The following is a 58,533-nucleotide window of genomic DNA, read 5'->3' on the forward strand; positions in this document are numbered from 1 at the left end:
CCAAACTCTAACAGTGTTCATATTTAATAAACCTTTATTTGTACCCCGCTACCATCTCCAGAAGGACTCGGTGCGGCTTACATGAGGCTGAGCCCAAATACAACAGCAACAAAATAACTAAAAAAACAGAACAATAACATTAATAACACACAATGACGCAATTAAAAACAATGGCAGGGCCAAATGTAATAATTAAAATTAAAAAGTGCTGGGCATGACCAGGAGTGTTTGGAGGGGGATGGGCATGCAGATATCCTAGATCTCTGATAAAGTGTGTTGGGACATAATTCTAGGAGTTTCCTTATTCTGGGAAGGCACACTGGAACAACGTTTTCAAGCTCCTCCTAAAGATTGCTAGCGACGGGGCCTGCCTGATGTCCATAGGGAGAGAGTTCCAGAGTCGAGGGGCCACCACATAGAAAGCCCTATCCCTCGTCCCCACCAATCGCACTTGCGATGCAGGTGGGACCGTGAGCAGGGCCTCTCCAGATGAACGAAGAGATTGTGTAGGTTCGTACACAGAGATGCGGACACGCAGGTAGACGGGTCCCATACCGTTTAGGGCTTTGTAGGTAAGCACCTGCACCTTGAATTGGGCCCAGAAAATGAACGGCAGCCAGTGGAGCTCCTTAAACAGGAGGGTTGACCTCTCCCTGTAAGGAGCACCAGTTAACAACCTGGCCGCTGTCCGTTGGACCAACTGGAATTTCCGGGCCGTTTTCAAGGGCAGCCCCATGTAGAGTGCATTACAGTAGTCCAATCTGGAAGTGACTAAGGTGTGGACCACCCTGGCCAGATCCGCCTTCACGAGGTACGGTTGCAGTTGACGCACGAGTCTCAATTGTGCAAAGGCCCTCCCGGCCACCGCCAACGCCTGAGCTTCAAATGACAGAATACTCTTTGATTGTAGGTGAACTGTGAATCCTAGTGACTACAACTCCCAAATATCAAGTATTGTTTGAGTCCACAGTGCTCTCTGGATGTAGGTGAACTACAACTCCCAAACTCAAAGTCAATGCCCACCAAACCCTTTGCTCTTTGATTGTAGGTGAACTATAAATCCTAGCAACTACAACTCCCAAAACAAAATCATAATTTTTGAGTGATGGTCACTCCTTGTGTTGTGAGACGTTTTGTTGCCAAATTTGGTGTGATTTTGTTCATTGGTTCTTGTTTTTAAGGTACTCATTATGCACAGAGCATTTATATATATATATATATATAGAGAGAGAGAGAGAGAGAGAGAGCAATAATAAAAAAATATTTGTTTATAAAAAGCGAAGGAAAAGATTTCTCTTTCAAATATTCTTCCTGCTGCAACACACACACCTCAACCTTTCTGATTCAGCTCTCACGAGAGTCTGAGGGGCTCAACTCGCGCGGGAACGGATCTCATTTTTCTAAGTCTCGTGGTAACATGTTAGGTATCGCGAGAGCACAATTTCCTTTCGCCGCTCGCGCCGGCCGCCTACCTAAAGAGGCGGAAGAGCGGCAGGGCTGCACCACTCCGACAGACCGATAAGCAGGTAGGTATTGAGGCAGGCCGGCCTCCTTAGTGTTTAACACAGGCTCGGACCGAAGGCCTGAGGGCTTGGAGATAGTCTGTTTGGCCCCCAAATACGCGGGGCCCGGTCCCCACCCCACCCTCAGGATGCCTGCATTGAGCAGCGGAAAAGGCAGCGGATGCTGGTCCCTGACGGGAGCCATGGGCATGTGGCAAGCCTAGGCATACAGCCACGCTGGGCATCAGGCTGAGGAGACGCCGCTGCTGCTTCTTTGCGCCTGCAAAATCCTGTCATTTTTTCCATGCATTGGCCTGACAGGCTGCTACAGTTCCGAAATGATCTCTTGCTTGGGCTGGATCTGCCCTACCATATCATTCCTCTCAAAAGCATATAACCTGGACTCAGAAACTGGATGATATGGCAGTGTAGATGGAGGCCTTCTTTTCCCCTAGATATCTGGCTCAGAAAGAGCTTTCAAGTCGAGGCCCCTTCTACACTGCCATATAATCCAGTTCAAAGCAGACAAGCTGGATTTTTATATGATTTTTACATGAGCCAACAATGTGATGTGGCGGCAAAAAAAGCCAATGGGATTTTGGCCTGCATCAATAGGAGCATAGTGTCTAGATCTAGGGAAGTCATGCTACCCCTCTATTCCGCTTTGGTTAGACCACACCTGGAATATTGTGTCCAATTCTGGGCACCACAATTCAAGAGAGATATTGACAAGCTGGAATGTGTCCAGAGGAGGGAAACTAAAATGATCAAGGGTCTGGAGAACAAGCCCTATGAGGAGCGGCTTAAGGAGCTGGGCATGTTTAGCCTGAAGAAGAGAAGGCTGAGAGGGGATATGATAGCCATGTATAAATATGTGAGAGGAAGCCACAGGGAGGAGGGAGCAAGCTTGTTTTATGCTTCCTTGGAGACTAGGACGCAATGGAACAATGGCTTCAAACTACAAGAGAGGAGATTCCATCTGAACATGAGGAAGAACTTCCTGACTGTGAGAGCTGTTCAGCAGTGGAACCCTCTGCCCCGGAGTGTGGTGGAGGCTCCTCCTTTGGAAGCTGGATGGCCATCTGTCAGGGGTGATTTGAATGCAATATTCCTGCTTCTTGGCAGGGGGTTGGACTGGATGGCCCATGACGTCTCTTCCGACTCTTTGATTCTATGATTCTATATAGGGGCATGTGTATATATATGTATGCATATATCTGTCCGAACACATGTCCCTCTACATCCCACCCTGGAGTTTGAGATCATCTGGGGAGACCCTGCTCTCGACCCCAGCGCTATCACAAGTGAGGTTGGTGGGGACGAGGAGCACCCTTCTCAGTGGTGGCCCCTCACCTGTGGAACTCACTCCCGGGGGAAATCAGGTCATCAACATCCCTCCTCTCCTTCAGGAGGAAATTAAAAACTTGGTTGTGGGACCAGGCCTTTGAGCAATCTGAGAACTAGATAAGGACAATCAGATGACTAGGACTGACAGGACTGACAAAGTGGAATTGGAAATTGGACTATGAGATGGCGCACTTCCTAACGCCGGGAAAGGGACGTACAGTGGCGTTGCTGGGCATGCGGGAAAAGAGGCCTCGTGCATGCCTCGTTTCCTGCGTGCCCGGCAACACTGCTGCACGTCCCTTTCCCGGCGTTAGAAAGTGCACGCCCTGCATCGCCACTCCTTCTCCGCGCACACCTGGAGAGGGACGCACACTGGCATTTTTGTCTCCCTTGCCCTGTGAGAAGGAGGAGGAGAGGCCCAATGGGCACTTGTGAGGGAAGGAGGGAGGGAGAGCGAGCTGCCTCTTGGTGTTCTTCGGGGCAGGGGCACCTCAAGAGCGCCCCCCGAGACGCTGCTATATGCAAAAGCGTAATTTGCGTACTGTGTTGAGCCGCCTCTGCCTACATTCCTAGTTTTCTGCTTATCCAAGATTACTTTGCAGTGTGGACCATATAATCCAGTTCAAAGCAGAAAACCAGGGTTCGGATCCTGGGATGTATTTATTTATATAATAACTAGCCGTCCCCTGCCATGCGTTGCTGTGGCTCACATGGGGGTTCAGTGTGGGAAGTTTGACCCAATTCTATCGTTGTTGGGGTTCAGAATGCTCTTTGACGGTAGGTGAACTATAAATCCCAGCAACTACAACTCCCAAATGTCAAGATTCTATTTTCCCCAAATTCCATCAGCGTTCACATTTGGGCATATTGAGTAGTCTTGTAGAGTTTGGTCCAGATCCATCATTGTTTGAGTCCACAGTGATCTCTGGATGTAGGTGAACTACTACTCTAAAACCAAAGGAATACTGCCCACCAAACCCTTCCAGTATTTTTTGTTGGTCATGGGAGAACTGTGTGCCAACTTTGGTTCAATTCCATCGTTGGTGGGGTTCAGAATGTTCTTTGATTGTAGGTGAACTATAAATCCCAGGCACTACAACTCCCAAATGACAAAATCAAATTTTTTGAGTGAAGGACGTACATTGGGTTGTTAGGTGTCTTGTGTCCAAATTTGGTGCCAACTCGTCCAGTGGATTTTGAGTTCTGTTAATCCCACAAATGAACATTACATTTTTATTTATATAGATAATGATAATGATAATAATAATAATAATAATAATAATAATAATAAACTTTGTTGAAGGCTTTCATGGTCGGATTCACTGGTTTGTTGTAGGGTTTTTTGGGGCTATATGGCCATGCTCTAGAGGCATTCTCTCCTGATGTTTCTCCTGCATCTATGGCAAGCATCTTCAGAGGTAGTGAGGTCTGTTGGAACTAGGAAAAGGGGTTTATATATCTGTGGAATGACCAGGGTGGGACAAAGAACTCTTATCTGTTGGAGCTAGGTGTGAGTGTTTCAACTGACCACCTTGACTAGCATTTGATGGCCTGGCAGTTGTTTGTTAAAATAAAACTTTATTTATACTCTGCCACCATCTCCCCGATGGGGTCTCGGGGCGGCTTACATGAAGCCAAGCCCAAACAACAAATTACAGCAAAATAAAGCAGAAAACACAAGCAATAAACAACAACATCATAATTACATAAACATATGAATACTTAACAGTATAAAAATTACAGTAAACATAATCATAGTGACAATGGGCAGGCTGCATGTAATGATTAAAAGAAAAACTAATTAAAAACTGATTAAAACTCGGGTGAGATAAAGGACAAAACAGGTTATTTGCGGAGGAGGGCTCATTAAAAACAGGTGTTGTGAAATCAAGCTTTCCCACAATGACAAAACGTCGAGGCTAAGTTATTTATTTATTTTTATGTATTTTTGCCCCCCTTCTCCCCCCCCCCCCAAGGGGGACTCAGGGCGGCCTCACACAAGCACCCTACGATGCTGTCAATTCGAAGTAGAATTAAAGCATTAAAAATCATTCAAACACATTACACAATTCATTAGACATTAGATTATACATGCTGGTAAAACCAAATCCAAGTCTAGACAGATTCAATGTTGTAAATATCCTAATTCTTTTCTCCAATTGCCGCTATCCGATTAATCAAACGCCTGGTCCCAGAGCCAAGTCTTCACTTGTCTTCTTAAGGACAGGAAGGAGGTGGCCAACCTGATGTCCCTGGGGAGAGAGTTCCACAGACCGGGGGGGGGGGGCACTGCCGAGAAGGCCCTGTCTTTCATCCCCACCAACTGCGTTTGAGTTTAATGTGGGATCGACAGCACGACCTCTCTTGAAGATCTTAAACTTCGTAATGATTCATGGAATGAGATATGTTGGGACAGGTAGTTTGGGCCAGAACTGTTTAGGGCTTTAAAGGTTAAAACCAGCACTTTGAATTGTTCTCGGAAGCTGATTGGCAGCCAGTGGAGTTGGCATAACAAAGGAGTTGTATGTTCCCTGTACTTCGCTCTGGTGAGCAACCTGACTGTCAACGGTTGGACTAGTTGAAGCTTCCGGTTAGTCTTTAAAGACAGCCCTTCGTACAGTGCATTGCATAGTCTATTCCAGATGTAACAAGAATGTGGATCACCATGGCCAAGTCAGACTTCTCAAGGAATGGGCGCAGCTGTGTAAAATCCCACATTATCGGCTTTGAACTGGGTTATATGGCAGTATGGATTTAGATAACCCATTTCAAAGCAGATATTGTGGATTATCTGCCTTGATAATATGGGTTTTATAGCTGTGTGGAAGGGCCCTCTGGGAGCTTTCAACGCAAGCCTTGGTGGCCACTTCAAACAAGAGATCATTTTGGAACTCTAGAAGCCTGTCATGTAAATACATGGTAAAATGATTGGATTTTGCAGGCACAAAGAAACGGCAACTGTCCCCTCAGCCTGATGCCCAGTGCGGCTGTATTCTTAAGTTTCACATGTTGGCTCTTTAGATACACATTGTTTCATGACATGGGAATTCAGTTTTCCTCACAAACCAGAGGTTCAGCCAACCCTTTATATTCCCAGATTATGCGGGGAAATAAGAGTGGCCAATATGCCTCAAAAGTGCAAAGATTTAACATAGATAAGGCAAATAGTGAGGGAAACAGTACACCTCGGGAGAGCTCTACCCAGCTCGTCTCATGATTTCTGTATTTGAAAGTAAGAAAAAGTATTTAGAAAATAATATATGATGTGCTGCAAGGCTCTAAATCAGGGGTGCTCAAACCTTTTAAACAGAGGGCCAGGTCACAGTCCCTCAAACTGTTGGAGGGCTGGATTATAATTTTTAAAAAACATGAATGAATTCCTATGCACACTGCACATATCTTATTTGTAGTGCAAAAAAAACCCCAATTAAAAACAATACAATAATTAAAATAAAGAACAATTTTAACAAATATAAACGTATTTCAATGGGAAGTGGACTTGCTTTTGGCTGATGAGATAGGATTGTTGTTGTTGTGTGCTTTCAAGTCATTTCAGATTTAGGTTGACCCTTAGTGAGGGCCAGGTAAATGACCTTGGAGGGCCATATCCGCCCCCCGGGCCATAGTTTGAGGACCCCTGCTCTGAATAGTTAAAACTAGATAATTTGACAATAAAGGCTATGGGCTACAATACTATTGTGAAAGCTAATTTATAAGTTTCAATTATGTTTGTTAATTCAATGTCCGGCATCTAATAGTTGCCTATTGTAAGCCATCCTGAGTCCCCCCTCAGAGGTGAGAATGAATGGGTATAAATGCTTGAAATAAATAGATAAATATAAGCTGAAAATTGCAAAAGGAGAAATTAGCAAGAAGATCTATTTGATAATACATGGAAGCCATTCATTAGCTTCGTATGTAAAACTAACGGCAAATTCAAACCACCCAAATTGATCAGGAAAGACTGTGGATGAACAATTAGAAAATATATTACAACAATTTTATGTAATGGATGAAACTAGAATAAATAATAATAAAGAACTGACGGGGCTATATTGTATATAACACTGTGTGAATGATGGGATAGGGTTGGGGGAAGTATACACATGAGAATCGATGATGTGACTAGACAACTGTATTGTGTGGAATGTCTTGAAATTAATTATTCAGTTTTTTAAAAACCCATATAAGAGATAGAAACACATACATAAATTGCAACAGCGAAATGTAAGAGGACTCAATATAACTTTTGAAAACCTTTTGTTTATATTTTTAAAAAACCTTTACCTGTAAGATCATAACATGCATTTTCAGGATTTCCGTCATTGTGGAAAACACTGCCTTATCCAAAAGGCTTGAGACAAAAGTGTTTCGGATTTCTGATTTTTTAAAAATGTATTTTAGAATACCTGTATTTACCTATCTGTACATAATGAGATGGCATGGAAAATGGGACCCAAGTTTAAATACAACATTCATTTCTCTTTCATATGAGCCTCATGCAGATAGCTTGAATATAATGTTATGTGTGATTTAAAAAAATTCTGCATGGAACAAAGTTTGTGTACCATTAGAAGCCAAATATATCACTGTCTCAGCTACTCAGTTTTGGATTTTAGAGTGTTTCTGGATAAGGGACAATCATGCATATATATGTGGTTCACCTCTTTTTAAATATTTTTCTCAATTGAGAAAAATGAAGCTGAGGAAAGTGTGCTGTTCTCCTGGTAAACACATCTATCAGTATTTTAATTCTTCTTCCAGGAGCAGAAAACACAGTGTGTGACAATGGCAGCAGATTCAATGGAAATAGATGATGCTTTGTACAGGTGAGAATTTGTGTCTTGTTTCTTGGTATAAAAATGAAGAATAGATAAATACGACAATGCTGATAATCTGTTAGGTTTGTTTCATGAGTTCCCTGGGGGTGGATTAGTTGGTTGCTGAAAAGAGATAATGACAGCTAGGCTATTTAATGCTAAGCCAACTTGCTGTTTCACCCAACTGAAAGGGCTTGGGTCAGGTGATAGAATAATGAAACTAAGTACTGTTTGAAAATAGAAGAAGAGCTTTGCTGATTATCTTTATTCCACTCAAATCTTTTGCATTGCAGCCTCTTTTCTAAAGCAAGTTTAAAGGAATCTGTTTTGTTCATTTCCCCCCACTTTATTTGCTTTATTCTTTAGATATGATGCAAATACAGTCTACAGCAAACACAGTATCTCTCACCTGTTTAGAAGATAAGCATACTGTAGACTTGTTTTCCTTCTCACATGTTAATTTCTCTTCTTATTTCTAAAACTACACTTTAAAATGATTGGTAACATAATGGGTTTATACGATAACGAATAAACAACAACACAATATAAGTAAAAGTATTCACAATTGTATTTAGTTATTTTGTGGCCCATACCAGGAGATAGGTATGTCTGTATCATAAAGAGTATACATAATGACTAGATTCATTGGGTTAGCGCAGTCTCAGTTACAGTACAGTCTTTACATGGGTTCTTTCAACTCAGCGGGGCTTATTTGTTCCTTGTTAAATAGTATAGCATAACAGATGAAATTGTTTTGATATGATATTTAACGCCTATTGAACATGTATTATTGATTTAAATATTTAACATTAAATATTTTAAAGTGTTGGATTTATGCAGTGTGTAACATTCACCTGTCAGACTTCAAAGGTTAGCTGTTTAAATATAAATAAAATAAGTCTCTACACAAATGTGTCCAGTTAGTTCAGGAAATATTTGGAAATATTTCAAGCCCGGAGAAAAAGGAATTGGTGCAAAACATGACACCTGCATTTGGACAGTATTTTGAAGGTAAAATGTGAGGTACAAATGGCAGTTGTTAAAATAAGCTTCATATTTTCTAAACCACTAGGTTAGTATTGAGGCAGTAAGAACTTAGAATGTGAACTTTTTGAAATCTGAACGTGATAACATGTTCATATGATCTTAGCTTAATGTGAAAGCAGCAAACTTGCATCCTGTATATAAGGATACACAGTCTTCTGTTCCTCACACAACATACTATTTTTAATGCAAGTTTGTGGGAATCTGCAAGTTTGAGGAAAGGTGTGGGAGGAGATTGCTTAAACTTATTCTTACTTTTTCCCATTTTGCACCAGTGGAGGGAAAATATGATATATCAAAATGTGCTTCATATCTACTTGTGGCTTTAAATTTCTGTTTAAAACAATCAGATCTATTGAGATGCAGCATACCTTTGAAAGATAAATGCAGGAGATAAGCAAAAAAGAGAGTGTTGCCTGGATGTTACTTAAGCTTCCCTGGAATGTTTGGCAGGCTATTGTTGGAAATATTGCAAGAGTGAATGTACCTTTGATCTGATCCAAGAAGACAGTTCTTATAAGAAATTGGGAAAAGTCATGTTACATTGTAATAAGAATTTAGAAAGGCTCTGTAGAAGCCTACATAGAAAAAAGTTGTATTTGTTGAAAGACCTATCATTTGAGATAGGCATATATGTATATAAATATAGGTAGAGGATTGAGGAAAGTAAAAATGTCAGTGTTCCTGGTTCAAGTTCATAAAATTACTTCAATTACAACAACAACAACAAAACTTTATTTATATACCACTCTATCTCCCCAAGGGGACTCAGAGTGGTTTCCATGTGACATAATCAATACATACAAAGAGAACAGCATGAACATAAAATTAACAAGACAAAAAAAGCATTAAAAACCACAATAGCACATATATTTAAAATAATCCTGCCTGTTCAAGGCAATTTGAAAGGCCGGGCTGGGCTAATGAAATTTTAGAGGGCCCAGGAAATGAGGTAGAGTGTATGGCTGTACATTTCCAGGGTCTAATAGAAGAAAGTGACCCGGCTAATTGGTAGAAAAGGATATGGCCAATTTCTACAGTATCTGGGGCAGAGCCAGAACTAGTCGTTCTCGAAGGTTTGTTTAAACTACCAGGTCTTCATGCTCTTACAAAAAGAGGGGAGGGATCGGGCCTGTCTTATTTCTCCAGGAAGGGTGTTCCAGAGGCGGGGGGCCACCACCGAGAAGGCCCTCTCTCTCGTTCCCACCAACCGTGCTTGTGACGGTGGTGCAAGCGAAAGGAGGGCCTCCCCGGAAGATCTTAAAGTTCGTACTGGTTCATAGAGGGAGATGCGATCATGAAGATAGGCAGGGCCCGAATCATTTAGGGCTTTATAGGTCATAACCTGCACCTTGAATTTGGCTCGGCAACTTATCAGCAGCCAGTAAAGCCATTTTAAAAGGGGCGTTGTATGCTCCCTATGGTTTGCTCCAGTAAGGAGCCTGGCTTCTGCCCGTTGTACCAGTTGGAGCTTCTGAGCCGTCTTCAAGGGCAGCCCCACATAGAGCGCATTGCAATAGTCCAGTTTGGATGTAACCAAGGCGTGGATCACCCTGGCCAAGTCAGACTTCACGAGGTATGGTCGCAGCTGGTGCATGAGTTTTAGTTGTGCAAAGGCCCTCCCGGCCACCACCGACACCCGAGCATCGTGACAGTTGAGTCCAGGAGGACCCCCAAGCTACGGACCTGCTCCACCCAGGGGGAATGTAACCCCGTTGAGCACAGGTTGCCACCCAATACCCCGGTCAGTCCCACGACTGACCAGGAGGACCTCTGTCTTTTCTGGATTAAGCTTCAACCTGTTAGCCCTCATCCCGTCCATCACAGCAGTCAGACACTGGTTCAGGGTCTGGGAGGTTTCTTTGGAGTTTGGTGGAAACGAGTAGTAGAGTTGGGTGTCATCTGCATACATATGACACCCAACTCCAAAACTCTGGATGACCTCACCCAGTGGTTTCATGTAGATATTAAAAAATTATGGTCTCTACCTAGAATGCTTAAGGCACAGTGCATTTGAAGCAGTCAGTCTGTGTGAAGGATGTCAGGCAATTGTGCTACTGTTTTTTAATAGAATAATAATAAAAAAACATCCACTAACATTCTTTTGAAATGCTTTGCTGGCAGTAATGTTGCTTGTTGGTTTAAATTTGTGTATAGTAGATACAGCTGGTGAGTCCTAGGTTTCATGCTTTACTGGTAATGTTTATGTCAAATTCTGAAAGTAGGATTATGTTTCTGAATGGTCATTGTTTATTTTTCTTTCATTTCTTAACTGCACATAGTCGACAGAGATACGTACTTGGAGACAGAGCAATGCACAAGATGGCTCAGTCCCATGTGTTCCTAAGTGGAATGGGAGGACTTGGAGTTGAAATTGGTAAGTTAGAAAACCCTGGTTATTTCCCTGCTTCTTGGTGTTTTGGACAGCAAGCTCCATATTATCTTCAAATTAGGGAGAGCAAGATGCATATTTAAATTTGTAATTTTAGCTTGACTATACATTTTACTAAAGACATAGTTAAACAGAATATATATTATATGGAGGTACTGCTAGTGTAATGCGAATTTCTTAACTTTCTCCATCAATATTGTTATTTAGCAAGGAATTGTCTTTGTGCCTTGTTGAAGGGGATCAGTTATGTAGGAAACCTTCTGGTTTGGCTATATAAGCATATCAGAGGCCTCTTAGGGTCTTCATCCTCTAAAACTGAATCAGCCAAATTAACAAATAAGGTTAATGTAAGAATGTAAGGAGATTGGGTCAGATGAAATTAAGGTTAGTTCAGGTAATGATGTCATGTGGTGCGTTGACTGCATCTTAATTATGGTTCTTTTGGCTCCTGAACTGACTTGTGTTGTTGAGGTCGTATAGCAGTATAAGTAGTAGTAGTATGTGTCTTTTCTTATTATTCTTGCTAGTTGGCAGAGAATAATAAGAATACATTCCAAGCTGAGAAGTAGTATTATATTTAGAACAATATGGAGTAGTAACCACTGTGAACTCTTAGCACATGGAAAACTGTATTACAAATTTATAATGTTCATCCTTCCTTTTCAGCTAAGAACATAGTCCTTGCAGGAATAAAGGTAACCAAAAATATATATATTCATAGTTATTTTTCCCTAAAGAATGTAGTAAAAGCGTGGAAAAGATAGACTTTCACATTAAAAGGGAAGTGTGTAAGACATTTGTGAACTTGGAGGGTGCGTTTGTGTAACTTTAAAGGCAAAAGAAGTTATTTTCATATAATAACCTTTGAACTGGTTCAGATTGCTGCACCTGTTACAGAAAATTGTGAATTCCATTTTATCCACTAGCCACTGTACATTGGAGTAAATGTTGTGTATAGAGAGAGGGAGAATATATACGAGGGGTATTTTTTAAGTAAGGTCCGTTTGAACATAAGTACACAACGAAAGTTTATTTCAAAAAAGTAAATTTATTTTCAGAAAGTACACACTTCACTCTATTTTTGACATAGTTGCCAAGTTTGTTCAAACACTTATCACACCTCTGATAAGTGTTTGAAATACCCTCTTCATAAAAACTTGCCGCCTCCAAAAGCCACCAAATCGTCTGTAATCAAAGAAGGGCGACCGGAGCAGTCCTCATCATGGACGTTGTCACGGCCATCTTTGAATTGTCATACCCACTTAGCGCACTTTGCTTTCACTCATAACAGTATCACCGTACACTTCACAAATCTATCGATAAATTTCTGCAGCAGGCAGGTTCCTTGCTGACAAAAACCGTATCACTGAGCGAACCGCACATGCAGCGGGCGAGTTGATAGTCTTAAACATTTTTAAAGCACAGAACAGAACCATACAGTTTAGCTACAGAGCGGAAACTGAGCACAGTTGTTCCCGAGGCATGCCGGTACACGACGCACGTGCTCGTTGCAGTATGCGCACGAACTACTAGTGTCTACAACAAAACGGACCTTACTTAAAAAAATACCCCTCGTATTTATACTTCAGATTTTTGGGATCTCAAGAGCCAGATGCCAGATTAGTTGGTACATTAATGCATTTGTGTATATAGTAGCACAATAGTCTACATTTTCCTTTCTTGCTTCAAATTAGTAAGGGCTAAGGAAATCAGAACCCCCCAAAACTTTAAAAGATGGTCTATGGGAAAGGGCAAACTAGATATATGTTACTGTTTGCAGTGGTAAATGCACATGGCTGTAGTGTAAGTTGTGTATACATTGTTGTGACATTATATAAAAGCCTCTTCAAATAATTTAAAATTTTATCTTCCTTATCCTGCCTGTAGACTCTCACCATCCATGATACTAAGCAGTGCAAGGCATGGGATTTAGGAACAAACTTTTTTGTTCACGAAGATGATATTCTCAATCAGAGAAACAGGTTTGTGTAATTCTTTCAAAATGTTGTGAAGTTTTGAGACATTTTTCCTCACTGTAGGTGCTAGTTCTGTTGATAGATTTTAAGTCTCTCTTAAGCGGAATGCTCCTGTTTGCATTTCTGCCCTTAAAAACATTGGGTTAATGTTATCTTACTGCAAATAGATGTTGGCTGAATACATTTAAAAAAACAACATTTTCCCCATATTCATTGAAAAAAGAGCACAAATGCACTGCAGATACTCAAATAATCATATTCATCAAGCCAGGGTCAGTTCCAACTGTATTGCACAGTTAATTTCCCTTGTTTGCGAAATGACAGCAGGGAACGGGCCAATTGAATCCTACTAGGGAGGGAGTTCCACAGCCAAGGAGCCACCACTGAAAAAGCCCTGTCTCTCATCCCCAGTGTTTCATTGGTGGAGAGGGCAAGCAGGTTTGGTGTTTCCCAGAGTCCAAAATAAATGACATTTTTATAATGTCAGATCTGTCAAACTCCACTTAGAAGTCCTTTGTATAAAATATGTCATTGAAATTATTAAATTAAATTGTTTTCTTCATAGCTATTGTATTTTTCTTTGAACTTCATTTTGTTATCATTTGAATAAGAATGAGATGCAACTGGCCAAAATCCCAGCTAATATTAGCTAGGCTTGATCATCATTATATGTTTCACAACTGTTATGTATTCTGAAGTTCAGTCTAAGTTTGGCTGTGTTTTTACCATCTTACAAATGACTTTTTGGCTATATGGCAAGTAAAAACCTCAAATGGATAGACGTGCTTTTAAAAGAAAAGCAAGGAGTCTTGGTGGTTCTTTGCCCTTTACAACATTTAATGCATTGGCAGTTAGTTATTTGATTGAGTACAGAATTAGGCATTCTTTGAAAAACTTTGTTTTTAAAAAAGAATTTGCATTTATCCTGTCAATAATATAATGAAAAATACTTTTCAGAGCGGAGGCAGCACATCATCACATTGCAGAACTGAATCCATATGTGCAAGTAATGTCGTCAACGGCTCCACTAAATGAAGTTACAGACATCTCTTTCCTCAGACAATACCAGGTACAAGATATTTGTCTGGAATACTTCACTTGCCCAGAATATATTTCAGTTGGTCCTGGTAGCCAGCCAGTCCTGACTACTTCCACCCACTTCCTAGAATTCTCTTGTTTATACAAAAGACTTGGAGAATGTCTGGCATCAGCATCTTCACTTTCGAACTGGGATTTGAAAGCATTCATATGTTTTTGCTCATCCCAGGTGTCTGCAAATCAAAGTTCAACGTGAAAATCTAATCTTGCTTTTCCAACATCTAGAGCAGTCATGTCAAAGCTGTGGCCCTCCAGCTGTTTTGGGCAGCTCCCAGGATTCATTGATAATATTATAACTGAATCCTCAGTTTGCTTCTTTAATAGATACATTCATCAGCAAGAAAATAACATCAGATTTGATCAGGTATTGGCATAAAGGAAGGTTCAGGTAGAGACAGACAGGATTCAAGCAACATTTATGTGTATTTGGAAACAAAAATCAGAAAAGGATCACAGAAAAGAAGTTCAAGAATCCTCCTGACGTTTTGATGGATCTACTTCTTTTATAATAAAAGGAATTAGTAATAGAAGGTGAAAAGTACATGGCCGTTTCATAGTTGTTTCAAGAAAAAGAGCCCAAATTCTGTATTTATACATGTTTTGCAGAGTCTTCTTATGATGACTGAATTTCAAGAAAATATAAATCTTTGTTCAGACTTTTTTGTGTGTGTGTCAGAAGCGACTTGAGAAACTGCAAGTTGCTACTTGTATGAGAGAATTGGCTGTCTGCAAGGACATTGCCCAGGGGACGCCCGGATGTTTTGATGTTTTACCACCCTTGTGGGAGGCTTCTCTCATGTCCCCGCATGGGAAGCTGGAGCTGACAGAGGGAGCTTATCCATACTCTCCCCGGATTTGAACCTCCGACCTGTCGGTCTTCAGTCCTGCCAGCACAAGAGTTTAACCCAGGCATCCTCAAACTGCGGCCCTCCAGCTGTTTGGGCCTCCAACTCCCAGAAGCCCTAGCCAGCTTGTTCAATGCTCTGGAATTCTGGGAGTTGGAGGCCAAAACAGCTGGAGGGCCACAGTTTGAGGATGCCTGGTTTAACCCATGGCACCACCAGGGGCTCAGACATGATGTATAGTTTACAATTAGAAGAAATACTTGTAACTTTGCAGTTTGTATCCTGGCTTCGATAATCTAGAGCCTATATCTGTAACTTTTCTTTCTAGTGTGTTATAGTAACTGAGATGAAGCTATCTTTGCAAAAGAAGATTAATGACTTTTGCCATGCACAGCACCCACCTATTAAGGTAACTTATTTACTAAAACTGACTGTTTCTCTTGAAAATTTCCCTTAATTATGCCCTCCTTGATGCCTCACTTCCTCCTTACTTTTAAAATGTAACTCATAATTGCCTACCAGAAAATGGAAATATTTGATGTAAATGGGTGGGTATTAAAATAGGAATTTGGGGAGGTTTTCTGCAGAGATGCCGCATTGCCCACTCCAACTGCTAATTTTCATCCTAGAGAGCCAGACCAGAAAGATGCAGTGTGGCTCTATCATTTCCAGAAAGTGGATTGTAACAAAAGATTTATTCCGAACTTGAGAAATTTAATAAACGTTGACTTTGTCTTTTCTTGCAGTTCATTAGTGCAGATGTGTACGGAATGTGGGCACGTCTCTTTTGTGACTTTGGTGATGAATTTGAAGTGCTGGACACTACAGGAGAGGAACCAAAAGAAATCTTCATTTCAAACATCTCTCAGGTAAGGACAAAGATGTGCATTGCTAAGCCTTGATGCTTTCATTTACACATTTTATTACCTTTAAAATAATATTTACTTAGCTTTTCTTTCCCACTACATTTGCTTAAACCAGCAAGCTCAAAATTACTCCATATGCCGAAACTTGATTACTGGAGGGGTTTGGGGAAAACTCATCTTCCTTTCTGGAAGTTGTAGTTCACCTACAACCAGAGAAACTGTAACCTCCACTGATAATGAACCTAGACCAGTGGCTCTCAACCTGGGGTCCCCAGATGTTTTTGGCCTACAACTCCCAGAAATCCCAGCCAGTTTACCAGCTGTTAGGATTTCTGGGAGTTGAAGGCCAAAAACATCTGGGGACCCCAGGTTGAGAACTACTGACCTAGACCAAACTTGGCACATATAAACCCCATAACTAACTCAACCTGCTGGAGGTTGAGTTAGTCGTGCATCTAGAGCAAGCTTGTCCAACATTACAAACTTAAAAGTACTGATGGAATGATGTCAGTTATTGTTAATCCACAACCGTATGCATTTTGTACAATTAAAAAACTAACTTTTTCAAATAACCCAGGCAATGCCGGGTACCCAAGCTAGTATTATATAGGTTGTTGTAGGTTTTTTCGGACTATATGGCCATGTTCTAGAGGCATTCTCTCCTGACGTTTCGCCTGCATCTATGGTAAGCATCCTCAGAGGTTGTGAGGATGCTTGCCATAGATGGAGGCGAAACGTCAAGAGAGAATGCCTCTAGAACATGGCCATATAGCCCGAAAAAACCAACAACCCAGTGATTCTGGCCATGAAAGTTTTCGACAATACATAGTATTATATATTACTATGGACTACGATTTCAGGACTATGTGCCTTGTTTTTAACTGTTTATTTAAACATATTTAAATGCACAATGTAATTTGTATGCTTTTTTAATGTCTTAATGCAGCATTGAATTATTACCAATTTGGAAGCCATTCTGAGTCCCTTTTGGGGTTGGGATAGAGCGGGGCTAAAATACAGTAAATACATAAAATAAATAAATTTAATAGAAACATGGGGAAAGTTTATTAAGCTGCATAAACTTCGTTTTTTCGGGACATCCTGCTGCACATATAGATTCTCAACCAATTCAACATTTCTTGGCGTATAACAACTATTTTCAAAGTAAGTACTGCACAATTAAACAGGAAATAACACTTTCAAACCAGGAACAGAAAAATTTCCAAATTTTGTTACATAATGTAATTCCTTTGGGCATGAACATTGGATTCATAATATTGCATTCTTTGGTTCTGGGAAAGTGATGTTAATTAGCAATCTATATAAATAAAAATGTAATGTTCGTTTGTGGGATTTACATAACTCAAAAACAACTGGACAAATTGACACCAAATTTGGATACAATATACCTATCAGGCCAACGAGTGACCATCACTCATAAAACACTGAAAAATACAGCAGAAGAAACTTAAAAAGCCAAAACACAGAAAATACATTACAATGCATATGTAAAACCACATAAACACACATATATACATATACACAAATATATATACACACACAAAACACATATACACAGACTGGGCCACAGCAACGCGTGGCAGAGGATGGCTAGTAGAGGATATTATCACAGATACATAAAAATTACAGTTATGTGTATACATCTGAATTATTATTTTTTGAGAATGATTCATTCAATTCTGTTTCCATCCTGATTTCTAACTGTAATTATAACTATATGATTGTTTGTAATTTCAGTCCAATCCTGGTATTGTCACTTGCCTTGACAATAATCCCCATAAGCTTGAAACGGGACAGTTTGTAACTTTCCGGGAAGTTAATGGAATGTCATGCTTAAACGGATCCACACATCAGATAACTGGTAAGTACTGCTTCCCAGATTATGTAAGAACATCTTGTTGTAAACTTGATACATATATTTACTTTTATGTTGTTCTATTGTGTCTTCTGCCCTGTTTCTCCATTTCATTACTAAACTTTTATTTACAATACTATTTCATGATATGGCTACATTCTGTAATCTTCATTAGATTAGACTGAAAAAATCATGAATCATAGTTATGAGAGATGGGAGGAAGGGTTTACCCTGGAATTTGATATTGGCTAAATTACTAACTCAATTTCTGTTCTTAAGAGGGTGTTCTTTGTGACTGCATGGGTAGAAAATGTTTAAAACCGGGGTGAGTGTTGAAAGAGTGCACTATGAAAGCAGAAAAAAAACCTCGTTTTTTTTTCTTTTCTTTCTTGTCCTTCTATTTTCAAGCAGTATAATAGGGACTATGAAACCCAGAGCACAAGTACAGAAAACTGTGTGAGAGCATAGAATCATAGAACAAATAGAGTTGGAAGAGACCATATAGGCTATGTAGTCCAACCCCCTGTCATGCAGGAAAAGCACATTCAAAGTACCCCCTGACAGATGGCCATCCTTTCTGAAGTTGTCCTTAAATACACCTTCAAAGATTTTGCCTTTCCAAGAGTTTAGTCTATAGCCTCAACAATTTAAAAATATCCATTAAAATACAACCAGGACCCACAATGAAATCTATCATCATCATCATTTAAACATATTATATTAATTTTATACTCCACTTTTCTCCCCATCGGAACCCGAGGTGGCTTACAGTTTAAAACAAAGAAAATACAAAAATTAGGAAACCAATGAAATAGCACTGTGTGGATATAAAGATGGAACCCAATGAAGATATAATAAAAACAAAATTACATATAAAACTCACAATCCCATCCAAAACCTCCCCATCTCTCTTGAAAATTGGCCATCGAGCATTGTTGTGTATGCAAAGTAGAAAGTGATGGGACCATTAAGTGATACATATTTTGTTCATGAAGGCCTTTGATGGTCACCACTAGGTCAGTGCTGTGGAATGGATTCAGCCTGTGTTTGGTTGCACTCATTTTTATGTTTTCTAGCAATGTTGCTCTAGGGTCCTCTTACTTGTATTGTGGCCACTACTCTCTTGAAAATCCAGGAATTGCCTCTTTGAAGCCTCTTCCCACATGATTTTTAAAGCTCAATGTAAAACGTTCATGTTTTCCAATTTTTTAAATTTAAGTTTAAATTTAAGTTTAATATAAATCTTGTATATTTTGAGCACATGTGTTGGTCAATTTGGTTTGCTGTTGTATTTTTTATGTTTTATCTGGATAATTCGTTTTAGAATCGCATTATAGACGTTTATATATTATTATTATTTTCCTTCTCTCTGTGTATGTGTATGCACATACATTTTAGAATGTATGTGTTTGGCAGAAAACATTGTTTATAGTTGTTTTACTTGTATGTAACACTCTATGTGCATTGATGGCGCTATATAAACCACCAATAAATAATACTAGTAATTGTAATAACAATAATATTATGTCAACTTCATTTGTAGATAATACAAAGTCTGCCCATTTCACTTCCTTGGTCCACTAACCTTAAGATTTTTCATTCTTGTTTTTCTGTCTTAGTGATATCACCTTATTCTTTTAACATTGGAGATACTACAGATACAGAACCTTACTTACATGGTGGCATAGCTATCCAAGTAAAGACACCGAAAATATTTCACTTTGTAAGTATTTTCCTGGAAGATAAGTATTAGCAATATTTGTATCTCTTTCCATACAGAGCTGAAAAGAAAATGAGAAAAGTTTCTCCCCTTAAATGATAAAGACCAAATAAAAAAATAAGGAACACACTAGCCATATATGCACAAATTCATTAATATCTAGGAGGCCCCCAAGCTGTGGACCTGTACCCTTGGGGTAGTGCAACCCTGTTGAGCACAGGTTGCCACCCGATACCCCAATCGGCCCCATGACTTGCCAGGAGGACCTCTGTTTTATCTGGACTAAGCTTCAACTCGTTAGCTCTTATCCAGTCCATCAAAGCTGCCAGACATTGGTTTGGGGTCCAGGAGGCTTCCTTGGAGTTCGGTGGAAAGGAGTAATAGAGTTGGGTGTCATCTGCATACAGGTGGCACCGAATTCCAAAACTCTGTGTGGCCTTACCCAGCTGTTTCATGTCGATGTTGAAAAGCATGGGAGGTAGAATGGAACCTTGAGGGACCCCACAGGTCAATGGCAGTTTGAGGGGCGCTTCATCAGCTGGGAGCAACCCTCCAGGAAGGAGTGGAGCCACTGCAAAGCAATTCCCCCAAGACGCATTTCAGAGAGCTATCCCAGAAGGATACCATGGTCGATGGTATCGAAAGCCGCTGAGATGTCTAGGAGAACCAACAAGGACACACACACACCCTGTCTCGTTCCATTCGTCGATCATCCCCCAAGGCAATCAAAACCATCTCTGTACCTTGGCCAGGCCTAAAACCAGACTGAGATGGATCAAGATAATTGGTGTCATCAAAGAATCCCTGGAGTTGGGAGGCCACCACCCATTCCAGAACCTTGCCCAAAAAAGGTGAGATTAGAAATTGGCCGGTAGTTGTTCAATACCGTGGAATCTCGAGATGCTTTCTTAAGGATAGGTCTCACTAGAGTTGTTACAGAATCTTAGTTTTCCTTCTTGCAACATTCTTGGTGGAATCTTCTGATCTGCCCCAAAAGACTATGGTGATGCCAGTTAGTATCGGTTTTGGACATGTTTTTTTGCAGTTTCAGCCTGTGAACGTTAATCCTGATATATGTTGGATTCAGTTCTTGTGGGTTTTTTCGGGCTATATGGCCATGTTCTAGAGGCATTTCTCCTGACGTTTTGCCTGCATCTATGGCAAGCATCCTCAGAGGTGAGGTCTGCTGGAACTGGGAAAAAAAGGGGTTTATATATCTGTGGAATGACCAGGGTGAGACAAAGGGCTTTTGTAAGTTGGGCTAGGTGTGAATCTTTCAACTGACCACCTTGATTAGCATACAATGGGCTCAGTTGAAAGATTCACACCTAGCCCAACTTACAAAAGCCCTTTGTCTCACCCTGGTCATTCCACAGATATATAAACCCCTTTTTTTCCCAGTTCCAGCAGACCTCACCTCTGAGGATGCTTGCCATAGATGCAGGCAAAACGTCAGGAGAAATGCCTCTAGAACATGGCCATATAGCCCGAAAAAACCCACAAGAACTGAGTGATTCCAGCCATGAAAGCCTTCGACAATACATATGTTGGATTGCTTGCATGCTATTTTAATGCCTCTGTTTTAAGAAAACCTGTGCAAATGGGTTATCTTTTTCTTTCAGGAACAGCTGGGGAAGCAGTTTGTCAACCCGAAATGTCTTGTTGCAGACTTCAGCAAACCTGAGGTTATTTGTCTTGTTTTAAAATGCATTTTACATCTTACATTTATAGTTCTAGTGGTGTTGTGCTCAATTTTTTCCCTTCAGTGGGTCAACTTACTATATGTACTGACAGGGCACATATAGTGATTTCAGTTTGGAATCTACCAGCCATTTTCAGCTGGATTTCTGCAGCTTAGGTTTAATATATTTTTTCAGAACAACTGGTTGTATAAACATGTGTGAGAGGAGCTTGATTAGGACTGCACATAACTTTAATTGGAATTTCTAAACTTGGATTCAGAAAGTATAACCTTTTCCCCCTGGTCACAAAAGTCTCAAGACTATATATAATAAATTGTCTTTTAAAAATGCAAAACAATTTAAAATGCAATTTTATTAATAATTTCAAATACTGAAGGCAACTTGCAGCAGTGCAGTTTGGGTTACTTGCAAAACATTAATCAAGGATGGTGTCCTTTAATTGGGAATTTCACAGTTAGAGTCTTGGAAAGGCTTTCCTGGTGTTGTTGTGCTCACCAATATATTGTCTTGTCATGTAGAGATAAGCAAAAGGGCTTCTATTGAAGATCTCTAACTTCAGGCAGAGCATATGCAAAGAGACAGTCAGTCTGATATCCTTGCCCAGACTGTATAGAGCTTTGTTGATCAAGAGGACCATCTTGAACTGAGTTCAGAAATAAATTGGCTGCTGGTGTAGAAGGTTTAGGACCACCACCATTGGTTCCTAGACACATGCCAGAGAAAACTCTTACTTTGGGCTATCTGCAATTTTGGTCAATGCATCTTGCAGTGATCTGATTGAGAGATAATGAAATCATGAATCACCGTGGCCTAATCTGCCTTCCTTAGGAGGGGTGCAGCAAGCACACCAGCCAAAAGTTGGGCAAAGGCATTCCTGGCCCCAGCAGCCACTTGGCCTTCCAGGAGCAGCACTGGGCCCAAGAGCACCCGCAAGCTGCAAACCTTCTCCTTCAGAGGAAGTGCAGTCCCATGCAGAACAGGTTGTTATTTTTTTTAATCCATGCTTTTTTAAGTTTCTGTCTCCTATGGCTTGAGTATCAATTTATCCATCCACACATCCACTGTTGCTACATCAAGACAGAGATTTACCACTAACCCTGGCCTTTTTTCACGTTACTATAGCCTCCTTTGTAACATGCTGTTTTTCCATAATAAAGTGAGGCCCCCAGGGGTGAGAAAGGAGGTATATAAATACTGTAAATAAAGTGGGCACATAATTGCTCTCATCTTATTTTTTAATGAGGCAATTGGCAATTCAATGAATGTGACATTAATTCAGCATAAAAGTGTCATAACAAACTTTGTATTTAAGTCTAGTGCAAAATTAAAAATCAAAATAGAAAATAAAGGCAATTCATATAGCTAGTTGAGTCTGCCTGTAGTTTGAGGGGTGCTTTAATACAATTAGATGGAGGGAATGTATCATGAACGTGTTATTCGTAACTGATATTACAATGTTCATCCAATGGTTCTTAACCATTTCTTGTTGAATGAAGTCTATTAAACATCACATATGCTTTTGAATCTACCAATATGTTATCATTTGCTATTAGAAATGAGAAACCATGAATTAGAAAATACTACCATTGATTTTTAAGGAGCCCGGGGTGGCACAGTGGGTTAAAGCGCTGAACTGCTGAACTTGCTGACTGAAAGGTTGCAAGTTCGAATCCGGGAAGTGGCATTAGCTCCCGCTGTTAGACCCAGTTTCTGCCAACCTAGCAATTTGAAAACATGCAAATGTGAATAGATCAATAGGTACCACTTCAGCAGGAAGGTAACAGTGCTCCACGAAGTCATGCTGGCCACATGACCTTGGAGGTGTCTATGGACAATGCTGGCTCTTCGGCTTAGAAATGGAGATGAGCACCAACCTCCAGAGTCAGACACGACTGGACTTAATGTCAGGGGAAAACCTTTACCTTTATCCTACCATTGATTTAACTCCTGTGATACTTTCTTTATGGAAAGAGAGGTTTATACATTTTCCAAGAACCCATCTTTAGTTTTTTTTTTTTTTTGTTTTTTTTTACCCAAGACTTTTGGAGCATTTTCAAGAATAACAGGTTTTTTTGCCTCAGGCTTTTCTGGTTTATAGTCCAGTTCATGCACTGAAGGAATTTGACTGTAATCTGTGAAAGCTGATACTACGATAATTCTGTTACATATTAAGTTGTCATAAGACTCTTTTGTTCCTAGATTATCCGGGCCACTTCTTGGCAGACAAGCTTATGCAGTTGCTTAGCATCATACTTATATTCACTGTTTTCTTCCTTTATAGGCACCTCTGCAGATTCACATTGCAATGCTGGCCTTGAATGAGTTTCAGGAGAATGTTGGGCGTACACCAAACATTGGGTAATGCATCTTTGTAGAAAGCTGCATAAATGGTGTAGATTGGCTAAGAAGGGATTCAGAAAAAGTGGAGGAAGAAATCTGGAATATATATTTTTTAAAGAGTTTACAAGAAAAGAAACTGGGGAAGTTAGAAAACCAATGTTGAGCAATATATTAGAAGTATGGGACAAATACAGGAAAATGTTAATAGCGGATGGTTCGGTAATAACCCAAATTGTAATGGAAAAGAAAATTCCATTTTTTTTTTAAAAAAAGTCATGGATAAAAAGTTAAGTGAAAAAAACTTAGACAAAATAGGGGATTGGATAAAGGTTGGAATGAAGAAGGAAATGATTATGGAAGAATTTAAAGAAATAAAATTGACATGGTTCCATTGTATACAATTAGAACAATGGTTTAAAAACTGGGTAAAAAAAATAATAAAAACGGACAAATAATACAAAATGGAAGGGCTGTAGAGGAGCATGAAAATTTGAAAGGAATAACTAGTAAAGTATATAAGATAATAATTGAAATAAAGGAAGGAAAAACAAAAAACAACATCCTCAAGTAGGTTGAGGGATAACAGAGTGGCAACAATTATGGAGACAAAGACATCTAAAAATTTATCAATATGGGTTAAAGAAAATTACTATAAATTAATATGGAAATGGTATCTTATACCACTAAGAATAGCAAATATAAATTCAAATTACTCAAAAAATTTCTGGAGAGGATGCTAAGAATCAGGAACGAATATACCGTATATTCTAGCGTATAAGACTTCTTTTTAACCCAAGAAAATCTTCTCAAAAGTCAGGGGTCATCTTATACATGGGAGTAGCCTTATGCATGGGGGTCATCTTATATGTGGGAGTAGTCTTATATGCCAGGAATCGTCTTATAGAGCGGGTGCTGAAACTTCCAATCCAGATTGGAGAATCTGTGGTTGCTGCATACGGTGGGGGGAGCTCAAAAATGGCAGTGGCCACGTCTCTGCCGTATGCAGCAACTGTATGAAAGCATTAAGGGCAACGCTGTACAAGTATGGTGGAAGAAAACCATTCATCAGGATTCGTGGACTTAATGCGGTCCCAATGGTGAAGTGAAGGGGCGCCTCACTAGGAAGGTGTAAGTGAAGGGCGGAGCAAGCTGCAGGCGTCTGGGGCGCCCAGGATATGGAAAAAAGAGAGTGGCTCTGGGCCCAGAAAAACACACCTCTTTTACCTGTCTGGCCCACTCTTGTATCCTATTACCGTACCTCCTCCTCTACCTCTCAGATCTTGCTCCTGAAGACTGCAGTGAAGCGGTGCAGGTGCGCAGGTGCGCATGTGCTACACTTAACCCTACATCCTAGTTGTCACTGTGTGCTAGAACTTGTGACAAGACTTGGTTATCAACTGCAGCACTGGCCAAAGTAAACTGCATGTTCCACAGTATAGAGAGGATTTCACTTACAGGAAAGTAATAATAATAAAAACCCTATCAGGTATTTCTAGTTTTGGCTTCCCCCACAACTTTATGGGAAAATTATGGGAACCAAATAAAGTCCAACTGCTGCCTTTTGGATATTGTTTTGCAACAAATGGAGCAATTTCAAACATTTTTAAATAAAACAAATCAAGAATCAGAAGTCTTAATGGCTGCATTTTTCTACCCTTTATATAGTGCCCCACAAAAGTCTGAAATGAGACCCATGTGTCCCATATTTTTGGTTTTTGAACTTACATGCATAGTATGCCTTTGGGCTCTACAGAGGCAACGTTTTGAAATAATCTCTCAAAAAATGATCAACGAAATTACTCTCTTGAGTGAACCTAGATTTTTCTCCTTAACAATTTTGGGAGAATCATGACCTGTACTCCTGAACTGGTTGTACTGGTCCATTTAGTTTTCTGGGGAAAGTGGAAGGCAAAAGGAAGAGGGGCCGACCAAGGGCAAGATGGATGGATGGCTTCCCTGAAGTGACTGGACTGACCTTGAAGGAGCTGGGGGTGGTGACGGCCGACAGGGAGCTCTGGCATGGACTCGTCCATGAAGTCACGAAGAGTTGGAGACGACTGAACGAATGAACAACAACAACACTCCTGAACTATCTTTGCGATTATAGTCGACAAAAAGTTTTGGTCTTGCTTGTTGCAAAAGAGATTATTTGATTATTAGCCTTGTGAACTATTGCTGGTTGTCCTGTTCATAGCACTTCATTTATTTTGCTTGTTAAAGCACAGAGCCCACCAGCTTGCCAGTTGGGGCTTCGAGATGAAGTTAGCAGTGGTTTTTTGTGCACATGAAAGGGCCTCTGTATTCATTTGATGTCATCAGTCCACACATAATGACTATTGGAAAACCATTGCTTTTCTCTGATAGAAATTGTGAACAGACCTGATGTACATTTATATATCAGTACTGTATTCATATGTGCATTCATTTGAATAACACTAATATTTCTAAAGATTTTTTGTTTTCGGTTCTAGGTGTCTTCAGGATGCGGCAGAGATGGTGAAGATAGCATTGTCTTTAAGCAAAACACTGGAAGGCAAAGTGAGTAGCTCTGTTTCAACTACTATATTTGTGGTGGGTATGGTAATGTCTATATTGCAATGCATTGTGGCTAAATCTATAACCAAGCATCACATGAGAATCTTCCTTCTTCTTCCCCCTTTGCTGTATAGTGGCAATGCTTGTATATTCTAGGATTGTGCCTTCCTCCTGGTCTTTGTGACACACTGTACCTTGTCTAATGCATAGTTTCCACACAACTAATGGGGAAATGTCATTAAGATGGCTCTTTAGATATCCTTTTATCTTAGGTATCTGCTCAATACCATTAAATCAGTGTTTCTCAACACTGAACCCTTAATACAGTTCCTCATGTTGTGGTGACCCCCAAACATAACATTATTTTTGTTGCTACTTCCTAACTGTAATTTTGCTACTGTTATGAATCTGATATGCAGGATGTATTTTCATTCACTGGACCAAATTTGGCACAAATACCCAATGCACCCAAATTTGAATATTGGTGGGGTTGCGGGAGAGGTTGATTTTATCATTTGGCAGTTGTAGTTGTTGGGATTTATAATTAACCTACAATCAAAGAGCATTCTGAACTCCACCAATGATGGAATTGAACCAAACTTGGCACACAGAACTCCCATGACCAACCAAATACTCTGGAAGGGTTTGGTGAGCATTGACCTTGAGTTTTGGAGTTGTAGTTCACCTACATCCAGAGAGCACAGTGGACTCAAACAATGATGGATCTGGACAAAACTTGGCACAGATACTCAATATGCCCAAATGTGAACACTGGTGGAGTCTGGGGAAAAAAGACCTTGACATTAGGGAGTTGTAGTTGCTGGGATTTATATTTCACCTACAATCAAAGAGCATTCTGAACCCCACCAATGATAGAATTGGGCCAGACTTCCCACACAGAACCCCTATGACCAACTGAAAATCTTACGTTTTCTGATGGTCTTTGGCGACCCCTCTGACACCTCTTCACGACCCCCCAGGGGTCCCGACCCCCAGGTTGAGAAACACTGCATTAAATACTGATGAGTATCTGCCTTTCAAAAGAAAGAAATATATCTTATGCCTTTTAACTTAGTGTTTTCCGCATCGCTATCAAGATGGGACTACCTTAGTGCCATGGTGAGATTTGAGGAACGTTTTGGAAGGGTAGAAAAGCTATAGCCCAGTGAGGAGAAAGTGAAGATATGCAAACTATAGTATAGATTCTCTGATGTTTTTCTTTAAGTTTCTTTTTATTTTCTTCAGTAATTATGCTAACACCTCTGTTGTAGGTACATAGGGGAATAGCAGTGTTTTGCTGAAAACTTTTGGGAATTAGTGCTTCTGTTTGGAAGAATGCTCATGAAGTTATTTCATAGAATCATAGAATCAAAGAGTTGGAAGAGACCTCATGGCCCATCCAGTCCAACCTCCTGCCAAGAAGCAGGAATATTGCATTCAAATCAGCCCTGACAGATGGCCATCCAGCTTCTGTTTAAAAGCTTCCAAAGAAGGAGCCTCTACCACACTCCGGGGCAGAGAGTTCCACTGCTGAATGCCTCTCAGTCAGGAAGTTCTTCCTCGTGTTCAGATGGAATCTCCTTTCTTGTAGTTTGAAGCCATTGTTCCGTGTCCTAGTCTCCAAGGAGGCAGAAAAGAAGCTTGCTCCCTCCTCCCTGTGGCTTCCTCTCACATATTTATACATGGCTATCATATCTCCTCTCAGCCTTCTCTTCTTCAGGCTAAACATGCCCAGCTCCTTAAGCTGCTCCTCATAGGGCTTGTTCTCCAGACCCTTGATCATTTTAGTCGCCCTCCTCTGGACACATTCCAGCTTGTCAATATCTCTCTTGAATTGTGGTGCCCAGAATTGGACACAATATTCCAGGTGTGGTCTAACCAAAGCGGAATAGAGGGGTTTGGATTTATACAGGCTACTGTTCTATTCAAAATGTATCTTTGCCTGAACTCATGATGTAAGTTTACCCAGAATGCCTCTCTACTGATACATCTTCCTTTCAGTTCTCAACATTTCAGTCAATGATTACTATAACTTAATTGACAGGCTAGGTTTGAACATTGAATGTGAAGAAGAAAGACAGGATTTCTTTGCTTTTTTGTGTGTGTCAGAGCGACTTGAGAAACTGCAAGTTGCTTCTGGTGTCAGAAAACTGGCCGTCTGCAAGGACGTTGCTCAGGGAACGCCCAGATGTTTGATGTTTTACCATCCTTGTGGGAGGCTTCATGTCCCCACATGGGGAGCTGGAGCTGACAGAGGGAGCTCAACCTGCTCTCCCTGGATTCAAACCATGACCTGTTGGTCAGCAGTCCTGCTAGCACAAGGGTTTAAGCCATTGCGCCACCAAGGGCTAAGACAGAGGATGACCATAAGGTAGAACAATGCAGAAGAAAAATTACTCTCAACTGGGAAAAACCAATTAGAAGCTGTAGAATTATTAAGCTTTTAGGAAATTCAAGGAAAAGCAAATTAAAATTTGGGATATTCTGATTGACCTTGAGTTTGGGAGTTGTCTAACTGGTGCTTTCTACCAATAGCAATTCAAATCTGAAATGTGAAGGAAATATTCAACACAAATAGATTTCATGTGTTACTTGCTTAATAAGTTTCTTGTTGTAGCTTAATATGTTTGCTCCAGTATCCTCCTACAATTTGCTATATTTTGTTGTATGTTGTTGCTGGTCGGCTATTGCAAATGCAACATGTATTTTTTCTCAGCTTGAATACTGACATATTTCTAAATGGAACACTTTTTAATCTATTATACCCTCTACTTTTTTTTACTTTCAGGGTTTACCTTACAACAATGGCTAACAACATCTAAAAGCAGATACTTTTGGGGGCATAAATACATGAAAGTTAGGTAATAAAATGTCAACTTTGTTAGCATTAGCATTGATAATGGGGTTGATATTTTATTGTCTATCTTTTATTGCTCTTTTTAGGCCTGTGATTCTGCTATCACTTTTTTGTTTCTGTATTTTCTCCACTTTCTCTTCACAGTGGACTGTGAACAGAAGCTCTGATAGTCCTTGTCAAAGATCTGAACATCTCATTAGCAGAAGGCTTTCCGAATTAGGCATAGCCTTCTTTGTGCACAAAAAGTGAAGCTGTCAGTTGAATTTGGATGGATAATGAATTCTTACTCCATGTGTGTTCTGCTGCCCTTTTATATGCTCTTTTATGATGTAACCAGTTAAAGGTTTGAATAACTCATCTTAATTTCCAGATGTGATAATTATTTCATTCTGCATTGTAGCCTCAAGTTAATGAAGACATGGTGAAATGGCTGTCAAAGACGGCTCAAGGATCTTTGGCATCCCTCACGGCAGCACTTGGTGGTGTTGCCAGCCAGGAAGTCCTGAAAGCTGTAACAGGAAAGTTTTCTCCCCTGCAACAGTGGGTCAGTTTTCCTTGTTACATAACTTTAGAGATGTGAATACTTGGTGAGCAAAAGGTTAAATTCTGGTCTCCTTGATGTTTTGGGGGACTGGTGACTTATTTTTTATTATTATTTCAAGAATTTGTATCTTGTCCTTCTCACACACACACACACACACACACTCCGGGGGGGGGGGGGGTTCTCAGAGTGGCTTACAACTGGCAACAGTTCCATGCCAACACATACAACCAAAATGATGTAACACAAATTAACATTAGTTAAAACATTAAAATGTCCATTTAAAATATTATTAACAACAATATAGCCACATCCAAGTCCAGTTCAGCATCCAGGGTCCCAAACTCCTGCTTTGCACTTCCATATTTCATTTCTTCCTCTTTTGGCATATAGGACTTCTTTATTATTAAATGAATCAAGGCCAGTTTTCATTGGCTGAGGTTTCTAAAATTAAAGTTGTCAGCTTGCAATCCTGATTTTGAGGTCTTGTTCAGGCCTTAGATATTTGCTTGGATAAAATTGTAAAGCATTGATTAATCAAAACTTGTCATGTTGAATAAACCACTTTTGTAAAAACATTGTTCACAAGAAGAGTGGGTTGCATGTTAGCACAACTCCTTTAAACCAGAATGGATTGTTTCTCTGAAGGAAGGTATCAAAGCTACTTATAAGAGACTCTGTTTCTCTGTTGAACAGTTCTTACCATTAATTCCTCCTTATATTTAGGCAGAAATTCCTTTCATATAATTTGAATCAAGATGTATTGTCGAAGGCAGGCATGTAGCCCGGGGGGGGGGGGGGGGCTTGAGGGGCTTCAGCCCTCCCCAAAATTCTCATGGTGGTTTGCGAAAAGGCCTTACTGGTGCATTATTTAAACTGTTATATTTATTCATATCATGATCTGATCACCATACTCAATATATCCCATATGCATGGGGGTATTGGGGTAATGATACAAAAGGTTTGCTAGGGTAAACCCTCTTTTACTCAGACTCAGCCCCCCCCCGAAACTCAGCCCCCCCCCGAATCCCGCCCTGAAAATTTTTTAGCCCCCCCCCCCCCCGAAAGAAATCCTGGCTACGGGCCTGGTCGAAGGCGTTCATGAATCACTGGGTTGTTGTAGGTTTTTTCGGGCTATATGGCCATGGTCTAGAGGCATTCTCTCCTGACGTTTCGCCTGCATCTATGGCAAGCATCCTCAGAGGTAGTGAGGTCTGTTGGAACTAGGCAAAAGGGTTTATCTGTGGACTGACCAGGGTGAGACAAAGGACTCTTCTCTGCTGGAGCTAGGTGTGAATGTTTCAACTGACCACCTTGATTAGCATACAATGGCCTGACTGTGCCTGGGGCAAACTTTTGTTGAGAGGTAATTAGATGTCGCTGCCTGCTTCCTCTCTGTTGTTGTGCTGTTGCAATTTTAGAGTTTTTTAATACTGGTAGCCAGATTTTGTTCATTTTCATGGTTTCCTCCTTTCTGTTGAAATTGTCCACATGCTTGTGTATTTCAGTGGCTTCTCTGTGTAGTCTGACATGGTGGTTGTGAGAGTGGTCCAGCATTTCTGTGTTCTCAAATAAAATCAAGATGTTTGTGTCCTAGTTTCTAAAGGAGTAGGAAATAAGACTGCTGCATCTTCTTTATGGCAGCCCTTCAGATTACTGTTGGACTACCTCTGAATCTTGCCTTGCCCAAATTAAACATACCTAGGTTCCTAATCTATTTCTCATAGAACTTAGTTTCCAGGCCTTTTAACACCTTGGTTGACCTTCATTATATGTTTCTTGGAGATAATTATTTTTAATTTTTTTATTCTTTAAAAAAATTATACATAACCACAATTACGATACTTTTTTTCCTATTTCATTCCCTCTCCCCACACCCACTCATCCCCCTTCCCTGTTGACCTATTTTGTTCCCTATTTTGTTTTCCGTTACATAAGCCTTTTCTCCATTCTATCCATTTTTTTCTTTCAACTTTTATCATCTGGTTTAATAGCCTGTAACATGCCAGAAAGTTTTAATATAGTCAAGATTTCATCAGGTTAAATGTAGTCCAATTTCTTTAATGTTCTTCTGTTTGTCTGACCATGTTTTTTTTTGTTTTTGTTTTTGCTTCTTATAATATTAAGTTGTATTTGGTCCCACACATATTCATACCATTTTCAAGTGTCCATTTCTTTTTATCGTTCCAATCCTTGAAGAGAATTAATATATTTCTCACAAACACTTTTGTTTCTGAAATGAGAGGAGTATATATTGATGGAGTTAATTTCCAAATCATTATGTTTAGGATTGCTGCTGCTGTGTTAATAGTTTTCTTGTAGTTGCAAACATGCCAGAAAGTTTTAATATAGGCAAGATTTCATCAGGTGCTAGATGGAAGTTGTGAATGGAGATAATAATTTTCTGGACTTTTAAATATTCTTTCACGTGGCTTTTTAATACTTCAGAAAAATCGTGAGTTGTGTCCCTAAGTTGTCATGGAGTAAACTTTAGGGTGAGAGCATCCATAAATATGAAACCCCCATTTTTGCATCTGGAATGGTATGTGCAGAATACCATCATTTCGTTCTACTGTTTTATTCTAATATTTTTTCAAAATATCTGTTGATATATAGATGCTTATTCTGAGTGTATTTTTTTGTAAATATTATAGATGGTGAATGTATTTATTTGTTTCCTTCTAGCTTTACATTGATGCATTAGAATTAGTCCCATGTCTCGAAAAAGCTAGCAGTGAAGAATTTCTACCAAGGTAAATATTTTAAAATGGCACAATACAGCTCTTCTAATTCTTGATTTCGTTTTATTTATGTACATTTATTATAACCTACCCTTTTTTCAAAGACCTCAGTGTAACATATATGGGTCTTCCCTTGATCTTCACACCAGCCACATGTAGTTGGTTCCTTGGGAAATAATGGTTGGCTTCTGCTTCACAGCTGAATGGGCATTTGTATGCAGCTTCCTTACATCTCAGTCCAGTACTCAATGATTATATCACACACTCTATCCAATGGTGTGTTTTTTAAAATTTTATTTTAAATGTATTAACAATGTTAATAATTTAATAAACATGAAGGAATACCGTGTTGAGAAATTCCAGCTTATATTACATAATTGACCCTGGGTTATTTTGGAAATGACTTTGTAAATTAGTGTGTGATCCTGTTGGAAGAGCAAATTCTGATCAATTATTAACAAAAAGAGGTTGTGTCCCTTATCTGAAATGCTTGCGAGTCTTGGATTTCAGGTTGTTTTGGATTTTGGAATCAATATATTTGCATATACACACATAATGAGATAACTTGAAAATGAAACCCCAGGTTAAACACAAAATTCACTCATGTTTCATGTGCACCCTATACACATACCTTGAATATAATTTTTTACACAATTTTTTAGTGATTTTGTTCATGAAAAAAGTTGGTGCATATTGAACCATCAGAAAACAAAGGTGTTATCTTTCTAATATCACACATCCACCAAACTTGTTTATTGACCTGGCAGAAAGATGGTTGTGCAGAAGGAATAATTTTCCCTGTTGTCTTCCCCAGCACAGCTATACTTTTAGAAACTATCTAAACTGCAGGGACAGGAATTAGTGGATGTAGTCTATTGGCACTTCCAGTGGGCCACCTGCATTGTATGTGGCCTGGTTGTTTATATGTGTCTGATATTAAAATAGTTGAGTACACGATGGTTAAGTAATTCTGGAAAAAATCCTTCTCCCTTCTTGTTCTCTTCTCTTTCTGTCTGTCATCACAAATATATTTTTTTTTCTCCATCAGGGGAGATAGATATGATGCCTTGAGAGCCTGCATCGGAGACTCCTTGTGCCAGAAGTTGCAAAACTTGAATGTATTCTTAGTAAGTATGACTTGTAGGATGAGCCTTACATCATGGTTTGTTTCCTCTTTCCCTTGCTGGCCCCAACTTCATTTCTTCTTTTTGAGCTGTTCAGCAGTGGAACTCACTGCCCTGGAGTGTGGTGGAGGCTTTTTATTTAGAGGCTTTTAAACAGAGGCTGGATAGGCATTTGTTGGGGGTGCTTTGAATGTGGTTTTTCTGCATCTTGGCAGGGGGTTGGACTGGATGGTTCACGAGGTCTCTTCCAACTCTGATTCTATGAAAACTATAACAGAGGTTATGTGTGGATGAAGAAGAGGAGGAACTAACCACCCAGGCAATACAGAGATGGAGAGGGAGAAGGAAAGAGTAGTTTTCCCAAGGGCCAGTTATATAGAGAGAGGCAGAAGGTTTGATAGATAGTGATTTTCTACAATGAGAAGGTATTCAACAGAAGCCCAAAAATTTATTTTCTTTGAAAAATATTTATTCTAAAAAAAACATTTATTCTATTTGGTCGTGAAAACTGTAACAGAGATAGGACCCAACCCAGAGGCAATACAGATGGAGAGGGAGAAAAGAAAGGATAGATTTCCCAAGGGGCAGTTATATATATAGAAAGAGAGAGACTGAAGGTTTGATAGAGACTGAAGGTTTGATAGAGAAATAATGATTTTCTAAAGTGAGAAAGTATTCAATAGAAACCCAAAATTTTCTTTCCTTTGAAAAATCTTTATTTTTAAAAAAATCGCAATATCCAGAGGAGGAGGAAAAAAGGGGATTTCCTTTTGGTATTGCACTCCAGAGCAGGATTCCCTCTGACTTCAAACATCACACAGCTGAGTTAAAATAGCAAGCAGTTTATTGAAGATAATAAAAGCCAAAGCAATAAAAAGCAATCCACAGTAAAAGGTAAATCCAAATTGGGTAGAAAGGAAAAAAAATAAATATTCCAGAAGAATAGTCCAACAGAGTCCATGAAACTAGATCCTTGATTTCCAAGGCAATAAACAGCAAGGCACTTGATCATGAATCAATCAGAGGCAAAAGTTCAGGATCTTAGAGACACTTGAACATGAATCAATCAAAGGCAAACTTAGCGTGAATCCAACGATGCTTCGTCTGCCGTTATATTCTGTACTTGTATCTCAACTATCTCTACTGTGTTTCCCAAACAACCAAGAATGGGTTTTTTCCTCAGCCTTGGGTTCGCTGCTAGCCTCTGCTGTAATCTCTCTGAACGCCTTAGAGTCTGTTTTTTTTTGTCTTTGCTGACTAAAAACACTTCTTCAGTTCAAGGGCTCATTAACTTCTGCTCCTGGAGGAGATAACTGACCAGGGGACTACTATGCTGAGCCTTTCCCAGGCCCAAGGCATTGACAATCCTCTTGCAGCAATAAAGGCCTCTCTAACCTATCAACTGAGCTACATTCAGACCCAGGGCACAGACTATCATCCCCATTCCCTTCAGGAACATTCCCATCAGAGGAATCACTTTGAACATGAACCATATTGTCATTCCCTGTATCCACAGCAACCTGATCATTAGACACATCGTCACTCCCATCATCCAGAGCACCCTGATCATTAGACACAATCACAGTCTGAACAGGCCAACTTATAACACTTGCTTAAATTACAGAAATATAACCATTAAGTAATTTTGATAGGAGAGGAAGGGAGGAGAACACAAAATAAGGGTAACCCCCTGTTACTAAAGCTCTGTGAGCCAGAAGCAGGCACCCAAAGATTTAAAAACATTATTAAAGTAAAGCAAATAGAAGAAAGCAGCTAAGAAAGAGATCCCCTTCTCTTACCCCCCCCCCCCCAAAGCCCCACTCGCTTTCCAGCATCCAAACCCATCCACCCCTTTTAAACTCCCAGCCCCTTTAAAGAAAAATAAAACATAAAGATGCCAAGCTAAGGCAAAAATAAAATCTTTCCCTGTTGGCTGGCAGCAAGGCAACTTAGGCAAGGAAGGCAAGAAAGCAAGCACTGCAGGCAGGAGAGAGAGCAGCAGCAAACCAACCAGCACACAGCAGCACCGAAGGACACACCCAAAATGGGCGCTTTGGAGGCAGTTACCCCATTAAGTAGTCTAACGATGCCACTGTTTTCTTGGCTGCTGATTGGTCAAAAGCCCCAAATGCCTCCTCCTCCTCCTCTGACACATGAGGAAGGACTCCCTGTGCCGCGTGAGGAAAGTCACGCGACCCAAAAACCAAACAAAGAAACAGTTACCATTCAACTTTCCCTTTAGTTTCACCCCTTTTTAGTTTAAAATGGGGGTCTTTTGTTTAGTGCCATCCAAATGGATGATACAAAATCAAAGCACAAATGAGACAAATACTGGGCCTACCTTGTATAGTATGAATCAGTATATTATATAATTTTATATGTATTTGAATGCAGGACTTGGCTTCAGATGCTGGAGAGAGTTATTGTTTGCCATTTAAATTAGTTTTGCTCATTTACTACTTATGTGAAAAGCTGTCTAAAGTGTTAATCTTTTAGATTTAACATGTTAGTATTCTATGTGGCCCTATGATCTATACATTTTAATATAATTTTTGCTGTGTTCTAATATTGGGAGGGAGTGTAATTCAGTGTCCTGCTTAATAAGGTTTTGAAATGTGAAAAGTTTGTCTTTTGTTTTGCTTTTATAGGTTGGTTGCGGTGCAATTGGTTGTGAAATGTTGAAAAACTTTGCACTTCTTGGTGTGGGCACTGGCCAAGAAAGGGGCATGGTAGGTTTTATCTTTCATCCTGGTTTCAAAGTTTCTTGTATCCTGCTTTGAGCCACATTATTATTATTATTATTGTTATTATTATTATTATTATTATTATTATTATTACTATTATTACTATGACTACTACTATTATTTCTATTTGTCTTTTTTCCTCCTATGAAGTTTACGAAGCAGGTCACATCTGCCTGGAATGTAATAAAACTTCATGGTGAAATTCTGTTCTGCTCATCAGAAAACCAAATATTTTGTGAGAAGTACACTTTTTGGATTGTATTAATTTGTATTTCCTTTTAAGATTCTTATTTTTTCACCATTCTAGTAACCAAGGTATCTTGGGCTAATGTTTACCAAAGACTGAGTTGAACTACCGCATGAACTTTTGTAAATTGTGTGCTTCAGTTGGTCAGATCTAGTTTTTATAAACCGAAACTTATGACATTGCATGAATACATTCACTGGAAAAATAAATTGGAAAAACATGAATTACATTCTGGACAATTAAGATTATTGATGATATGACGACTTGCACAAATAACTCTTCTAGAATTATTCCATCTTGACTCTTAAGATTCGTGAATGGTTAGCAAGGCTGTGGATTTCCAGGATTGCTTCTTATTGTGAAAGCTGCCATTGGTTTGATAATATTGAATATGACTTCTTACTACAGCTTTCTGTTTCTCTAACTTATTATAGGTCACAATTACAGATCCGGATTTAATAGAAAAATCCAACTTAAACAGGCAGTTCCTTTTCCGACCACATCACATACAGGTATGTTGAAGCCAAAAAGACAGACAGTAATTTTGAGATTTTAAAAACATATCAAGTATAATGGTGAAAAGAATTATTTTAAGGAAACTGGAAATGTGGGTCTCCATATGCATTACTTTACATTAATTATCTCTTCTTCAACAAAAAAGCCACATGACTCGAAACCAAACAAAGAAACGGTTACCATTCAACTTTCTCTTTCGTTTCACCCCTTCTTTCGTTCAAGAAGGGGATCTTTCATTTAGTGCCACCCAACTGGATGGTACGAAATGACCAAATAGTCAGCTACTGGTCAAAGGACCTTTAATTGAATACTAAGTTTTTAAACTTTGTGTTTTCTCAAATACATTGGTTCGCTCCTGATACAACAAATAAAATGAAAAAGAAGAAATTGCTAACTTTAAATCCACATTTATGACTAGTGCAGAATTTGAACATTCTTGGATCAGTGTTAGACATCATCAGTTAAAAAGGGAAAAGGATCTTGGGTAACATGTCCAGGAATGACCACTTCCTGAAAGAGATATCACACAGTTGCTGCTTAATGATAGTAATTACCAGCACCATAATGGTTTATATATTGTTTTTCCATCTCTAAAATAGATTCTCAAGACAGCTACTGACCATATTAAAATATCAGTAAAATAATCAAAAGCAATACCTGCACTGCTAGTTTATGACTTGCTCAATCCAAATGCTCACTTGAACATCAGCCTTAATTCTGCAAATCAAGTGAGAGTATGAGTTTTATTTGTGTCTTAAATGTTCTGTTTCTTTTATAAGGAACCACAACTAACATGAAAACTCACTGAAATGTATTGTCGAAGGCTTTCATGGCCGGAATTACTGGTTTGTTGTAGGTTTTTTCGGGCTATATATGGCCATGTTCTAGAGGCATTCTCTCCTGACGTTTCACCTGCATCTATGGCAAGCATCCTCAGAGGTAGTAAGGTCACTGCCTCTGAGGATGCTTGCCATACATGCAGGCGAAACGTCAGGAGACAGTGCCTCTAGAACATGGCCATATAGCCCGAAAAAACCTACAACCCAGCTCACTGAAATGCCAAATGTCAATTTTAAAAAAAAATATAAACAATATTTGGAATGTATCTTTTGCATTTAAAATGTCAAAACTAAAGAAAAAAAAATCAGGGACAAGAAGTTGTTCCAGAAAAATGAAAATCTAGCTGTGAAACTTGCTAGCTCGAGAAGATACTACACTTTTACTGCTTACAAGTTACAAACCTCCAAATTAGAGAAAATCATACCAGTTTTTAAAGTCAGCTTCACATTTTTTCCACGCAGTCATGGATAGCAGAAAAAAAATCATTAATTCATTAATCAAGCTGATCAAGCAAAATGCAAAATGCTGAGTTGAACCATGTATGTAGTAGGCCATGATATTTACTGTTAGTATACGGATGACCTGACATCCCAGATCTTTGTACTGCCTCTTATAGCAGTTAATATAGTCTGACAGTGGAGATGTCTGGTGGGAGGTGTACTGTAATCCACAGCAATGCATTCTAGGTACGAGCAGAAGCACTGTAAAAATGCCTGAAAGACTCGTTCCAGCCAAATCATCCATATGAACATCCTGGTTAGTGGCACTGAAAACCATAGAAGTGGCAGAAATATACAGTCCCTCCACGTTTGTGGTTTTGACATTGGCGGATTCGATTATTCACGGATTTGATATAAAAAGCTTTTTTTTGGAATCTCTAGGTCCTCTACTGTGATTCTGGTCAACTTCCTTCAGTAATGTTGGAGAACCTAGAGATTTCTGGAGAGAACACCTATCAAGGGATTTCTAGGTTCTCCAATTTGATTCTGAGGTCAGTTTCCAGCTAAAGTTGACCATAGAGTCAGGATGGATGATCTAGAAATTCTTAGAGAATTGTTCTATTGGGCAAAAATAGCATTTTTAATGTGTGTTTTTTCATTTTTATGTGGGTCCTGTAGCCTAGTCTCAGTGAATGTGGAGGGATGACATTTTTCTTCTGCATATACTCTGGTATAACTTACCCTCCCAGGCAACTAAGGCTCTCTTAGCTTGAAAACAAACTACATTGACTTGTAATGTTGCACAGTATTTTATCAGTAATTGGTAAACTTTCAAGCAACAAAAGAATGTATGTAAGAAACAGCTTCCACCAAATGCATAAGAGAGTCTGACCAACTAAATATCAATGTACATTTATTTGCTTTCAATGAGAGACCCCCCAAGAGCCCCAATCATTAACTGTCCTGCAAGAGGTCCTGTGAATCTATAATGTTGTCTTCCTCTTTTTTTCTGTTGCCTTCAACTTTGATTAAGCATTGCCATTTTATGTAGTATGGTACTATATTAATGTTCATTATAATTTTATAATCTAATAGAATTTATACACACTTTATAGAAAAAGCCACCCTTTTAGTGGAAATGATATACTGCTCCCAGGAATAAAGTGCCTACCTACCAATGTATGACAAAATGTTTTGTGCCCATTCTCTGTTCAAGAGTCAAGTTTGTCCCAATTTTATCAAATAGTTGTTACCTCTGAGCAGGCCTGTAGCGAGGGGGGGGGGGGGGGTTAGGGGTTCAACTCCTCCCCCCCCCCCGAAATGTTTCAGATTTTTTAAAAAACCTGGTTTACTCATGAATTTTAACTGGTTAACCAAATCCCCATGCTAAGTCTATGAGATGCAAAAAATTAAGAGTCCCTCCAGAACTGCAAGTACTATCTCAGGCAAATATTGACAATTTATTCACACTGTCATTACTTGCAGCAATAGCCGATGTAGCAAAGCAACCAAGTTGGGGGGGGGAGGTTTGAATGCTCTCATTAAGGAGGCCAGACTTGGTGGAGGTGGTTGACAGGGGCGGAGCTGCAGGCTATTGAAGGCTGCTCTGCCCCCTGCAGTGCTCTTTGCTTCAGCGTGAGCTAGGAGGCAGGTTTCAACTCTCCCCTCCCCCCCCCCGAAAATTCCTACCCCTCCCAAAAAAAGTTTCTGGCTACGGCCCTGCCTCTGAGTATGATACTTTGGCTCAGTAAGATTAATCTTCCTGATATATTAATTTCTTGCATCCAGCATGAAAAAATAACCACACTTAAAATATTTTAATTTGATTAGAAACCCAAAAGTTACACAGCTGCAGCTGCAACCCTTAACATCAACCCTCAGATGAAGATAGATTCGTATCTTAACAAAGTGTGTCCTGCTACAGAAAATATATACAATGACGATTTCTACACCAAGCAAGATGTTGTTGTAACTGCTCTGGACAACGTGGAAGCAAGGAGATACATTGACAGGTAAGTATGCGTTTCATCTACATACTCTCTCTTGTCTCTCCATAGTGGTTTTCTCTTTAAGTTCTTGCCATTTATGATAGTTTCATGGGACATGCACACCAGCGGTTAATTCAAAACAAACTGTCTTGGCTGATTTACAAACCCACTTGTCACCAACATTTCAGTCTTCTGGATTATTTTTCTGTCAATATTGCAATAAAGTATTTTGTGCTTCAATCAAAATATGAAGGGCTGTGTTGTGGTGTTTGGTGTGTGGAGGAATGGGTGTGGGGTTTTTTTGTGATGTGTGCTGGGAAAGACATTTAATTTCGTTGCACAATGACAATAAAGCTATTCTGTTCTATCTGTGAGCTAGAGCAGGGCTTATTAAATTTTCTCTGCTCACAACCCCTTTGCACCCAAGACATTTTTACATGAAACCAGATAACCCATATAAATAAAAATGTAATGTTCATTTGTGGAATTGCCATAACTCGAAAACCACTGGACAAATTGACACCAAATTTGGACACAATACACCTATCAGGCCAACGAATGACCATCACTCATAAAAACACTGAAAAACAAAGCAGAAGAGACTTAAAAAGCCAAAAAACAAAAATTACAACTCTTCGCAACACCACATATACACAAATATATGCACACACAAAACGCATATACACTGACTGGGCCACAGCAAAGCGTGGCAGGGGACAACTAGTATAAAATAGGTATAGAAAACAAAGATTTACTGAAAAGAAAGGATTTTTTTCAGAGTTCACAGTAAATACTGCACCCAAGACATTTTTACATGAAACCAGATTACCTATATAAATAAAAATGTAATGTTCATTTGTGGAATTGCCATAACTCGAAAACCACTGGACGAATTGACACCAAATTTGGACACAATACACCTATCAGCCAGCAAATGACCATCACTCATAAAAACACTGAAAAACACAGCAGAAGAGACTTAAAAAGCCAAAAACCAAAAATTACAACTCTTCGCAACACCACATATATACAAATATATGCACACACAAAACACATATACACTGACTGGGCCACAGCAACACATGGCAGGGGACGACTAGTATAAAATAGGTATAGAAAACAAAGATTTACTGAAAATAAAGGATTTTTTTCCGGAGTTCACAGTAAATACTGCACATTGTTGCTAACAGATTTGTGTAAATGGGAGGCATTCAGAAATCTTTTACTGTTGCTGATTTTTTCATGACCCCAGCATTGATCTAAGAGGACACCATTTAGGGTGGGGACCTACAGTTTAAGAAGCTGTGAGCTAGAATACTGTTTGTTTGGGCATTTTAGCGTCAATTGCTAGTGCTATAGATTCATGGCGTGGAGTTTTACTAGAACTGCTAACAGCATTTCTGTTTACACCAATTGCTTGTTCGTTGTTGTTATGTACATTCAAGTCAACTTTGATGTACATTGACACTATTATCGAGTTTTCTTGGAAGCATTTATTCAGTGGGGATTGCCATTGCCTTCACAGGTTGAGAGTGTGTGACTGGTTCAGAGTCACCCATAACTCTCTATGGTGGTGTGAGGATTTGAACCAAGGGGCCTCAGTCCAATCACTATACATGAATCAGGGGGTCATAGCATGTTTTTTCTTTGCCCCAACTCTGTTAGGTTCTATGTGCTGTTTTCTCACGTTTTTGAAAAAAAGTATTTTGCTTCCTCCATGTAGCCGCTGCCTAGCAAACCTTCGCCCTCTCTTAGACTCAGGAACCATGGGAACTAAAGGGCATACTGAGGTCATTCTTCCTCATTTAACAGAATCGTACAACAGTCATGTAAGTGCTCCGTCCAGTGAAAGCTGTTGCCTCAATTGGTGTATTTGTAACTCTTCTTTATTACAGTTGGAAAACTATCTTTAAACTCAGTCATGCTTTCTATGTCACCTTTGTGTTATGTTTGTGAGACATTTCTGCAGATATGTTGTAGTTTCAAATATCTATTTTACTTGAATGTTTGGCTAAGCCCAGTGTGACCTACTGATTTTTTTAAATAAAACATTCAATGACAGATTTGTATGTTGCATCACACAATAGGTTTTGAAGATACTTTAGTTTCAAAAGTGATTTGTGAAATTCTTGGAAAGGTCAGATTTAGATGATCATGGAAATTTAGCATATCCTTAGAATATGCCAAGGTTGAATGGTTTTTTAAAAGAAAGAATCCGCTGTAATATTTATACACACAGAGATAAAATTAACATATTAAACCAGTATTATTTGCATGTTAAAGTGAGCTTAGGGATTCGATCCAGTCGGAAATAATTATGAAATAAGAATTTGGCAAGTAGCGCCCCTTGAAAGTTGAAAATGTAAATTTTAGACTTGTATTTCAGCTCCTAATTTTCCTTTGGAAATATATTTGTTTTCATGTACAATACATTAGAATTATTTTGGAAACATATTCATAGAGTCCAAAGAGAGGAGTTAGTCTGGTAGTTGAAATTACAATGAGAATGAACATAGGTAAAAAACAAAATCAAGTTGTTTTTTTTTTACTTTCAGCGAGATCCACCTGAAGAGGAAATACCATTTTGTACATTGAAGTCTTTTCCAGCTGCTACAGAACACACAATACAGTGGGCAAGAGACAAGGTAAGTTTTATTAAGAACATAATAAATGGTGGGCATTATTCGGTAGGAAATTGACTTATAGAACACATGTTAAAGTGAATAGGAAATACACCTAAACTACAACCTTGCCCCAAATTTAAGGAGTGGGACAGATTTTATTCTTTTTTTTTCCCCCATATGGTGAAATTAGGTGGAAAAAATATTCAGTACTGTTTTCTTATTACTCTTTCTTTGTTTTAGTTTGAAAGTTCTTTTTCACACAAGCCTTCCCTGTTTAACAAATTTTGGCGGACCTATTCATCAGCAGAGGAGGTGTTACAGGTAATGGTCTATTTTATAATGTGTATGTGAAACTACTCTTATACTTTTACTGTGATAAATCTCACATAATGTTGGTAGTACTGATTGGTTTTCCTCTCACTTTCTGTTGTCCCATGTTTGTAACTAGGAGTTGGATGTAAATCATATGTTTGTAACTTGGGGACTGCCTTTATGTGTGTGCGTCTGTGTAGGATACTAACAATTGCCATAGTACTCCACAATTACATGCTGTAGTCATAAAAGTGTGTTTGCTATCATGTGACATGGCCCTAGATTTGTCAACTTTTCCCTCCCTTTGTCCTTCCCTAGAGAATAAAGTCTGGAGAGAGTTTGGAAGGTTCTTTCCAGGTGATCAAGTGTCTCAGTAGAAGACCAAGAAGCTGGCCCCAATGTGTTGAATTAGCAAGACAAAAATTTGAGAAATATTTCAATCATAAGGTCAGTATATGATTCTGTTTTAATTGTAGTGGTTAATAATATTAAAGTAAACAAAAATAGAGTTTAGTTCAGTTTAAGGAACTCATATCTCCAAATCTGTATGTGCATCACAAGAAGAAAGCAGTGTTTTTATTTTTCAGGCTAGCTGAAGTAACTGCAGTGTTAAATGTATTTATTTTTCCAGCCTTTGAATATTTCTGGTTTAATAAGTTTTATTGCAAACCCATTTACAAATAAAACAAACATTAAACCAATAAAAATGACCAGTTGAATAAACTGCTGGGAAATAATTTAACCAACACCACTTTCCTGTTTGTGACCTTCCATAAGATATCAGTTCAATGGATGTAGTGTTTGGTTATTTAGTTCGTGCTTTTTAAAGTTTTTAGTCACCAAGAAGGGTCCCTGTAGAATATTTTTTTAAATAACTGAGATCCAGACTGTTTAAGCCAGGGGTCCTTAGACTTCTTAAACAGAGGGCCAGGTCACAGTTCCTCAAACTGTTGGAGGGCCGGATTATAATTTGAAAAAATCATGAATGAATTTCTATGCATACTGCACATATTTTATTTGTAGTGCAAAAAAAACACCTTAAAACAATTCAATAATTAAAATGAAGAACAATTTTAACAAATATAAAGTTATGAGTATTTCAATGGGAAGTGTGGTCCTGCTTTTGGCTGATGAGATAGGATTGTTGTTGTTGTGTGCTTTCAAGTCGTTTCAGACTTAAGTTGATCCTGAGTGAGGGCCGGGTAAATGACCTTGGAGGGCCGTAATCGGCCCCTCAGCCTTAGTTTAAGGACCCCTGGTTCAAGCCCATGAATATTTTCAGCATTTTAATGTGAGCATAGGAGTAAAACTGGAAATCTCTTTTTAAGTGTTTCCCTTCTCTGGGACTTCTATTCCTCAGGTTCTGGATGATACTTTCCACTCTTATCAATAGGCAAACCCATCTTCTAAAACAGCTTTTCTGGGAAGAGGCTTCCCTGTTTCCAACACTGGACTGGAAGAGAAAAATCAGCCTGATTTTTTAAGACCTTTAAAGCAGGGCTTCTTAAACCTTTTCTATTTGTGACCCCATTTTGTCTAAGTTTTTTACATGACCCCTGTTATATTGGTATATAAAATAAATATACAAATCAACCATGTACTGATAATGAATCATAAAGAAGTTTATTTTTAAATAACACTTTGGTGTGTGTGTATATATATAATTTTTCCTTTTATTAAAGATGAAAGCAATTTTGCATGCTAATGAGATGGTTGTGCTTTTTTATTTTTCTCAAAAAAATGGATCTTGGTGGACTATTTGATATTGCAGGGCATAGAGCATCTTCATAATTTTTCATGCCATGATGGCATGGCTGGTTTATAACCTCAAGTAACAGGATATACTCTGATGGCTCTCCTTTTTACTCCTGGATTCATATAAATGCCTGAAACAGCTACTAGGTGGCAGGCTACATGAAGTTGTCAGGACCCCTAGATTCAGTTGGGGGCTCTCAAATAGGATCTTTTTTTAATCGTGTCAGTAGCGGCTTGAGATACTGCTAGTCGCTTCTGGTATGAGAGAATTGGCCGTCTGCAAGGACATTGCCCAGAGGACGCCCGGATGATTTGATATTTTTATCATCCTTGTGGGAGGCTTCTCATGTCCCCGTATGAGGAGCTGGAGCTGATAGAGGGAGCTCATCTGCCTCTCCCCGGATTCGAACCTGCAACCTGTCGGTCTTCAGTCCTGCCGGCACAGGGGTTTAACCCACTGCGCCACCGGGGGCACCAATAGGATCATGACCCATAATTTAAAATGCTTTATGTTAGAGAATTATGTTGGACAGTAAAGTATCCAAATCAGATGAACACAGTGCAGAAGTCTAGTCACTAGGAAGGGGTGAAAGAATCTTGCATTCTTAATGAATGTATTAGTCAAGCCACAAATTACTCATGAGCACAGTACTAGGATGATATTTCAAGTAAGACAGTGATGAAGTACAGAGAAGTTTGGTAGCCAGTCCTCCCTTTTGATCCCAGAATATTACTCAGCGCCACTGAATAGCACTCAGTAGTGTTCCTTATGCTTGGTTGATTTTTAAAAATGGTTCAAAACTCATTTCGGATGTAGGGAGCACTGGTGATTAGATTCTAAAGTCGCTCCTGATTTTTTTTTTAAAAAATCTCAAAACTTTACGAAACTTTGTTAATAGCAGACATGCATGTGCAGTAGGAAAAAAAACAGCACTGGCACTGGGGAAACTTCAGGGGATTCTCCCTCTCTCATTTTTAGACCAATCCTGATGAAACCTGCTTCAGTAGGTTGTCAGTAGAACACATGGACCACTGTGGTAGAACACATGGACCACTGCTTCAGTGGTAGAACACATGGACCACTGTTAGCTCACCAAATGTAATAACTTTTGACTTATGCATGGATTTTTGGCGAATTTTAAAATTGTTTTTATAAAGTTTTTATAGACTGATCCAGCTTCCCACTGGGAAGTGAATAAGTATAATTTCCGAATTGCTATCTGCTATAGAGTGGTTGGTGGCTCCCTGAGAGAGTGCACCACCCCCAGAACCGAGAGGTCGAGTTCAATCCCTGCCAGGGAATTTTTTTTAGAGTTTTTATAAAAAACATTTTTAATAATAAAATCTGTTCCTGGTTTGAAAGTGTAATTTCTTGTTTCATTGGATGGTCTTAACTTTGAAAGTAGTTGTTCTCCAAAAACTTTGTAAACAGAAATCATATACAGACTCCATGAAGGGACATCTAGATTGATTCCCTTCTTTCCTGCTGGGAAGTGAATAAGTATAAGTTCCGAATTGCTATTTGCTACAGGGCAGTTGATGGCTCGGAGAGAGCGCACCACCCCCAGAACCGGGAGGTCGTGAGTTCGATCCCTGCCAGGGAAAAATGGCAAAAAGAAAAAATCATGGCAAATGGTGGCAAATAATGGCAAACATCAGGACGCAGAGCATGGGAAGCCAAGGCACACTTTTTGCTGAAAAGGAAGGTTGGCTAATAAGCAGCAAGGCAGTATGGGAAATATAGTTTAACAGCAGGACCTTTTGCAGTCCCTACCATTGGGGGCATGGCCTTCACAAACTACAACAATGGCTGTGCTTAGCCAGGCCCATCTCATCCCTCTTTACATAATCGGGGAAGGAAAACCATGATATTTTAAAACTGTTTAGGCTCTACCAAAGTTGCTTAATGATAGTGAAAATTAAAATAAGCTTGGGAGATATCCGAACATTATGGAATTTTTTTTAAAAAAGTAAGTGGTTGAAATTCGGATTTGCCCCTCCCACCTTTCCTGCATGGTTCAAAACTGCTTTGAAAGTCTAAAGTCGGAAGTTTTTTACGACTTTTGGGCTCTTCCAAACAAATCTATCCAACCTTAGTGTTCCTGCTCAAGCTGGAACAGCTTGCAGAAACATAAGTGTTCCTTCAGTGTCATCATTGTCCAGAGTTTAGAACTGATGATGATTTTGCAGAAGGAGGAATATTCCAGAGGGAATTCTGAAATGCTGTATTTCAATCACTAGTCAAAATGCCTTTTCTCTTTCTGTGAAAAATAAGCTTGATTTTAGCACCGCTTAATGGATTCAGAAGGTTCATTAATGTAACGGGATACTCATACATCAATTTATTTTTTTCCTCATCTAGGCTCTCCAGTTACTTCATTCATTTCCCATTGATACACGATTGAAAGATGGCAGTAAGTGCATTAATTGATTCAGTACATTTTGACTGATGTATTGTGTTTCAAGTCACTACTTTCAAGAATTAAACATTGCTTTCTTTCAAATCAACAGGTTTGTTTTGGCAATCTCCAAAGAGGCCACCTTTTCCAATACAATTTGATTTTAATGACCCTTTGTAAGTAAATGCTAATATATTTATATTACCTTACTGCAAGAAGCAAAGAGTTTTATGTATGTTTTTTATGAATTTATAGAGTCAATCTAATACTGGTATACTTTGATTTTAATTATTATCCCCCCTGATATTTTATGGTATGATTTTTAAAAATATACATCTATAAGTTATCAGAAGACTTGTCTTCCTATAGTCTTTAACATGTATTCTGATTCTTATGATCTAAAACCGATCCATGTACTGATCTCAAGTACTTTGGAAACTGCTTAACATTTCAACCTGCTATAATTAACATGGAGACTACTAATAAAGGTACTTAGTCACAACAGCAAAGACAATACATGGAGAATGTTTCAGGTTTGATTTACTGCACACCTTAGAGCACATTCAAGAAAAAGCAGTTATTTAGTTTGCTTTGCAGTATGCACAATAGTAGAAAGAGAAAATTAAAAAGCACCCCAATCTCTTGTTTGTTTTTTCTCTCTCCAGGCACTATAGCTTCATGCTGAGTACAGCAAAATTATTCGCAACCATTTACTGTGTCCCTTTTACAGAAAAGGTAAGTCTCCTGAAGAAGAATGCAACACTTGCACTCTTTGTACTTTTTCTGTGTTTTTTTTCCATAATGTTGATTATAACTTGTTTCTTTAGCATGTTGATCAGAGCATTTCCTTTGCTGGTTTAATAACCTTTTAAAAAATTAAACCATATCCAAAAATGCCTTGAAGCAGTTCTCAATCAATGTTTTGATTTATGTGATTATTTTTTATTGTAACACTTCAGATAAATTATAATCTCATTTGTCAATGAGGTTCTTGTTAAGGTGGTGGTGATGGCTATTATTATTTTTGTATATATATGCATCTTGCTTTTTTCTAATTGCAAAAACATTTGCAAAATGTAAGCTGTAAGTAATTTTAGATGCTGATTTGACATATTGAAAGGGAGCAGAGAGAGGTTATATAGAGTATTATACGAAATATATATAATTAGTGACTGATTAAAGTAATATGAAAGCAACATAGATAATGTTAGGGTTAAATTATCCATGAGTATTACAACATGTTCACAGTTCAGATGTCATCGAAATCTAGAGTGTTTTCCCCTAGTTTTGATTATTGTATTTTTATTTCATTACAAATGGAGGCAAGGATTCTGCTCCTATGCTCAGTAAGATGTGAAATCATTTTTTTTCTTATTGGAAAAGGAAGGCTTAATGTTAAGAAGCATATGAAATGTGGTTTTGCATAATTCACAACGGCCCCTGTTGTTTTCCACAAAACACAGGATATGTTAGAAGAAACCATTTTAAAGATAATTTCTGAGCTGAAGATTCAAGAATTTCGACCTTCTAACAAGGTAAATTTAACAATTGAATAATGTATATCAGAGCTTCTAAGATTTTTTCACTGGATAATTTTTTTAAGTGACCCTAGGTATATACATATAGAAAATAAGTATAAATTCAAACATTTACTGAAAGTAAATCAGCATTTACAAGACTTGTTGAACAGGCTAATTTCCCCTTTTTATAGAGTACAGATGAAACCTTTTGTGCAGAGTTCACTGTGAACACTACACATTGCTGCTATCACATTTACTGCTGCCAAATTTTGGAACTCCAACATTGAGCTAAGGCTGTGGTTCTCAACCTTCCTAATATCATGACCCCTTAATACAGTTCCTCATGTTGTGGTGGCCCCCAACCATAAAATTACTTTCGTTACCACTTCATAACTGTAATGCTGCTACTGTTATGAACTGTAATGTAAATATCTGATATACAGGATGTATTTTCATTCACTGGACCAAATTTGATTTTGCCATTCGGGAGTTGTAGTTGCTGGGATTTAGAGTTAACCTGCAATAAAAGAGCATTCTGAACACTAGTACAGATGGAATTGAAACCAAACTTCGCACGCAGAACTCCTGTGACCAATAGAACATATTGGATGGGTTTGGTGGCCATGGATCTTGAGTTTTGGAGTTGTAGTTCATCTACATCCAGAGAGCACTGTGGACTTCAAACAATGATGGATCTGGACCAAACCTGACACGAACACTCAATATGCCCAAATGTGAACACTGGTGGAGTTTGGAGAAAATAGACCTTGACATTTAGGAATTGTGGTTGCTGTGTTTTATAGTTCACCTACAATCAAAGAGCATTCTGAACCCCACTAATGATAGAATTGGGCCAAACTTCTCACACAGAACCCCCATGACCAACAGAAAATACTGTGTTTTCTGATGGTCTTTGGTGACCACTCTCAACCTCCCTAGGGGTTCTGAACCCCAGGTTGAGAAACACGGAGCTAAGGGGACCCATTTGGGGTCAGGACCCACAGTTTCAAAAGTAGTGATGTATACCATCACTCTTTCCTTGATAGTGTGTAATTTGTTCTCTAGCCATGTTTTTTGCAAAGATTCTGAACCTTGATTCCTCTTTTTTCTAATTTCATACCAGATGGCATGATATCAACTTAATGGTTGTAAGCAATATAATATAGAGCCAGTGTGATATTGTGGCTTGAGCATCTTATAACTCCGGAGACCAGAGTTAAAAACCTAGCATGGCCATGGAAGGCCATGAGATAATCCTGGGCAAGTCAAATTCTCTGTCTCATAGGACATCCTTCTGAGAAAATATTATCAAGAAAATCCCCTGATAGGTTCACTTTAGAAACCACCATAAATTGGCAACAGCTTGAAGTCACACAAAGGCAACTAGGATTATAATAAGATAAGCTAAATGAAGCCTGTGGAGTGTTTGGAAGCATAATATGAAAGAGTTTATCTATAATGACAATTCTTCTTGATGGTTATATGATGTGAAAAAAGCATCTAATCTAACCTGCATGAATAAATTAGGGGGCTTTTTGAAGGGAAAAGATTAATATAGTACCAGCTACTTTATTTATTATTAATGCCTTTCAGGTTGTGCAAACAGATGAAACTGTAAGGAAACCAGACCCCATTCCAGTCAGTAGTGAGGATGAAAGGAATGCTGTTACTCAATTGGAAACTGCCATTTTTGCCAATGAAGCTACAAAGGGTAAGTACTAATTATTACAAATATTTTTATTTCGCTTATTTAGGGCACTTAGGGGAATGAATGACAGCCAATTGCTATATTGTGTTTACTGTATTGATGGGCATGACCTCGTGTAAGCCGCCCCAAGTCCTCTTGGGGGAGATGGAGGCGGGGTATAAATAAAGTTGTTGTTGTTGTTATTATTATTATTATTATTATTATTATTGAAACATTCACACCTACCTCCAACAGACAAGAGTTCTTCCTCCCACCCTGGATATTCCATAGATATATAAACCCCATTTTCCTAGTTTCCAAGAGACCTCACCTCTGAGGATGCCTGCCATAGATGCAGGTGAAACGTCAGGAGAGAATGCTTCTGGAGCATGGCCATACAAAAAAGTTTAAACAACCCAGTGATTCCAGCCATGAAAGCCTTCAACAACACTTAAACCATAAAATAAATACAGCAACAAAAGATCCATTTTTAAAAAAAAAAAAATGAATACCAAACTGGCTCTGGTTTGTTTCATTATGATCCCTTTATTCATTTCTAATAGTATCATGGGTCAATAATACTTGCAAGTAAAATATTCCGGCTCCTTTAAGGAAGACAAAATCAAGTTAATAAGGCATGTTGACTTATTTAGAACTGATGGACTGCCCTTGGATAATGATTTAAATCAGTGACCACTGACTATTTGTTGTCTGTTTTTATATTGTTTATACGGTTTTATACTGTTTATACTGCTTTATATTGTTGTTATTATTACATTGCTGTTAATTGTATATTTATGTTTTGATGTGGGCGCCTTGGGGTGCCACTTTGTTAGCCGTCCTGAGTCCCTCTGTGGAGGTTGAGAAAGGATGGGATATAAAAGCCATAAATAAATAAGTCTTACAGTAAACTCAATAATATGGCTAGGAACTAGGCCTGTTCAATGCATGGTTCTAAATGGTTCTAAAGTACTTACAAAACTAAAATTCTGGTGGTGAAAATTTCAGAACTCTAAGAAAACTTTCAAAATTTAATTATTATTTCATTATTGGCGATTCTTATGACAGAACCAATTAGGAACTTCCATTTATAATGAAATTTTGAGAGTTTTCTTAGAGTTCTGAAATTTTCACCACCAGATGTTTAGTTTTGTAAATACTTTAGAACCATTTAGAACCATGCATTGAACAGGCCTACTAGGAACCCCTATTCTGAACAGTGATTTTTTTGTTCCTGAACAGATGACTTACAAATGAAAGAGCTTTCTTTTGAGAAGGATGATGACAGTAATGGTCACATAGACTTCATAACAGCAGCTTCCAATCTGAGAGCCAGAATGTACAATATAGAGCCAGCAGATAGATTCAAAACAAAACGGATCGCTGGAAAGATTATTCCAGCCATTGCAACTTCTACAGCAGCTGTGTCTGGGTTGGTGAGTGAATGAGACTTCTTTTTTCTTTCTTGAACATAAAAATATTATCTATGTATGAAGAGGGGCCGACCAAGGGCAAGATGGATGGATGGCATCCTTGAAGTGACTGGACTGACCTGGAAGGAGCTGGGGGTGGTGATGGCCGACAGGGAGCTCTGGCGTGGGCTGGTCCATGAGGTCACGAAGAGTCGGAGACGACTGAACGAATGAACAACAACAACAATGCTGTATTTTAGATTACTTTTAGAAGTTTTGTGATTTAAATATGTTTTTCTTTGTATTTTTTTTAATTGGGAGCTTTTGTGAACTGGGAGGCAATACAGAAATGTTTCAGATAAATTGATAGATAGCCTCTCTGTTTAGGTCTCAATTGACTAAAAGTTGTAGGTAGGAAAGCTTATTCTGCTAATTAAAAATCCTCGAATCATAATGAGACTCAGTCCCATGTGGCTCCCAAAACCCATGTGGATCTAAGCGTATATTTTAACAAGGTGTCAATGGCGTAATTCACAAAGCTGTCAAAACCTCCCCCTCAGTCCAGTCCTCGTGAATTAAGCCATTTGGGAATCCTATGAGGCTGCTAAATTCATCAGCCTCGGCCAAGTGGCCTCATTCATGCTGCCTCCCTCCCTGATGAGCTACGACTATGCTGTTGAGTGTATTACATTCAAGAGCAAATCTATTTTTTTTAATGTGCACCTTCAAAATTGAGGTGTGTATTACATTCGATGGCACATTATACTCAAGTAAATACAGGTAGCTGTTAATAAATAGAGAATAGTCAGTTTTCCTGAGGCCAAGCATGACTTTCTTGCTGTAATATAAACGCTGCAGTGAGCAGCTTGCTATAAGATCCATTTGGGATTTGTGGCTGTCTAGTCATAATATTCATCTGAATATTCATCTGGCTTTGGGTACAGATTTCGTCTTGTGTTGAAAGTAGGAGCTGCAAGAAATCCAATAATTACATTATGACTGAGCAAATGGAAACATTTGATACAGTTTTGCCTGGGAACTCTTCTGAGACACAGCACTATTTTCGGCTCAAGTTTGATAGGATTTCCAATTCCTTTATACAAGCTGATTTTATGCCATTTGTAGCCTGTAGATCATGTTGCATGGTACATAGTTCAGAATACTTCAGTATACTTGCGATATAAGGTATTTCAAAATGTTTAGTTGTGTACATTTCCTCCTTCAGGTTGCTTTGGAATTGATCAAAGTAGTGGGTGGCTACCCTTTCCAAGCCTACAAGAACTGTTTCTTCAACTTGGCCATTCCAATCATTGTCTTCACAGAAACAGCTGAAGTGAGAAAAACAGAAATAAGGTAAATAGATTTAAGTGTATATTTTAACAAGGTGTCAAGCTCGTGCTAACATGTTGTGCATTTTCTATACCGAAAAATACTGGATAGTCTTTAAGAAATGCTTAGAGCTTCTTATTTCCTTCACCAACATAGTCAGAGGCACTGATACCATGAAAATAGCTCCTCCTTTTCTCTCCAGGCAGGATTCAAGTTAATATGTCAGTTGCTTTCTTTTCATGGGAATTCACAGGCAAGTCATATTTGTGACTTTTTGTCACATTTGGAAGCCTTCCTTTATCACTTAGTTATTGTATTAATGTATTTATTTATTTATATTTACAAGCAGTTTACACACCAAGTAATAAGCAGTTTACACACCAAGTAATAGCAAAAATTCAATGCCAGTACAAAGAATTACAACTATACAATACAATTAAACATAAATTAAATTAAAACAATACATCCATAAGCAATAAAACAATCATTGAAACAATAAAACAGTCTCATCATGTATTTCTTGGTAATATGAAATGTGTTACAACAAGAAGTTTTGGCTACAAATTGGTTTTACATTCTTGTTGTGTTACAGAAATGGAATATCATTTACCATCTGGGATAGATGGACTGTTTATGGGAAAGAAGATTTCACGTTGTTGGATTTCATCAATGCTGTCAAAGTAAGACATTTCACCTCTACTACAGACAAAGTTGGGGAACATACTATTGCAGTGTCTTGTTCTCATTTCTTCTAATTAGTTCATTTTGTGTATAGAACAACTCAAAATAATTGTATGTTTGTGTGTTACAGGAAAAATATGGAATTGAGCCCACAATGGTGGTGCAAGGAGTTAAAATGCTCTATGTGCCTGTAATGCCAGGTCATGTTAAAAGATTAAAGTTGACGTGAGTATTTACTAGATATTAAGGTGGCACAGTCTAGGTCAGAATTCTGTTATATAAGTTGGATTGTTTAAAATTTGAGAATGGTGTGCAAAGTGCTAGATCATAAGTAACAAGTTTCTTATGAGAACCTTTTTGATGCATGACACTTATCACTGAAGATCAGCTCTTAAATGGGGGAGATCTTTCTGTTGACCTGTTTAGTGTTGCTTTTATGGCAGGAGATAAAAAGGGGCCCAAATGACACTGAATTAGGGATCATTTAAAATTGTTTTCTCTTGTTTTGCTAGTCGGGTCTTGCATTATTGCTGGCCCTAGTCACTTCTGCAGATATTCAAATAAATTCAGACTAACGAAACACAGAGAAATTTCAAAATTCATATGATGATTTAAAACAGCAGCAAGTCCGGTCTGGAAAATTAGTTCCTAGCTATCTCTAACTTTTTCCTGATAGAATTGATCTACCTAAAGGGTTATAAATGCCTTCCCTTGATTAGAAGGCTGGTGTATTTAGTCCTTTAACATTAATTAATATATTTAAATGTTGATTTAATTGATAATTGCCATAGTTGCTTATAATGATTTGTTTGATTCCATAGTGATTGTGCTGTTGTTGTTTGTTTAAGTGACTTGTGTTTGTTCCTAGTCCTTAGGGAAACTTGGTTCTTTTTATGTATTTTCTGTTGTTTCATTTTTCAATCCTGTTTTGTAGGATGCAAAAGCTTGTGAAACCAGCAGCAAATAAGAAATATGTGGACCTGACAGTGTCCTTTGCTCCAGAAACGGATGGTGATGAAGACTTGCCAGGGCCACCTGTTAGATACTATTTTGCCCATGAAGATAACTGATGCATTGTACTGTTCCATGTTGTAGCAGGACCACCCACAAAAGGAGTGCAGCACCTTCCTTAAAAATGGTACTATATACTTGGCAAAGCCTTAATTCAGAAACAAATAATGGAAGTCCTTTCTGTGGAGCTCTGTAGCAAATTGGATTTGCCGTTTACCTATCTGTAGTATTTTTGTAGTTACCCAGATCTAAGGGGGACTTGTTATTTGCTGGAACGTATGGGTCTTTTTGAAGAAAACACATTTCTCTCAACCTCTGCAGGAAAGACCAGAATAGGAAACACACAATCTGCATTGCAGGAACAAATCATTAAATGAGGTGGCAAAAAAAGAAAAGATATAAAGAAACTGCCAATTACACCACCATCAAACGTACACCATCCTCAGACTTCAGTGCTAAGTCCAGAGACAGCATCCTGATGATGATCCATTGCAATAAAATGATTTATCATTGTTTTTGTTCTCTTCCGGAGCATATTAACACATGAGGCATGAAAATGATGTTGTGGAAAGATTTACAGTGGAACAAAGCTGAGCTTTCTGAAGTTCTGGCTTTTCCCCCCACTGATAAACAACCCCCTCCCTTTTCTGCCTATGCCAGAAGCAACACAGCATGAAGGAATACAAATTCTCATGTAACCATGTTTTTAAATGATGCTTTTCCATGCTGATCTAGAGAAGATGAGTAATTGTTCTTGTGTATGAAGAGAATAGCTAAGACAGGCATGGGCAAACATCGGCCTTCCAGGTGTTTTGGACATGGCAGCTGTTAGGAATTGTGGGAGTTGAAGTCCAAAACACCTGGAGGGCCGATTTGCCCATTCCTAATACATTTGTCTGAAGTAAACATTTTAGTAGATGGACATCACACCTGCCACATCCTTCAGGAAACACTGGAATTTGTAATGTCTGATGTATAGCCATGGGCCTATAATACTCACAAATGGCCAACTTAGCCACTTGGTGGAAGCACTATGTACTTGTAAACTTTAATCAGCCCTAATTGGATAAAATGAATGGGATGTGATTTTATTTTCGCTGCAGAATGGTTAGGTGGGTAACGTTGGACATTAAATTGGCATGAAAAATTAACCTCATAAACTTCATCTCTGAAATGAACTGCTATGAGGCAATTTTCTGTATTGGAAGAGGAAAGTAGCTGAGAAACTATAAAGTTCAGAGAATGGTCCCTTGCTCACATTCATTCTCATGTAAAAACTGGACATTTGCTATATACCATTCTTATAGGGAGAATTGGATTTAGACACCTACATTTAAATAGTCCTTGTACTGAGAGGGGAAGGAAAGAAATTTAAGCTATAGGCATTTGTAGAAAACAGTACAATACAAAGGTTTTTTTTCCTTTGGTTGCTCTCTAATGTGTCTAGCCCTGGATGAATGAGTTGTTGTCTTGCCACCCAACCCCTTTTTCTAAGAGAGAAAATCAAGTCTGCTTCCAACATCATTATCTTTAGGGGCCGAAGAAACACTCTGTATCTACAGTGTGCTGGACAGTTGTAAAATATTTTGTTTTGACAAAGGTGGTTAATATTTTCCCAAACGTTTGTGGTCATTTACAGATCATGACAAGATTATTTGTGTTTCCCTGTTTCTCTTGGCACCCAACCACCAAAGATGTATTGTTTTGTGAGCTGCAGTCCATCTCTTAAGTTATTCCAATATTTGGGACTAAATCTTGAAATGTAGTTACTGTTTGTAAACTGTATTATATTTTATTAAATACAGTTTGTTATAATTTAGTAGATTTTAAAACTGGCTGGTTAGTTTTGTATACCATTTTAAAAGAAAGAATTGCTTTAAGAGAGACATTGACATCCTCCCTTACGGCAACGTATTTCAAATGGCACTTTGATTGAGTTGGTTTTATCGTTTGTTCTAAATAGTTCTGGCTAAAGCAAACAACTATTACCACCAAATGGCTTGGGGACTGTAATAAAAAAAAGAATTGCTGTCTTGACCTTCCAGTGGGATACAATTAATTATTTATTTTTTACAACCTGATCATTATGACTTGTGCTAGCATTTCTTTTTTTTTCTCTTTATGACTACTAATCAGTGTTCAAAAGTAGCAACAAGACTGTCTTTGCATTTGCAAAACTGCATTTGATGTCATACATCAGTTGGCTTGAAACTGAAGAACCCTTTCCAGTGAGTCTTCCTCGCAGATCTTATAATACCAAAACACAAGAGGGCAGTCTCAACACAAAAGTCTCCCTACAGGTTGTGCACTTAGTTTATCTTGGGAATTATTCTGCTCACCCATGTAATTTCAAAGAGTGCTCTCAAGTCAAAGAAAAATATATACAAAGGTTGTATAAATGTCCACAGTTTGTGTTTATCTCTGAATTTCTTTCAGTACATTTTGAAGGACTGGTTTTTATTTGTGTACACAAATTATGATGTATAGCCTACAGTTATGAGAATGGCTTTTTGTCCTTTTCATATTAAATAATTTGAAAACAGCAGCAAAACGTGTGCAGCCTATCATTAGTTCACTGCAAGATGAAGCACATATATGTGAAAATTATTAATGTTTAATGCAGAGAGCGAGAACTATGAAGTTATGAAAGTTTATGAAATGACCATCTGGTGTTTAGCATTACAACTTTTATATAGTGACTAATATATATACCTAAATGGATCAGTGAAAGAAGAAAGCGCAAAAGCCGGGTTGCAGCTAAACGTCAAAAAAACCAAGATTATGGCAACAAGAATGATTGACAACTGGAAAATAGAGGGAGAAACCGTGGAGGCTGTGACAGACTTTGTATTTCTAGGTGCAAAGATTACTGCAGATGCAGACTGTAGCCAGGAAATCAGAAGACGCTTACTTCTTGGGAGGAGAGCAATGTCCAGTCTCGATAAAATAGTAAAGAGTAGAGACATCAGACTGGCAACAAAGATCCGCCTAGTCAAAGCCATGGTATTCCCTGTAGTAACCTACGGATGTGAGAGCTGGACCTTAGGGAAGGCTGAGCGAAGGAAGATCGATGCTTTTGAGCTGTGGTGTTGGAGGAAAGTGCTGAGAGTGCCTTGGACTGCGAGAAGATCCAACCAGTCCATCCTCCAGGAAATAAAGCCCGACTGCTCACTGGAGGGAAAGATACTAGAGACAAAGTTGAAGTACTTTGGCCACATCATGAGGAGACAGGAAAGCCTAGAGAAGACAATTATGCTGGGGAAAGTGTAAGGCAAAAGGAAGAGGGGCCGACCAAGGGCAAGATGGATGGATGGCATCCTTGAAGTGACTGGACTGACCTTGAGGGAGCTGGGGGTGGTAACGGCCGACAGGGAGCTCTGGCGTAGGCTGGTCCATGAGGTCACGAAGAGTCGGAGACGACTGAACGAATGAACAACAACAACAACAACAAATGGATCAGTAAACTAAATCGATCAGTACAACCAGAGATATGTCAGTATACCATCGGAAGATGGAACTCCCAGTTTGGAAGATGGTCAAAATGTTACTGGGGAGGAACAGAGGATAAGTTCAACTGGCCCTAGATGTGATGACACAGCTAGCTATTTTTAAATTATATTTTGATGTTGTTTATTGTTTATGATTTGACCTGTTTTGTTATGTCTTGTTGGGATTGAATGTTTGCCATTTTTTTTTTGTTG

The 58,533-nt window shown here is 38.8% G+C and overlaps 1 protein-coding gene across 1 annotated transcript; it reads left to right on the forward strand.

Moving 5' to 3' along the window:
* Nucleotides 1-1,420: 1,420 nt before the first annotated feature.
* UBA6 (ubiquitin like modifier activating enzyme 6) lies at nucleotides 1,421-57,383 on the forward strand. Its single transcript, XM_060781400.2, has 33 exons — nucleotides 1,421-1,526; nucleotides 7,614-7,678; nucleotides 10,996-11,090; nucleotides 11,772-11,800; nucleotides 12,993-13,087; nucleotides 14,039-14,150; nucleotides 15,353-15,433; nucleotides 15,771-15,893; nucleotides 17,649-17,772; nucleotides 19,386-19,489; nucleotides 21,109-21,171; nucleotides 23,471-23,547; nucleotides 26,001-26,067; nucleotides 29,322-29,465; nucleotides 32,148-32,215; nucleotides 33,252-33,330; nucleotides 35,976-36,056; nucleotides 36,753-36,830; nucleotides 39,945-40,126; nucleotides 41,826-41,931; nucleotides 42,658-42,747; nucleotides 42,967-43,047; nucleotides 43,357-43,485; nucleotides 47,156-47,207; nucleotides 47,305-47,368; nucleotides 47,858-47,927; nucleotides 48,656-48,727; nucleotides 50,306-50,423; nucleotides 51,642-51,835; nucleotides 53,037-53,164; nucleotides 53,733-53,820; nucleotides 53,952-54,046; nucleotides 54,756-57,383. The coding sequence occupies exons 2-33, from the start codon at nucleotides 7,638-7,640 to the stop codon at nucleotides 54,889-54,891; spliced, it is 3,066 nt and encodes a 1,021-aa protein (XP_060637383.2). The 5' UTR covers nucleotides 1,421-1,526; nucleotides 7,614-7,637; the 3' UTR covers nucleotides 54,892-57,383.
* Nucleotides 57,384-58,533: the final 1,150 nt, after the last annotated feature.

The sequence above is a fragment of the Anolis sagrei genome, chromosome 6 (genome assembly GCF_037176765.1).
Source record: "Anolis sagrei isolate rAnoSag1 chromosome 6, rAnoSag1.mat, whole genome shotgun sequence".
Taxonomy (NCBI): Eukaryota; Metazoa; Chordata; class Lepidosauria; order Squamata; family Dactyloidae; genus Anolis; species Anolis sagrei.

Bases quoted from the DNA above. Each gene is read 5' to 3' on its own strand.
- UBA6 (XM_060781400.2), top strand. From the start codon at position 7,638: ATGGCAGCAGATTCAATGGAAATAGATGATGCTTTGTACAG. The intron at 40,127-41,825 runs GTAAGTATGCGT...TCCTCCATGTAG, and splicing joins GCAAGGAGATACATTGACAG to CCGCTGCCTAGCAAACCTTC. The intron at 43,486-47,155 runs GTCAGTATATGA...TTCCTCATCTAG, and splicing joins AGAAATATTTCAATCATAAG to GCTCTCCAGTTACTTCATTC.